Source organism: Myodes glareolus, chromosome 22 (genome assembly GCF_982192425.1).
Source record: "Myodes glareolus chromosome 22, mMyoGla1.1, whole genome shotgun sequence".
In the NCBI taxonomy this organism is placed as follows: domain Eukaryota; kingdom Metazoa; phylum Chordata; class Mammalia; order Rodentia; family Cricetidae; genus Myodes; species Myodes glareolus.
In genome coordinates, this window is record NC_142047.1 from 32967993 (window position 1) to 33040081 (window position 72089).

General features: G+C 47.9%; 1 long non-coding RNA gene across 1 annotated transcript; it reads right to left on the minus strand.

Annotated features, from left to right (window-relative positions):
- Positions 1-10769: 10769 nt before the first annotated feature.
- On the minus strand, positions 10770-41034 carry LOC146890305 (uncharacterized). Its single transcript, XR_014998983.1, has 4 exons — positions 40913-41034; positions 22445-22554; positions 11521-11597; positions 10770-11276 (listed from the first exon to the last, which is right to left on the minus strand). It is a non-coding gene; the product is annotated as an uncharacterized LOC146890305 (long non-coding RNA).
- Positions 41035-72089: the final 31055 nt, after the last annotated feature.

A 72089-nucleotide genomic window follows, 5' to 3' on the forward strand; every position in this document is an offset into this window, starting at 1 on the left:
TGCCACTATCACTAGCATGGCCTCCCACCCTCATTTTTACCTCAGTTTCCCCATCTTTCACACTGCTTACCACAGAGGCTAGGGGCCTGTTCCAAGGTACTGCGTGCTGACCCTAAACCTCAGGCCTGTCTGGTTCCTCTCTTCACTCCCTTGGACTCACGCTAGCAGGACCCTGTTCTCCAGACCTCTATGCTGACCAGAGCTTCCTCCCAGGGAACAGATTCCCTGACACAGCCCAATACAATGCACTGCCTGACCCAACACTGACACCGACCCTTTCCTCGATAGCCATGACCCTGGCCTGCATTCTACTCCAAAGAGAACTAACTCTCCCTAACTAATCCCTTTACTGGGATACAATTGTGCATTGCTCTGTTTTCTGTTGCTTTACCACAAAACAGAACACTGAGTTTAAAGAAATAAAGTTTAGGGCTAGAGGGATGGCTCAGTGGTTATGAGCATTGGCTTTTATTCCAGAGGTCCCGGCTTCAATTCTCAGTACCCACATGGCAGCTCACAACTGTCTGTAGCTCTAATACAACCTCACACAAATATACATGCAGACAAAACACCAATGTACAAAAATAAAAAAAAATTTAAAAACATCTTAAAAAGAAGAAAAAAGAAATAAAATTTATTTTCACTCATAGCTGCAGTTCAAAAGTCTAGAGGCCGTATCTGGTAATGACTATTTTGCTGGAAAAGTTCTGAAGCAAGGAAGGACATCATGTAACAAGAGGGGAAACAGGCGTGTCACCTCTGATCTCTCTCTCTCTCTCTCTCTCTCTCTCTCTCTCTCTCTCTCCACTCATAAGGAAACACTATTCCACCATTCAGTCTCTACGTTAATGGCTTTAGCTAACCCTACTCACATCAGCTGCCTCTCGTAACCAGAGATGAACTCCCAGCCCTTGCTATCGAGGATCACCGGGAGCCTTTAAATGTTGGCCTATGCAGTTATCCAGAAGGCGTGGGTCAGCAGCGGGACACGGGCACAGGCGCAGGATTATAACGTACCCAGCAGATGCCCACATATAACCACAGTCAAGTGATGCAGAGTCTAACCTTCTGGCCCCTTCACTAGACCTACTTAACCCTACCGAGCAGCCAGGCCCCATCTGTCTTGGATCAGAGGTCAAGCACAACCAAAGTCAGCAGCCAGCGTTCTGGATGTTCTCTGGCCAGCCCCTCTGCTGCAAGTGGCTAATTACGTGGGGATTTTGTCCCATCCCCACATCTGCTCACTGGATCCCTTTCCTATCTATGTAATGGAAAGGTAAGGGTAAAGCAGAAACTCTGGATTCAAGCCCCGACTCTGCTACTTCATGGCCATGTGCGTCAATTCTCAATGATGAGGAAGAGGCTGCTGTTTAATGAATGGATTGTATTCCCCTGTCTTCTACATGTGGTCAGGCAGGAGGTGGATGTCCATGGCTCCCATAGGCCAACCAGACCCACCCAGGATGTCCTCAACTACGAGGTACAATAACCTCAGCAAAACTATTCTGTCCTTTCTCCCAGCAGAGATAGCCTAAATCCCACTGCCCAAGTCCCCAGGTTGTTACTCCTAGCCATCTAGAGAGGTTTCTTCAGCTTTTCTAATGTTTTGTGATTTCTTCTATCTGCCTCTTTCCAACAAATCCCTCAGAGGTTTTTAATTAGGTGAGGTCAGAGTCTATTGCTTACAGCCTACATCAGACCAAACACCTTAAAAAGGGGGTTTATTTTAGCTTACAGGTTTATATGGTCACGAAGTGGCAGAGTCGGGACTTGAACCCAGAGCTTCTGCTTTATCCTTACCTCTCCATTAAATAGACAGGAAAGGGATCCAGTGAGCAGAACCTGGGAACTCGAGCCAAGCACCGTATCAGTGGCACCGTGTGGTAGTGGAGGATTGTTCACTTTGTGGCAAGCCAGGGAGCGGAAAGAGGATGCCAACACTTGGCTAGCACTTTCCTATCCTCACATGGATTCCATCCATCCTACCAGCCCATAGGATAGCACCACCCACACTCAAGAATTCTCCAACCTCTGTTAATCCTCTCTGGAATCCCTAGACAGATGCGCATCTGGAGGTGTGCCTCACAAGTCTCATATGTGATTCCAAATCTGACCAACCTGACAAGGAAGATGGACTGCCACCCAACCCGAGAGTTTTACCTAGTTTGCCACGACTGGCAGTGCCCACTTCACAAAGAACCAAGGCCCAGGAGAGGTGAGGTTCCATATCCGCTTAGTGATAGAATCGGAACTGCCCTGGGCTGTCCTGCCCCTATCTGTACCTCATGAAAGTCTCAGTCATAGACAACCAGGAAGCAAGTGTTGGAGAAATCGCTGCTCTGCGGGAAAATGAGTGCAGACGAGATCCAGACTAAAGGCACTAATCCTGTTTGTATGGGTCCAGGGCAGAGCTGTAAGCAGCGAGGGACGCAAATACCAATAGTAGTTAAAATGTGAAAGCTCTGTCCTCAAACTGAACCCTCAGACATGGTCCATGACCCATAAAGAAGAAATCACAAAACGAGAGGAAATGGTCCCTCTTATATTTTAAGGAATATTTGTGGCAATTGTATATAATTTTCAAGGTTAACGGCATCTTAATGAAAGTCTCGTTTATCTACATATTAGTGTCCTGAAGCTAGCTTCATTTACATAATCATAAATTGCATTTCAACTGTCCTCAGCAGCCTGCTCCCCGCTTGATGAAAACGTAAACGGTAATTTTATTTGGACTCAATTGCATACATACTGCATTTATGCAGCATCAGAAAATAACATTTTAATCTAGCCAGCAAGTTGGGAACTCATTACCACAAACTAAGAACGTTGGTGAAAGCCCTGCACCTCGCCTGGGCAACACAGTAGAGCTGAGCCTCTTGGCAGAGGTGTGTGGGGGCCAGCCCCAATGTGAGCATGGGAGAACTGTCCCGTTAATTTTCTGTCTTGTGGAGGCATAGGCAAGGGAGAGAGCCCCTCATCGACACCTGAGACAGGTGGGAGAGCTGGCCCTGAGGTCATAAGAGCACAAGAGTTGTTCCTGCCCTTCATACGCTCATCACTGCAGGGGATGAACCAGCCAGGGCAATGCTGGAGAGCCCACCCTGGAGGCAAAGCCAGGGGAGAACTGGCCGGCTCACCAATTCTGCAGCTATCCAGAACCAGAACCGGGGTTATGTGTTGGCCCACCCCAAAATCCACCCCATCTGTGATCTGCTAGAGTATGGGGTAGGGGCGAGTAAATCCTGTGGACCCAGAGATGTAGGATCTCCATGACACAGGCCAGCAACAGGATGTGCAGGAAGACTACCAGTGAGGGCCCAGCTTCAGTGGCACAGCAGAGACCAAGGCCTTGAACTAGACCAATAATGCTTTTGATAAATGCCTGCATGTAAAAATATATGGAATAATCTATGGATAAACTGCGTGACTCACTGTGCCACACTGCACCTTCAGTGATGAAATTTTCCCCTTCTTCATTTTTCCTCTCTCTTTTTTCTCTTAAATTTTATTTTGTTTTATTTTGGAGTGAGGAGGGAGATGGGTGGATCAGCAGGCGTGATGTGAAAGACATAGAGAATAATTTAAAAGAAAGAATGTTGGTGAAAACACCAAGTCTGCTTACCAAATGTCTTTGAAGACCCCATCATTGTCATATTATTGCTCAGTTAGTTTAATTGAATTTCCTCAAAGCTGGAAAAGTCAAGGCACTGGGATGGAAATACCATTTAATCTCCGAGGTGCCAGTAGTTCGTGAGCACGGGATTCCATGGTGGACGAGGGGGCTGGGAAGAGGCAACAAGCAGACCTAAAGCTGGGGAGGAAGCTTCACTGCTTTGACACAGGCAGACTGACTGGGTATATGTTAACTTAGGCAGGTGTGAACTCAGCTCAACTCAGGTGAAACTTATCCCGACCCTTATCCCAATTCCTAACCTGGAAATGAATCCTGGGTCACACAGTGTTGGAGATCTCATTTTGATTGCTTGCTTCATCCACCATGCCCAGCTCTGAGCAAGGTGCAATAAAGAGGCCCGAGTAGGCACAGAACCTTGCCCTGTCCTCATAGGTAGGAGAGGAGATGCTCACAAGTTTCCAATAAGAGAGAGACCGCATAAAATAAGAGAGAGACCTTCACTGATGCCCCTGGAAGCCAGCCACCCTCACGTGACTAACGTAGACTCTTGACACTCAGAGAGTTGTAAAGGTTCCCCGCCACTGCCAGAGTCAAGACGTAAGTTGTTAGAGGCAGACAGAAGGTCATGAGTGTCCACTAGGAATATTGCAGGTTCCTAGGAGCCAAAGACGACAAGCTGTAAGTGTGATAGGGTGCAAAACCTCCACGGGATTCCTGTGACATCACCTTTCGGCTACTGTCCCAGCAGTGAGCATTGTCACACACCTTGGTACCCGCAGCTCCCACCGCAGTGACACTTTCTGAAAGACGTGTGGAAAGCCGAAGTGAGAAAGCAGGTCTCACCACAGCATCTTCCCTGCCAGCCTGGCTCGCACCTCCCTGGATTCCGGGGGCGTACGACATCTGAAGGCTGCGTCCTGAACAGTGGGATCACAGCTACCTACCCATCTCTGCGCAGGCCCACAAGAGAGAAAACGACTGGGATGGGCTAGGTGCGAGAAATGAATAGCCAGCTGTTCCCAGGGGCCGAAGTGGTGGACAGGACAAGCAGTTTCTCCAGGTGTAGAGTAGGGTGAGACATGAGAAGTGATGTATCTGTCTCAGTAGCTGTTGGCATGCTGGCCAGCCTTCAAAAAAGGACTCTCAGGTATTACAGTTCTCTGCAGATCAGCAGGGCAATGGTTAGGGATGTCCAACACCTCCCACAATGGCCAACATGGCTCCCAACCCCCATCTACACTCACGTCACCATGAGTATAACATCCTTCACTGTTCACGGTACTTCTGGGACAAGCAACCCAGATGTGGCGATGTGCCTTGTCAAGACAATGCTCCGGAAGGCTCTTTCTCAAGCATGGGGCTCCTGAGGAGCTTGTTAGGACTGGAGTGCCGAGACCCTCCCCAGATCCCATGAATCTCCATGGTTAACAAACATCCCAGGGGCTCCGAGGAGGGTGGTACAAACTCAGTTGTCAGTTCTTATCTCTTCTGGCCTGCCCAGGATCCAGACCTCCAGAATCTAATCACACTCCCGGTATTTGGTGTAGGAAGGCATCGCCTGTACTGCCTCAGGAGCAGCTCCAATGCTTCCTTTAAGATATAGCTGTGCCCACTTTACAGAGAGAATACCCCGTTGCACCTTGCCCTCTAGAACTCACATGAACATGTGTGTTGTGAGTGATACGTGGCATACAGAGGTTTTTGTAGAGTCAAAGTGACCGTAACCAAGACAGACAAGGATGTTCCCCTTATGCTGGTTGAGTCCCCAAATTTCCACATGTTGTCCTTGCAACAAAGTCTATTCTGGGGTGTCTGTTTCTCCTGGACCCTGGATCCTGAATATTTGTGCATTCATAGCTTCCAGTAGATTCCAGGGACTTCCTACTTATCCTCCAGGGGCTTTGGGGAGGACACATTCCTCTGCATGAGACTCTGTGTCTTCTCTGAGGTATTGTAGGTTGGGACTCTGCTGTCTTAAACTGGGAGTCCAAACTGAAACAGGCAGATACCATGCTCCTTCCTGTATTCTTAGCTCAGTGACATGAGCAGAGCTCCCGTCTGATATGAAGGGAGAGAGTACCAGGGCCCTGGAGAGATCAGAGCAGAAGCCAAGATGCCAGACAGTAGGAATGGTAGCAAGTCTGGCACCAATACCACCAAGAGAGACATGGGACCTCCAGGCCTCTGAAGTCCTCCAACCTCCAGATGTGTTTTATTCTATACATTTCAAATCCAGTTTCTCCAATTACATCATCAAAGATACCCATGTTCTGTCTGTATAGAGTAGTTTTACACAAAGTGGCAAAAGACAATTTAAATCTCTCCTAAGTGGCAGCATCATAAGAAAGAAAAACAAATTAATCAACAAAGAATCCCTTTTCAATGGTTTTTGAGCCAGCTTGTGTGTGTCACCAAACCACAGGTGAAATGCTAATAAGACACAGAGAGCCACCGCAGCATGCTTTAAATGTGTCCTATTGTTACAAAGAAACAGATGCAGAATCCATTTCCAAGCCTGGTCTTTTGAATGAGCGGGAACTTTAGACACGTGCGGAACCTATTAGACAGCAGCAATGGCCTCCTGAAGAATGGAGCTCACTGGAGTCACTGTTGCATGGCAGATGGAATGATCCAGAAGGCCCATCAGCAGTGGATGTGAACATCATCTTCTCTGGGTAACCTGAGACAGATGCAGCCGGACGGGTCCTGGGAGAAGAAGCAACTGGAAAACAACCACGATGAAGTCGTTTTCCCTTTTTAGCCTAATTTGAAAAGACACGTCCGGGGAGCAGGCTAGCTTCGCCTGCTGAGTGTGAATTGCGGGAAGAGAAGCAGTGTGCCGGCAGAATCCATCACAGCAGAGCAGACGGACCCCTAGAAGCCTAGGGGCTGCCTCCCGTCCCACCCCCATTCCCCCCCAGTGTCCGTCCTACCATGCATAGCCCAACTGGTCCTGTCTTCCGGGCACAAAGTGTCTTTTTCTCCCTGCATGCTTTCACATGTGTGCTTCTGTCTACACCGTCTCCCCTCCTCAACCTCAATTTGGTTCCAAGCCCAGATTCAAAGCTCCCCTCATCCGTGCTGGATTCCCTGTCTGGTAGCCATGTTTAGGATCCCCTGCTGCAGGCTGATAAGCCGGCACACCCTCTCCCTGCCTATCGTACTGGGCAGACCCCACACTCTGCCATAGGTTTTGCCTCTTTCTGAAAGGCCTCCCTTGATAATTGGAAGCCCTCTAAGGGTGGGAACCAGGTCGCAGACATTATTGAGTGGGACACAGAATTCAACAGGTTTGGAGGCCAATGAATGCCTAGAGAAAGGGCAAGGCTAAGATGGAAGGCATCACCTCATAAAGCTGTGACCCCAAGTGTCACGGCCCCAGTATCTCTTTCAAGATCATCACTGGAGTTGAAGTATGAAGGGATGTAATTAAACTAGGGATTTTTTTGACAATCCCAGATTTGGATCTAAGAAGCATGGTCACACCTGATGGAACCTGGACTTGAGTTCTGGAGTCAAGCTGAATCCAACCCAGAGCCTACTTGACCATGATGCTGCATGGTCTCTGTAAGTCTCTTCCCCCGACCCAGATGTAGGGGTGAGAGCAGCAGCTCTGCAGGACAGCTGAAGTGACCCGGTCAAGTAAAGTGAGGCAAAAATAACAAATCAAGATCCTCACTGAACGGCAGACTCTTTCCCATTCTACAGTTTGGATGGATGTGTTTGCTCTCCCATGTCCAGACTCATAGGCTGAAATCTCACCCTTGTGACAGTAAGGAGTGGGAGGTGATTAGGTTGTGGAAGAACTCACGAGTGGGATTGTGGTCACCAGAGAAGAGACCCCAGAGACCTTCTTGCCTCTTGTACTGTGTGAGAAATCTCAAACAAGGTTTCTGTGGAACGATCCTTTTCTACACTATGAACATGTATTACTCTCATTGGTTAGGAGGTCTAGGGTCTCTCCTGATGGCTATTGGTGCCAGGCTTGCTACCATTCCTGCTGTTTGGCATTTTGGCTTCTGCTCTGGTCTCTTCAGGGCCCTGGTGCTCTCTCCCTTCATATGACTTTAAAATCGGACTCACAGCACACTCACGTAACTGTATGCAATGTGTAAACATGCCAAGGTCATCATCCACATGGATGAAAACAGCTATGATCATACACTCTTAGTGGGTGACTGTCAGGGTCTGTCGAGGTTAAAGCTGGGGATCACGTCTATCTCAGAAAAACTAGTCTAGTTTATATAGAGTGCCCCCAAATAAAGGTTGATCCTACCTCCACTCACTGCTAAGAGCATCCCAGTGAGTATGGCCCTCCTAAGCCAGAGGAAGACTTCAAAGAAGAGATACCAGGGAGGTCCATCTACCTCTTAATTCAATCACAGCCCATGTTGATAAGGTCTAGCCCCTTTGGAATTTCTTTAGATGTCCCCCAGGGATTCTAACGGACACTAACACTCAAGGCTATCAGCCCAAATGAAAGGCAGCTCCCTGGTAGGTAAAGGACAGTTAGCAGTGGTTGGCAGGTAGGCCCAACTCCCTATGGAGGAGTCATGGGGAGGAGGAGGCATAGATGAGCTGGTCCACGGAGCCCAGGAGACTGTGGACTCCCACCTTCTCCAGAAGCAGTCGGAAGCCTCTAGGCAGTTCACATGGTGGGGTGGGGGGGAGAGCCACACAGCTCCGCAGCGAGCAGGTAATTAGTACTCTTCTCCTTCCCAGAGGAGCCCCTGTTTCACCTTGAAGCAAAGGGGAAGAAACAGGAGACAGATTTGTCCACACATTTGGAGACATTCTGCCAGAGAATTCCATCGAGGCACATGGAGTCAGGTCCCTGGCAGTGATCAACAACAGAGCCCAGGGTGGAAACAGGTCTTGGGCAGGATTTGTGAACAGATTGTCTCCGAACGCTGCGCCTCTCCTAATTAATGCTGTAAAGTGAAGTCTCTGGCCTCTAGCCGCACATCAGGGAGGCTCTTGGAAGAGCGGGGTCTGCCATCTCCGTGTCCCTGTCACAGAGAGCACAGCCTGTCCCCAGGCCACTCCCCTGAGTATTGAATCTGTTTGAAGGGCTGGCTCTGGTCTCCTAGTTGGAGAGCATTTCAAGAGCAGAGGGAGGGATGGGGGTGGAGAGTGGGTCTTTCCGAAGAGGGGCAGTGGGCATCACCACAGCTGGTCATGGAGGGGCCAACAGCTCCCAAATACAGTCCAGACACTTCCCTTGTTACACCTGCCACTGTCTAGGCTCCTGGGAACATCTTCAGTGCTATACTAGGAAAAGCTGTTTCACAGAGAGAGTATGCAAGAAACTTTAGCCTGTGTGGGCAAACCTATCATGTGTGGTTTACAATCAAATTTTGACTCATAAGTAAATAAGATATTGCCAACCATCCTACTTAAATTATACCCATGTTCACACACACACACACACACACACACACACACACACACCTGGTGTTTTCAAACTTTCTGATCTTTACTAACCTAGAAATGAAAAGTATTATCTCCACATAGTGGTGTTTCTCTCTTTGTGTGTGTGTGTGTCTGTGTGTGTGTATGCATGTACCTGAATATGCTCTCATACATGTGGATGGATGGTAGATGGGTGTTTGCATGTCTGTAGGTCTGTACGTGCAGGTACACTTACTAGCATGTATGACTGCATACAGGTAGAGATCAGGGGTCACCCTCAAGTGTTATTCCTCAGAAGCCGTCTACTTTTTTAAACGTGTGTGTGTGTGTGTGTGTGTGTGTGTGTGTGTGTGTGTAAACATACTCACACATGAGCATGCCATAACATGACCAAGAACGACTTAAGGGAGTATTTTCCCTCCTTCTACCATGTATGTTCTGAAGCTCAAATGGAGGCTGTCAGGCTTGGTAACAAGGGCCTTTACCAACTATCTCTTTTGAGACAAAATCTTTCACAGAATCTGGAGTTCACAAATTTGGGGAAGCTTGGTGGCCATCAAGCTGCAGAGTGCCTCCAGAGTCTGCCTCCCTGGCTTTGAGAGGGCACGCACACACCATCACCCCTGGCCTTTTACAGGATTCTGAGAACTGGGCACAGGTCATGCTTGCTTGCTTTTCCATATGCTTAAAACACAGCTTTGTTTCCTATTTGTAGGCTCTGCTGGTCGTCCTTGCCTGTTTTTCTTATTGGTTTGTAAATGCTGTTACTGTAGTAGAGGAAGCAGCTCCACCTCTGAGATACACACATGCGTGTTTCCAGTTTGATGTGCATCTTTTTGTTTTGTTCATGGCCTTTCTGCTGTGACTGTATGTTGTGTATATTTTTTTAATTTTTTAATTTTTAAGGTTATAATATAATTACATCGTTTCCCCCTCCCCTTTCCTTCCTACCATCTATGCCACCCCCCCATCGCTTCCAAACTGATGGTGTCTTTAATTGTTGTTACCTCCATACGTGTATGGATGTGTGTATATTCACAAATACATGAATGCAACCTCCTCAGTCTGCACAATGTTGTTTTTATGTATATGTTTTCATGACTGACTATTTGACATTGGATATCAATTGGTGTGCTTATCTCTCGGGAAGACTATGACTCCCACTCTCAGAATTCCTTAGCTGCCTACAGTTCTTTGTGTAGGGTTGAGACCCTGTGAGTTTTTCCCAACCCATGTTAGCATGAACTATGACTATTTCTAATGTATTGGGATATACTGGGTTATTTTAAGTTTCTGGGGTTTGTCTCATACCTTAGAAAGTATATAAGAAGAAAACATCTCCCATCATTTCTTTTTACTTGAGGTCTTAGAGAGGCAAAGCTAAGCCCGAAACAGAAAAGCATGACCTGCCATGTCCTACAGTCTCACTGAAGACCATGGTCCCCAACAGGAAGTTGAAAGGCAGATCACTCATTTCCAAGGAGGGGACACAGTGGAGCTCCCAGGAATCCCAGCTGTAGAGGAGTTTGTTTCCTTGGTTTGTAGAGTGGGTGCATGTTTTGGCGGCATTGTAGAAGTCCTCCTGATAAACTCCGCATCCTCTGGTCAGATAGGGTCTCCCGTAAAACTCCAGTCTGGTTCCCGTTGCATGAAACACATGCAACTCTCTGAGTCAGTAAAACATGTGGCCTTCCTTGAAGTACTAAATAAGATTCAGAGAAGCTGGGTAACAAGGAGGAGAATGTATTTATTTTTATGAGTGTTTTCCTGAATGCTGCACACCAAGTGTCTGCAGTACCCACGGAGGACAGAAGAGGGCATGGGATTCTCCTTGAGACTAGAGTTACAGACCGCTGTAAGCTGCCATGTGGATGTTAGGAATTGACCCTGGAGAGACATTGTCTTACTGTGCACCACTGCGTGGGGACACATTCAGATGCTGGGGAGACAGGGGAACGGAACAGTGTGAACATTGTATGACAATGGAACCCAGAGCCTCTCTTAAACATAAAGGCATAGACAAGGAAAGTAAAGACCTGCTTTGTTCACAGAATTCCTCCATTTCTCCTGTAGATCCCCGGAGCCTCTGAACTGCAGCCTGGAACTGTGTCCCAGGCACAGTGACAGGCCATCTTGATCCTTCTGTAGTTCCTTCAAGCAGAGCTGTTCCCTGTTCCAATCTTCTTCATCGGCTCTCCAGTGTGCCATCCTTACTTTTCCGACTCTGCCGCTAAAATGAAATAAAATTAAAACCATTGGCCATTCCTAAAGTTTGTACCTGGTATAGAGAGACTGTTCCAAATCAACCTGTGTTAAAGAGGTATAGTTTCAGACCAAAGTACACAGAGTCAATTATTGTGGAGGAAGAAGTTAATACATAGAGGGGACCAGTGAGATTCACCCAAGGTCAACAGTCTGGCCAGCAGCACCAGCGTCTGAGCTTGCTGTCTCTCTGCCCCATGTTCATCACCAACCTGCTGCGGCTCCCAGACCAACTGTCTCCTGCTTCCTCGGGGAACGTCCTGGTAAGAACTCTGCTTTTGCATTTTGTCTGGGATGAAAAGAGAACAGGTTGACTTTGTAATGTCATCAAATATTAAGCTTGATTTTTCCCAGCTACTGACATCCAAATTGCGAGTGAGCTCAAGAGTCCCGGTGGAGCCTGTTGGCTGTGCTAATAGAATAGAGCTTGCAGCGAGGCAGGCGGGGAGGGCAGCCCCTCTCTCCGTGTAGGGGGAGATGAACAAAAGGGACCGTAGGGCTCTGTTGCTCCCTGGGAGCCAGGGACAGGACACCAGCTAATCAAGGCACATTCAGGTAAGGGCCTTCAATTAAAATTTTAAACCAGAACATTCCATAACCAGGGGTGCTTGAAATGCCAAGGGTCTGCTGAGACCATTCTGTGAAGCTGTCAAACACTGAAGAAATAGTGCATCGCTTGTCCTCTGGACAGTTGTTGAAAGAGAATCCTCCGTGACACAGGACCTACTGTGCAAACAGAGGCAGGGAAGGAAGTCACCTCTTCTCACCTCATTGCTTGAGAGAACACCGTGAGAATTATCTTTGCAGGTAGAAAAAGTAATTGGCTTAGGGAGAGAGAGTTACTCCGCCGTAACGTGTGTACTTAGCATGTGCAAGGCCCTGGGTTCAATCCCTGCCAGTTAAAAAATAAATGGCTCTCAAGTTCGGCTTCATATATTGTTTTCCTTGGGCAGCTACATCACCCTCGCCAAACTGTGGTCGTTGGTCTCTAAATACTTGGCTAATAACAACTTCCTCGAAGGGCTGTGTGGAAAGGGAAACAGAGTGTGTAAGAAAGCGCCTAGGACCTGCCTGATACCAACTAGACCTACTGAGCTACTCTCTAGTTTAAAATGAATGCGATGAGTTGCTGATGTCATTGCCTTAACTTTTCAGATGGTGAAACTGAGTCCCTGATGGTGAATCAATAGAATCACCACGACCCTCAGCAGAATAACAATCAAGTCAGGAATTCTCCGGAAATAATCATTCCCCCTTGTCGACACTTTGGTTCAGTTCCCCCTCCCTTCTCATCCAGAGTTCTGCACCTCATAACCATGTAGTGTCAGGAGTGCGAGGAACAGACAAGGGTCCGCTTTCACAGGACTCAGCCCTGTTTTCTAGGGCAAGGCTGGAATCTATTCCCAAGCGTCATTGTGTGACTTCCTTCAAAGAATGATATCTATTGAGGACCACAGAAAGTAGAAGGGAAAGGAGAGCAGAGATAGTGAGACTAAGGGGGCAAGGGAGAGAAAGGGAAAGGAGGGGAAAGGGAGGAAAAGAGGGGCCAAGGAAAGAGAGGATAGGAGAAAGAGAAGGGAGAGAAGGAAAGGGGAATGGAAGGAAAGGGAAGGATAAAATGAGAGAGAAGAAGGGAGAAGAGGGGAGAGGAAGGGAAGGGAAGAGAGGAAAGGAGAGGAGAGGGAAAAGGAAGGGAGGGGAAAAGAGGAAATGAGAGGAGAGGGGAAGAGAGGGGAGGGGAAAGGAAGAGAGGGGAGAAGAGGAGATGAGAGAAGAAAAAAGGAATCTTAGAACCAGGACCCTCTGCCAGGCAATCACAGCACAATCTCAAACAGAAGAGAAAGCACACTCAGTTATGTCTCACGTGTGAACTAGTGAGGGAGAGCAGAGCACAGTAAGTCGAGAGTTCAAAGTCAGAAGAGTCCATGTGAGTGACAGATGTCCGAGTCCCAGCCACTCAGCCACTGTGGGATGACAGAGGTGTCATCCTGAGTGGACCTACAGCTAAGAGCCCACGCTTTGTTTTCTTCAGCCTCTGTCTTTGATGGAAAGCTTTTGCCCTTTAGGCAGCCCGATGTGAATGGGACTTTAACAGCTATTTTCATGGGCTGCTGGGTAAATCTGCAATGTTTCCAGCAATTACAATATTGTTGACTCTAAGAAACTGGGGAATGGAGGCAACCCATGTGTCCCCCATATTGCCTTCCTGTAGGTGGCTGATCTTACTGCTATGTAAGCCCAGACTCTGATTCTATTTTTCTAGACTTCTCCAGGGAGGTTGTGTTGGCCCAAAGGAATGTGCATTCTAGATGTGACTGGAGAGAGACTATGATAAGAAACAAAGAAATGGTACCAAGAAAACTGCATATGGGAAACAGACAGACCCCAGCGATAAATTAATCTAATTCTTCAGCGTGTTCCAATGAGACATTGGATGAACCAATGAAACGAAACGACCTGCCCAAGGACACACATCTCTTTGTTCTGCAATGAGGATTAGGATGAACCTGCCTGTCCTCCTAGCCAGTTTTCTGGATACCTCGTGAATATTTCATGCTAAGCTCAACTACCCATCTTTCAGGTAGGCAAGAGCCTCCTCTCAGGCCCAGACTAACCCTCCAATCAGAAAGCACAAGAGCCTGGGTCTGGAATTGGCCTCGACTTCACTGTGCATGAAGCCCTGGGTCAGTTGTCCCTACTACCATTGGGCTCTGGCCCTGCAAGTCAATGACTAGGAGGAGAGGAGCGCTGCTGCCCCTGGGCTGGGCTGGCGGTACAATAATAGCTTTGGTCTGTGAAGTATAGACCACCACACTGCCCAGCCCAAAGCACACAGTATTCACAGTGGATTCTGGTATGCGCTCAGTATTGCACCTACTTATACCTTTATGTCCTTCCTTATCACAACGCCCTCAAGTCAGGGCTACTTTTGTCCCCATCAACAGCTAAAGACGCTAAATCACCTCCTCCAGACCACCAAGGGCCAAAGGGCATACCAGTACTTAGTACGATCTTGCTACAACCCATATCTACTTGCTGTTAGCAAATCCACCCTTCCTTGTTCCATCCCATTCGCCACCACTGTGGCCCCCATGTAAAGCCAATCTCCCCGCGAAGGAAAGCATCTCCAGAAAGAACAAGAGCCTCACTAGGAAGCAACATCAGCCACAGTGGGGTTCACGAATCTACAGTGTGACTCAGACCTTGTTTAAAAGAAACTTGTCAGCTGTAGTGTCTTCTGTAGTTTGGGTTTATGTCTCCTTGAGGTGATGGGGGGCACAGTAAAGGTTGGGGTCTAGAGAAGAGTGTGGAGTCTAAGGAGCAAGAAATGGCATGAGAAAATTGGGGAACTGTGGTTCTCAGTTTCCTGGAATTTGGGGCCACTGTAGAACTGGATGACAAATGTTTCATCTGCACAAAAGGACAAAAGTGACAGACCCCAAAGTATACTCAGTAATTATTCCACCGTGTCTCAGGCATTGTGTGTCCAAGTCTCACCGTGACGGCTGCATGGCTACGTTAAAGACACTGCACCCCTGCTGTATCCTTTAGCCCTAAAAATATTTAGGAGGAAGGCTACCATTGCCCACATCACCTTATACATTCACACGTCAAGACTCTGACATCCACAGAGACAGATGTTCTCACAACTGAGCTTCACGGCCCGAGCTTTGACCTTAGACTGAATGTATGACCTCAGACCTAATGTATGACCTCAGACCTAATATATGACCTCAGACCTAATGTATGACCTCAGACCTAATGTATGACCTCAGACCTAATGTATGACCTTAGACTGAATGTATGACCTCAGATCCATATCAAGTCTGACACATCAGACAGACCATGGTGGTATATATTGGCAGTTGTAACGAAAGAAAAAATAAAACAAAATAATTCTTATATGTGTAGGACATATACATATCTTTCGTAACCCAGGCTGGCTTCAGACTCGCCACATAGTCAAAGCTGACCTTGAACTCCCGACCCTTCAGTCTCTACCTCCTCAATGCTGGGATTACAGGAATGTACCATCACGGGAACTTCAAAAACAATTCTTACATGTGAACTTCAGATTCCTCGATGAAACTGCATGAATTACTGGATCCCTGAATTAAGGGGAGGCAGCTACAAAGAACCATTACCCATAAAAGCACAAGGGAGGGTATGTCTACCTGGCATTAATGCCTAGGCTGCCTAAATGCTGGGAGCCATTCTCTGGCAGAAGACTTCGGAAGGCCCCCACTGGGCTCCCCTGAAATGCAGAAATCATGCAGGTAGGGCTGCAGCAGGCTGAAGCCCTCCAGAAAAGGCTGTCTGCTGGGAAATGGTGATGATTTGTAATCAAATTGTGTTTCATTAAAGAGAAAGTGTCCAGAGGTTTCTCGCTGGCTGCTTCCTAGCAAATTAAAGATAATGGAGTTAACAGAGAACAACTGTAAGTCAGATACCAACAAGTGACATGAGCCAGAAGAAAACTTTACCTCATCGGATGCTTATATATGGCTTGTGGGTGGAGCCCTGATTCTGTCCTTGGCCAGAAAGCTGGGTTCATGGACACTACTTCCTGACCCTCTGACTTCAAACCAGAGTCTACTCTATGGTCTTTCCTCCCATCTTGGGGGGTGGGGTGTGTAGGTAAGAGTGGATAGATGTGTGTGCACAAATACATGTACAGATGGGACACTGACCTCAGATGCCCCTCAGGCACCATCTACCCTTGCTTTTTCTCACAGACCTAACTAGGCTGGCTGGGTAGGCACCAACACCCCCCCCCCCAGCTTTGCCTTCTCAGTGCTCAGACTACAAGGGTGGGCCATCGTGCCCGGCTTTTTCACGTGGGTTCTAGGGATTGAGCTCTGGTCCCCATGCTTGCCCAGTAGACATTTTATTGTCTGAGATACCTTCTAGCTCCCCGCCCTCCATTTTTAAGATGGTAAAAGTATCTAAGTAACCTGATGACCTATTTTGTGGGTGTGAGGGGTTTTCCAGAGTCCACGACTTCATTGCTAAAATCGAGAAACCTCTGACCACGTGAGCACAAGCCAGCTCCCTTCTGGTCTCCTGGATCACAGAATGTTCTGACTTGGTGGGACTTTCCCATCTCTAATGTCCATGAGAATGGCCAGATTCCAAAAGCTGCAAGTCCCACGGCAGATGTGTTAGGAGTCTAGCTGTGTTCCTACCACACAGAACAGACACCACACAGGGTAGCCCACGCCCAGGGCTCCTGGCCAAGCACAGAAACTCAGGCTCTCCTGCGACCTTGGAGCCAGCCGTGGCAAAGCCTGCAGGTCACTCCTGCAACGTCACCTGAACCCCAGAGCCGGCAAAGGTCCAGGTAAAGAGATCTGAACCCAGCAAGCAGGTAATGTTATGGCTACCAGGAGATTAAATGATACCTCATGACCATCTGCTCCAAATCTAGTGGCTCCTTGGCTCAGCGTGTCCTCCACAGGTACACAGGCCTAGTCCCTGTAAGCACACTCTTCCAGTGCAAATGCGCACTCCTCACCGCCAGCATTTTGGACAGACCTCCAACCCCTTGCTTGGCCTTCTTATAGCTGGACATACCTCTGCTCAGAAAAGAGAGGAGTGGCCAGCATCCCAAAACCAGAGGCCCAGATGTTGGGCCTACTACACATCACAGTACACACATTCAGGTGGAGGAAAAGATTCTGGAAGGTAAGACAGGAAGAAGGGCGGACTTCCTCACCTTGCCATAGTCAGAGGCTCCCCGGAGCAGAACCTGATGAGGCTGGGGATTCTCGAAGGCCCAAACTGGGCCAGTGAAACCTGGAACCCCATCCAAGAGGGACAGAAACCCAGGAGGAGACGGGGCCTGGGAGGAGGCAGTCTGTGATTTTTAATTTACTTTTTCTTGCCCTGAGACAAAAATTAATTTGACTTGGGAAAAAAAAAAGGAACTTATAACTTGACTTTTGAAAGTAAAATTTCTGCAACTCTTTTTCCACTTAACAGAACATTCCCTTAACTTCTAAGGCATAATGTTAATATGCACCAAGGATGGGGAATTCCCTGGGCTCAGCCCACATATCACTGAACTGATTTTCTCCTCATTTCCTAGTAAGACTGACTGGGATATGCTAACACGAGAGTTAACAGCTAATTTTTGCTACAGGGGAGAGAATAACAGGAAATGATCTTTAATAATGAGTTAAATAGATTCCTTGGATCCTGATGCCTTTTATTAGATAAGGTCAATGGTTATCTTAAGTGAGTAAACTGAGGCCGGCAACAAGATACACAGCAGAACCAGGAACAGACACACTGCAGGACAAGGCATGAGCCGGGCCAACGCTGCAGGTGGTAAGGAACAGTCTGCCATGGAAAAAGTCACAACCTTGAGGCTAAACCCTGGTGCTAGCCCATGTTGGTTGTGCACTCTTGAACACAGCCTGGTCTCTCTGAAATTATCACCTGAGTTCCACTCTTGAGCACAGCCTGGCCTCTCTGAAATTATCTCCTGAGTTCCTCATGGGATGAAGACCTGCTTCTTAAAATTCGGATCCATCAAATCAGCCCCTTGTTTTCTGCAGAAGATGCCATTGCCCACTTTCTTTCATGATTCAGACTTCAGAATCATGGCCCTTCAGAACAGCCCACCAAGGGCCAGAGGATGGCTCAGCAGGCAAAGCGTTTACTGCGAGATCCTGACAACTGAGCTCCATCCCCAGCACCCACGCGAACAGTGAAAGAAGGACAAATGGGGATTCCACAAAAGTTCTTCTCTGTCCTCGATGCTCAGACTGCGTCACATGTACAACACATGCACGCGTGCGCGCGCACGCGCACACACACACACACACACACACACCACACACACACATGAACTCATGCACAGACAATAAATAATAAAAATTTTAAGCCCACAAAAACAGACCAGGCCTCTGTCAGAATAAGAAAGGTTAAACATTGTTCAGGCTATGCACTTAGCAGAAGGAAAGATTAAGACCCCGAAGTTGGTCTTATGACTCCAGATTATTCATCTTAATGGCCCCTGCTTATTGCACTAGCTGTCTCTCTATCTCTTTTATTGAGCAGCTGTTTCTCTATCTCTTTTATTGAGCATCTTTTTGATATTTTTGAATGTCGTGACGCATTCTCTCACAACACATCACCAAGCTATGGGGTGGTGTTTACTAGCTGTCTACACATTCTACTCTCTTCATGGTGCGGCTGTGTGGGGAGGTGCATTTCTCAAAATATAAACTATCACATCCCAAAACGGAAGTAGTGGTTACAAACTAAACTCAAATTGAAGTTGTATTTTTGAAGAACCTAGGAGTTGTGGACAACCAGCAGAGATGGAGCATGAGGTCAGTGGTGGTGGAAATGGATGCTGCCTGCCTTGGGGCCAGGATGGCTAGACCCTCCTCCATCCAGCAGAAGGGAAAGTAGAGGCTGGCGATTTCAGAGCTTTGCTCAAAGTCGTACATAATTCATCTCTCTGGGGTCCATTCCTAATCTGCTGTCATCTGGACAGAGTGGAATCGGTATCCTTACCAGCAAGATCAAGGGAGCCACAGAAGACACTGGGGTAATGGCAGGCATTCCCGTGCACCTTCTGTTGTCATAGAACACTGGCCAAAATCAGTGTGGGAGGGAGAAGTGTGGCTCAACAGTTCAGAGCGCTGACTGCTCCTGCAGAGGATTAGGGTTCAGTTCCCAGCACCCACACAGCGGCTTACAACCATCTGTAACTCCAGCTCCGGGAGATTCCATGGCTCTTCTGACTTCCACAGGCTCCTGCACATACACATGTACACTCGAGCACATACACATAAATAGATACATTAATCAATTCATTGATTAACTAATAAACCAACATTAGAAGAAAAATACAACTTGAAGAAGAAAGGGTTCATCTCATCTTACGACTCCCGGGTTACAACCCATCGCTGAGGGAGGACGAGGCAGGAAACTGGAGCGGAAACCACAGTGAAACACTCCCCAGCTTGTTCAGACACCTTTCTTATACCACCCAGGTCCGTCTACCCAGGGACGACACTACCCAAAGTAGTCTGGGCCTCCTCCATCAAATCAGCAATCAAAAAAAAAAAAAATGCCCCCACAGACATACCCACAGGCCAATCTGATGGAGACACTTCCTCTGTTGAGGGTCCGTCTTCCCCGGGTGACTCTGGTTTGTGTCAAGGTGACAGAAATTAATCAGTTCCTCTCCCATACTCCAGGAACTTACACCAGTGGGCAGGAGGGTGATTCAGCCCAGTTCAAATTGGCCGGCTCGCTTCCTCTTAGCCAAAGCCCATGTGTGGAAGTTTCCGGTTCCCAGAAGCTCCAAAGCTGTGGGTGGGGATGTAATTACAGTGTTCTAAAGCAAACAAACACACACCCGAGTGGGAGGCTTGCATATTTATTTGGCTAATTAGAAAGAAATCACTGAGAGGATCTACGTCAGTCTTTTTCTTTCTTTATCCTGTAATACTAATTGACATATTATTAGTAGCACATCTTTATTTTCACTGTGCTCTCAATGTGGTACCCAGGCACATCATACTCTCTGGCAGTAAGTGAGGGTGGATCCCTCGTCTCATAAATATAGCCATGTCTAGGAAAGCCCAAGGGCAGGGCGCCAGCATCAGCATCCTATGAGCGTGGCACCACAAAGACATTTATCACACTTGCCCTTCCAATTTGCTGCCTAGCTGCCTAGAGAGCTGGTTCCGCTCTACCCAGCTCCCCAAAAGACAATGATCAGCACTCCCACAAGCCCAAGCTGGATCAGAAAGGAAAAAGGAGTTGGGAGGCGGCTCTGTTCTGTGCAGCTTCCATCTGCCTACTGCTCATCCAAAGGAAGAATGAGACGCAGTGGCTCAAAACTTAGGATTAACACAGACCTTCTGAGATTCTACACTGAATGTAAGCCCAGCACGAGGCAGCTGCCCCCAAAACATGGAATCAGCAGATTTAGACTGAGTATTTTGCACCGAACTCCCATTTTCCATTGCTTAAATGCCGCCGCTTTTGTAACTGTGCCAACAATGAAATCAGAGAATCATGTAAAGCCATACACAATGCCTGCGCATCCTTCCATCCCAGGAAGCTGTGGTAGGGCAGCAGAAAATAGAATTAACATAGCTCAAGGAACCCAAGGTCTTCAAATTTGGGCATAATAGGTATGCAATAGTGCCCTACCCATCACTCTTAAAACTTCCTTTATGTTGGAGAGGGAGGCAGGAAGATGCACAAATTGCTGCAACACATGGTTGGTTCCAACAGCCCAACAGCAAGAGTTACTAAAAGCCTTTGAGTGAAGAAAGATGTTGGAAAGTGCTGTGCTACCGAGAGGACCACGTAGAGGTCCATTGTTCCTGTGGCCAACATTCTTCTCTAAACAGCTTGGGGAGGGGTGTAGCTCAGCGTACAATGTGTATATGAAGCCCAGGGTTCCATACCAAGAAGATGTATCTACCTGTTCTTTAAACAACACATAATCTTAACTACTTACATAACATAATACAATTATTAGGTATTACAAAATAATTTTGAGATTATTTGAAGCACGTGATTAGGTTATGTGCGATTTTATACAGTGCTTGAGCAGCATGGGTTTCTGTGCCTGGGGATGCCGTGGAAGAAATCCACCATGAACTCCAAGAGATGACTGTATTCGAGTAGGCAAAATATATTGTTAAGATTAATCCTCCGAAATCCCTTAGCTTTTTCAATCTAGCTGCTAGAGAAGTTTAAAAGGAGGTATGCGGCTCCTGTTATGTTTCTACCAGGCAGCAGCACTCTGGAGTGTTAGCCGGACATTTCAGGGCAGAGAGGAGCTGGAGGCGGCAGCAACATCTGGGCCATTTCATTCCAGGCAAACTATTGATGTCTCCAAGCCTGGCCTGCCTCCCCTGCTGCCACTTCGCTGAGTAATTAAAATGCCTCGAAGCAAAGAGCTAGCTCCTGAGCACGCTTGACAATGGTCGGAGAGTTTTTGCTAAGTTGTTTCCAGGCAGTGGTCTCAAACACCCATGTTACATCCAGAGCAGGGATCAGGCCAAAGTGCCTGGCTCTCGGCCCTGTGATCTCGTGGCCATACATAGCCTGCACATGCCCAGCGGCGGCCATTTCACAAGGTAAATTAAAAAGCAACCAGCATTTGCCTCTCCAACTGGCAACAAACGGACTGTTTTTCAGCGACTTGTGGAGGGCTCCCAAAGCCTACAGCATCTAGCTCCATGGATCCCAAGCAGGATGCTGGAGAAGAGACGCAGCAGATATTGTTTTGATATGCCTTGGCTCTATCTACACTGCCTCAGACTTGAAATTAACCTCAGTGATGCTGACCTTCTGGGTGTTGACCTTGAGCCTCTTTCTTTCTTCCTCCCTAGGAAAAGGGAGCTGGGTTTCATGGCCTTGAACATCCTAGGCCTGCTGCCAGAGTGGGGAGGGGCGCGTGTGCACTGCAGTCAGCAGGACCACAGTTTAAGACCAAATTCTGCCATTTACCAGCCCTACAAATTGGGGCAAGTGACAAATTACTTGGGTTGGCTGAGCTTTGCTGTCTCGTCTGGAAAATGAGGAAACAGATGCTGATGATCTCATAGGTCGAGGCGATTAGATTAAGGAAGAGGACAGAGATGTGGATTGTAATTGTTGGTACCTCGTCAGTGACAAACAAATTTATTTAACCAATAAAACCTTCACAATTTGTTTGGGGACCGTGGGCTCAAGTCTCAGAAGGCCTCAGCCTACTAGGGTTTGACATCTCTTCTAGCTGCTGCTCTGTGATCCCGACGGAGGGAACTGCTTCTGATGTCGGGGATCTCTGCCTAGCAGGGGCAGGGTGGAATGGTGGAAGCGGTCCTGTTGGAGGGGGGGTGCTTCTAGGCTAAAAGGATACTGCTGTGCCAGGGAGGATAGCTGGGACTAGGGAGGAGGATTCCAGCCAGGAATAATTCTTGCATTTTATTTTGCATATTTGTTATGATTACCTGGGCACAACACTTGAGAAGTGGAAGCCGGTTAGTGGTTCAAGGACATCCTCGGGTACACACATAGTGAGTTCTGGCCTGTCCCGGACTACACAAGATCTTGTCTCAAGAAATCAAACAAAATAAAAACACATTAATTGCTATTATTATTTAAACCTACCTTTTGGGTCTCTGCTGTTACTTCTGGAGGAGGCGTTGTCTTGAGGCAGGAACAAGAATCCCTCAGGGCTGTCAGCAGTGAGGGTGGTCCTAGCACCTCTCAGCTCAAATCTGTAAAGAAACAGCTATCTGGGTCACCTCCTCTTTCTCTGATTCTTTATGCTTTGTACCCTTATTGCATCTGGAGCAGAGTCACTGTGAATATGACACACAAGCTGGGAGATTTTTCCTCTTGTTTTGAAGCAGCAAAGGCAATAATATTTCACTTCCAATTCATTCTCTCAGGATATCAAAAAATTCAAATATTTTTTCTTGGAATTCTCACGACCTAGATAGAATTCCTAGATAAGATTAAATGGCTAAAAATTAAATGCAGTTATTAAAGCTTGTTTTGTTTAATGTTATGAATGCAGGTTCCACAAATATTGTAATCATGATACAATCTAATTCCTTTTATTCTGTTCTGTATTATTGTTTAAAATTATAAATATTGCTTGTCTCAGAAAGGAAATAATATTCTTCCTAAAGCTATCTAGTTTATTCTCTCAATATTTGAATGTTAACTGTTATCTATCTCTCCATTTATTTGTTGACTGAAAATATTTGAAGATGACTGAATAAGTAAAATTAACTTTCATCAACAAAATTAATTATTGCAATAGTTTATTCTTGCAATAGTTCATAATTCTAGCAATTAATGAAATTTTAATATTAACAGCTCATTTTATAATACTTCCAGAATTTATACTTGTATTTGGAGACCTTAATTTAGATATGAACAGTAAGTCCATAAGATACACATTGACATTGCAAATGGGAACATAATAGCTTACATCATCACCCAATCACTGATGACTCATGATTTGAGAAATATCATTGAATTTGGCATTTGTCTATTTAGCCATCCATTCACAGACATCTCTCATCCCTGAATCAGACAGAGTCCAACCAGGGAAGCAGACATCAATGGAATGGACCAAACTTAAAGAATAAGTCTTAAGTTTAATTTCACGTATCTAATGGACTGGATGAATGGGGTGCTCACATATGTGGTTAGATGCTGTTTCGATGTGTCTATGAGATTGTTTTTCCTGAATGAAATCGGCATTTGATTCAGTACACCAAGTAAAACACGTTCCCCTCCACAATATGGCCCTCAGGGAACAAAAGGATGGTTGGTTGCTAAGGTTTCAGTCTGGAATGGTACCTACATGCTCTTGTTTTAAGCGCTCCATCCTCAACATGTGGCATGGTTTTAAAGGCTATGGAGCCTTTAGATGTGGGTTCTGGCTACCAGATGCAGATCACTAGAGACAGGCTTTAGAGGTCAGATCTGCCCCTGGTTCTGGCCATGAACTCGGCTTCCTAGTCCACAGTCTCTGCCACCACAGGCAGATGGACCCACAGTGCCTTCCATGCCAAGATGGATTAGCCCCACACATACACCCACCTGAAACCATCAGTTAAACATGCCCTCCCTCCCTCAAGTTATTTTGGTCAGAGTGACAAGAAACAGAAAATTTAATTTGTCAGGGAAAGGGAGATACACTCTCTGCGTGTGAAAGCCTGCAGGTCTGCAGGCTGGAAGTTGACCTTCAGCCTTTGGACTTAAACCAAGATCCATTTACACCATTGGGGCTCCTGGTTCTAGGACTCCAAGACTCAGAAGGCAGCTGTCTCTCTGGGTAGTTAGTCTTCAGCCTATTGCAGAACTGGGGTCTCCAGCACCTGCAATTGTATGGACCAACTCTCTCTCTCTCTCTCTCTCTCTCTCTCTCTCTCTCTCTCTCTCTCTCTGTGTGTGTGTGTGTGTTTCCCTCTCTCTCTCTCTCTCTGTGTGTGTGTGTGTGTGTGTGTGTGTGTGTGTGTGTGCATGCGCGTGTGTGTGTGTGTTTCCTAGCAGTCTGAAATACTCAGACTAATTTCAAAGCTGATAAGACAGCTGTTCAACCAACTGACCTGGAGACTTCGACATAACATAGTCAGGAACAGCAGGAAGCGACCATCTCAGGGCTGCAGGGCCAAGAGAAAGAGGTGATGTTGCTGGAGGCTGTGCCTGTGGTCACTCATTGGAAGGTAGATCTCTATACTACAAGGAGACACAAAAACTGCCTGAGCCAGCCACCAGGTCACACACCTTTAGTTCCAGCACTCCGAAGGCAAAGGCAGGCAGATCTCTGTAAGTTCGAGGCCAGCCTGGTCTACACAGTGAGTTCTAGGCAAGACAAGGCTACATAGTGACAGCCTATCTCAAAGAAAAAAAGAACTGCCAAAAAATGTGCCCTGAAACTCTACCAGGCAAAATTGAGAGGGGCTGTTCTTGTTTCTGCCTTCTAACCCTTCCAGTCTCCTGAGAACGCTTCTCACAGGCTAAGCCCATCCACCTGCCATGAAGATCAGGGGCCAGGAACGGGAAAGAACAGGCCTATCTGCAAAGGAGCCCAGGACCACCACCATCCCTTCCTGGTGGCTTCTGACTGCCAGTCAACTGTAGTTCTAAAGAGATGGGTGACTCTTATAAGAGGACATGGCAGTGTGATGCTGATGCTGGACATCCCAGCAACACAAAGACCTTGAAACGGAACACTGGATAGCTCCTCAAAACAGTTTTTCTAGCTGCCTTGGTACCCAAGGCCTGACTCCTGCCCCTGCCCAGTCTCCATCCCAAAAGTTGCTAGCTCTGAGCAAAAGTAATCCTTGTCTCTGCTTTCTTGCAGAACACAATCCATGGGATCATGTCTTCCCTGCAAGGGACCCATCAAGAAACTTCCCTACGCAAAGCAAGACCCTACCTATAAAAAGCTCAAGCTACCGCAGTCAGCATCACTGTTTTGCTCCTGCTTCAAGAGTAAGATTTGCTTGAAGCAGTCTGTCACTAAGAAAACGGAAGGGAAGACCAGCCAATTCCCCACACAACCTTCAGGCCTCTTTGTAACCCCAGTGGCACATTTCTATGAGATCCTAGAGGAAAGAAGACCCCAAACCAGCCTCTCAAGAGAATTCACACCTCAGACCTGATAACCCCTGCACTGCAGCAGGGACCGGGCATTCGGCTCTTTGATTCTTCACTTCAGAGAAAATGAACGGCCAGGAGCAAGGCAACCGGCTCTCTTGCCACCTGGACAGATACTCCTGGGCCTTTCCTTCCTGTTTGTACTACAAAGAGGATGATGCTACCAAATCCAGCCCATTTGCTCACCACTGAAAAGGAGCCCAATGGATGGAGGGCAAAGAAAAGATGCATTTGGTAAAACAGTGGGAACGAAGGCATGGCAGACCATCTGAGGTTCTGCAAGGCTGTCCTCAGCCAGGTTTCCTGCAGCTTTTTGACAACATTCTTGTGCATGTGGTGTACACATGTGTGCATTGCGTAAGTATACTCAGGTGCCCATGCACACCACTTCAACTAGGCTGTGCTTTAGCTGAACTGATTAGTCAGTAAGCCCCTGTAACTACCCTTCTCTCACCCCAGCACTGACTCAACATCTTAGCTCTTACATTGGTGCTGGGGATTCGAATACAAGTTCTTGGGCTAACAGCACAAGCATTTTACCGGATGGGCCACCATCCCAGATTTCTGAAGTAGCTTTTATCTTTAGGAGGAAATGGTTAAGGAAACCTGGTAGTTGGCAGTCTTCATATATGTCAGTCTTAAATGAGGAAGAGAAAAATTAGGAAGGCTCTCAGTGGATCTGCCCCATGCTACTAGTTTAAATGTTAACGAGGGCTGGGTGCTCAGGGAGGAAAGGTTTTTTTTGTTTAGTTTTTCGCTTTTGGTTTTTGGTTTTTATGACAAAAGATGACCATGAGAATAGCTACAGCAGCCACTGTAAGATGGCCAAAATTAGAAGACAATGTCCCCTAACCTGAGCTACTCAGGGCCCACCATTACAGACAGTAGCAATGAGAAAAATGAGGATTTTCTTGTCTTTGTTTTTCCTTTGTATGTGTGACTGTATGTGTGACTGTTTGTGTGTGGTTGTGCTTGTAGCTCTGTGTGTATGTGTAACAGTGTTTATATGTCTGATTATGTATGTATATGTAGCTGTGTATGTATGTTGTGTTTAGCTGTGTGTATATGAATGGACGCATATGTATATATGTGTGCCTATGTGTGTATATGTGTGTGTATATGGCTATGCATGTGGCTGTGTGTATGTGGTTGTGCATGCAGCTCTGTATGTGTATGTGTGTGTGTGTGTGTGTGTGTGTGTGTAGGTATAGGGGGCTGTGTCTGTAGCTGTGTATACGTGTATATATGTGTGTGTGCATAGCTGTGTGTGCAAGTGTATGTGTGTGTGGCTGTGTGTGCGTGTGGCTCTGTATGCAATTGTATGTGTGTGTGTTTGTGTGTGGCTTGGGAAGTTGTATATGTATGTGTAGCTGTGTGGATAGCTTTGTGTATGTCTATGTGCAACTCTGTGAGTGTGCATGTGAGTGTGTATGTACAATACACATTCAAGTGAGTGTGAATGCATGTAAAGGCCAGAGGTCAACATCAGGTAACATTCTCTACTACACCCCACCTTAGTTTTCGACACTAAGTCTCTGAACCTGAAGCCCCAGACTTTGGCAGTACTAACTGACCAAAACCAGCAAACTCCAGGAATCTACCTGTCACAGCTTCGCCAGCACTCGGGTTTCAAATTCATGTCACCATGCCTGGTGCTTTATGAGGGTACTGGAAACGGAATGAGGTCCGTGTGCCTGCAATTGTGTAGCAAACAGTATCAATGGCATCGTCTCCTCAGCCCTTTCCTGCTCTTTCTCAGTAGGTAACAGACTTCTTTCCCTGAGAAACTGAAACTGACCGGACAGAGTTTTGTGTTTTCCTCCTTCTGTAGTCACAGTAAGACACAGTGGTAAATGATCAAGAAATAGTTGGGGTTCAAGATCCACAATGCTACAGAGGCAAGTAAGTTCTGAATTGTTGCCTTAGTAGGTGGCCATTTCCCTGTCTGTGACATCAGTGTGACATTGTGCCTGTATGGAAAGGTTGCTAGGATTAACTGAGTCATTTCTTGGGAACCCTCAGAACAGTGCCTGGCACATAACAAAAGCAAGTATCATGATCGTTATGTTTCCCCAGCAACAAGAATGAATACAAGCATCATTTTAAATGGATGCACACCATTCTATCGAATGGATGATTGGCGGACGTTATTTAACCACTTGCCCAATTGTTGGACACTTAGTCTTTCCAAAGCTCTGCTACTATAGTGACTGGTAAGCAACATTACATCTAAAGCTCTTTGCGTCTGTGATTTAACCAACTTCCATCCTGGAGAAGCAATTGCTAGATAAAAGGCCACGAGCTTGTTCAAGGTTCAGCGCACGATGCTCAGCTGCTCTTTGGAGGAGTTGCACCATTTATAATTCACAGTTCTGGGGAGAGACCATGTAGAGAGCATTGTCACGCAGCTCTTTCACTGCTGCAGAGGGGCAAGAAACAAAAGCTCATCCTCTGAGTTGGTTTTTCTTTGGTAACCTCAAGGAAGCTCTCACGCCCCATTCCTCAGCACTCATCACCACCAAACATGTATGTTCTGCCCACACATCCTAACTCAGACACAGGCTAGCTTTTCTAGTCATTAACCAAGATGCTTAGATCAATTGATCTGGGGTTCTAAGGCCACTGAAGACACCCAGAATATGGCCAACCTGATGGCTCTTGCAATCTGCTATCAACAGTGGCAGCAGCAGTAGAAAGAGTATATATTTAAAAGAAAGACTTTTCAACCAAACCTTATGATCAGATGGTACAGGTGACATCTTAATGGCCAGGAAGGCACCCTGTTCACCTAGGAGGAAGAACTGATAGCCACCAGGGGAGTCTAGTTCATCCAAAGCCATGTAAATGTCCCAAAGTCACAAGTGGGAGGAGCCAAAACATGTCCCTGTGGCTTCCAGCTCTCTATTTTTGGTCACCATGAGGCCTAAAATATAGGAGGACACTTTAGGTGTTTTACTCTAAGACCAGTGAAAACATCGCCTTATTCAAACTGCAGATATAGTGAGTCTGTTCAGGATGGAACAGAAAGAAAGAAAGAAAGAAAGAAAGAAAGAAAGAAAGAAAGAAAGAAAGAAAGAAAGAAAGAAAGAAAGAAAGAGGGAAGAAGGGAGGGAGAAAGAAAGGAAGGAATGAAGAAAAGAAAAGAAAAGAGAAGAAAAGAAAAGAAAGAATCACCACAACCTATTACAGGCACACAGGGACTCTGCACAAATGTTTACAGAATAAATAAATCAACAGAGTAGGGAAAATTGGTCTGGGATTTGTCAAAAGTTCTGATTGAACTAAACTCTCTTGTCAAGACTTAAGAGCTCATTAGCGAATGCAAAGATCAATATGTTTTAACTGAATGTTAGGTGAGAGACTGGACACCTAGAAACATTCGAGGGGGCGGGAGGGGGGGGAAGAGTCCCTCCTTCAAGCTGCTCCAGGGTGGAAAAGGGATGTGTTGAGATTAATAGCATAATCCTGGATGCAAAAATGATGTGGGCTCAAGCCTCAGAAATCCAGTTGAGTAGCTGAGTGGAGACAATCATCACTTTGAGTCATTAAGTCTTAGTTTTTTTTGCCTGTGAAGTGGACAATAAGAAAAAGCACTTCACGGAGCTGGAAGAGAAGGAATGAGGTGTTTACGGTCTGCCTGACAGTGAGCGACCAAGACTGGCTGTTGTAACTGTTTGTTTGTTTACGGTGACAGAGAAAAGCTCTTTTCATCTTTTCTATAGAAAAACTAGCTCAAGGCTTCGATCCTGATTGGGTTTGGATGCCCTCCGTCTGCTGCGGGAGTGCCTTCCGCTCTGTCAGCCAATAGCCATTGAAATACCAGTCCACTGGGGCGTGGTATATTTCTCTTTAAAAGAAGAGCAGCTTCTGCTCCAGCGACTAGGCTCCTTTCCTGACGGTTTATGTGTATGTAAGTTTACCCCCCAAAATAAATACCCCTTTAAAACATAACGGGTGTGGGATTGATTCGCCATTATTATCTTATCTGACCTCTTAATTACATCTGCAGAGATGCCATTTTCCGACAGCTGACATTCCTGGGCCAGCATCAGGGCAGAAGGTCACTTCTGGGGCGTCAATTCAACCCATACAACAGCAACACCTGCTGCCCCCCAGAGTCCACATGGCTGTCTTGCCCCTTTCCTTCATTCTAGGCTCTGCCCCGGAACGCTCACTTTTTCACCCAACACTGCTTCCCCCCAGCACCCCCCCCATCCAGCTTGACTGTCCTCCTAACTTTGTCACATCTGCTATATTAATATATTTACTATCCAAGTCCCTCATTCGCACATTAATTCTCTGGGAACAGAGACTTAACAGGCACACAGTGGGCACTCAGTCAAAGTCTGTGCAATGATTGGAAAGATGCGGGGCTAGCGTGTTGCTGTCGCCTGTGCTCCATTTCCTTTCCTAGCGGTAGCAGCCTCTTCTCATCTGGGGAATGGCAGGGTAGTATTTCCCATAACTACTCCCCTAGAGACAGATATGTTCTAACTTTTAGGGAACATGGTACCTTAAGTGATAAAGGGAACTTTGCAGATGGGATCAAGTTAGTGATCTAGAGACAGGAGAGCATCCAAGACTGTGGGATCCCAGGGAGCCGACAGATGCTCCTATGAGGGATGGGAGGTGTGGAGTCTCAGGAGGGGACATAAGGAAAGAAGTGAGGCTGAGAGTGGTGCTCTCCGTTTGCAAGGAGGAGACGGGCGCACAAGCAAGCAGACTCTGGGGGAGCATCTTGGTCCTACAGATGTGATCCTCAGCTCAATAGGCTCAACAGATCTCTGACCTCCTGAACTTCAGGATAGCATGTGTGGGCTACACTAAGGTTGCTCTAGCAGCCAGATATATAGACATCTGGTTAAAACTCTTCAAAGCAGTGTCCGCTAAGCCAGGCAGGTAAAATAGGCAGAGCATGTTTACAGGCAAAGAACCAAGACCCAGAAGGTCAAGGAAGTTGCCTCAAGTCACACAGGCGTAGAACGGGAGCCTGAGTTCAGTTCGTCTGCCTCTGGGGTCCTTGTTTTTGCCCTAACACCAGGAGTAACCTTGTATTTATGCAGATGGTGATTAGGGGACAGCCGCAGACTGCTTCAGCCCCGACAGACATGTTGTTTCCGCTTGAGGAGGCTGTGAGTTTTAATGGCTTGTCCTGCTTTAAAAAAAAAATTAAAAACATGCATTTTCAATAATATTCATGAAGACATGAACACATCCAAGTCCCGAGTTCAGGTCACAAAGTCTGTCTGATTGTTCAGGAAGCAAAGGTGAACCATGGGTGTGATAGCCCACATGTCATTCCAGGTGGTGGTCCATGAGACTCCGCTTCAGGGAGGTGGCCCCTCTGCACAGAGCAGAGAAGGAAGCACAGAAAGGCCTTGATGCTCCAAAACCACAGAGTATCTTTCTGCAAGGTCTCCTCTAGCTTGCAGAACAATCCATGGGATTCTTAGCACCCTATCTTAAAGGCAGGAAGCAGACACTTATGAAGATGTTAAGTTACACCAGACCCACAAGGGGGGGTGGGGCAGAACCAGGATCTGCAGGGTAGGAAGAATCTGAAGATGTCGTTTAACACTGACTCCAAGAGCTTCATAGGGAAAGGGCAGAGGGTGGAGTGATTGCAAGCTAAGCTACATAGGCCCTCACATATGGCCGAGATGATAGGTTGGGAGCCAGGCTGTCACTGTTCTTCTGACCCATCTCTAAAGGGCCCTGGATGACTTTCTAAAAGTCTTGACAAACAACTGAATTCAGGCTCTCCACCTTTACATAATATCCATTACATTATCTATCTATCTATCTATCTATCTATCTATCTATCTATCTATCTAGCCATCCATTCACCCACCCCTCATTCCCTTCTTCTTCCCTCTCTCTTCTCTCTCATTATATACATATATGTATGTATATAAATATGTGTATAAATATACATATATATATATTCTTAATAGGATTACTAGTAACATGCACTGGGTTTTTGCACGTTCTTGGCCTCTTGTTTGCAGAATTAAAATAAAAGTGCTTATAGATTTGCAAAAGTGTCAAGTAAGCTTTACTTAAACAAAACTACAGAACAAGTCAGAAAGCACAAGAGGGCCTGGCCCAAGTGTGAAGATACTTAAGAGCTGGGATTGTTGTTTGGGAGCTTAAGAGAAGGAGGGGTTTGGCGAGGGAAGTTCTCCATTTTATTTCGATAGGTTAGATCAAATGGTCACTGACTGCTCTTGTCCCCTCTCATGAAACATCTGATTTTAATCACATATATGTCCAATTATGCATAGGTATAAGGTGTCAAACACTTATGTGAACTGCTTTGCCCTCACAAAGGCACCCCAAACCAGTTTAGACCAGCCAGATGAGCTTTCCTACCAAACCAGGATGTGCTGAAAGCATATTTAAAGAGAAGTTTGGTGGTTATTAAGGGGAAGAGACGTGTGTGCCATTTTTCAGGGTTGGGGATGTATGCACAGTACAGGCAGGTAAGGTTTCTCAGGCTGCTAAGTGCATTATTAGAAAAGGGGGATGTGCATAGCCCAAACCAAATAAATAGGCACGTGGTCATCTCCACCTACTTGTGAATACACACATTGCTGCCCCCACCCACACAAACATACACACACACACACCCCCATGATGGAATCCCAGCTGCTGTTTGTAGGGCTTGCCTTATTCAGGAAGAGGAAAGAAGCAAACCCACTGCTGGCTCCTCTGGAAGAGAGACACTATAAAACCCAAGGCTTAAGAGCAGTTAATCCTGGTGTCTGCCCATCAACTCCCCTTTGAGAGACTTCGCACTTGCCTTTTTCTACAGAACAGGCTTGTTTCTGGTCCTGGGGAAGTTGCAGGATTAGTCACCTGGCCTTGGATATGTTCTGCTCCTGCACATGGGGCCCCAGACTCTCCCGTTCCTTCTGACAGTACCTTGCTGACCATGGCACATTTCTGCCTCAAGCAGCAGGAGGGAGTCTAGGAGCACTGAGCAATGAGGGCTAGAACCCCCACCCCCACCCCAGGTCTGTCCTCAAATCAAGGAAGATGGATGGCCTAGCTAACAGGATCTGAAGAACAGGAGAGAAAATGCCAAACAAAAGCAAAGGAAGCCTGGAGAGAAAGTGTGGGTACGGAAGAAGGTGAGAAAGGAAAATATGTGTATCAGGACCCAAGGATGTGGATCCGGTCTTGACCAAAGGTCAGAGCATTCAGGCCTACCCTTGTTCCTTCAAGGTTATGATAGGAGATTTTGTAACATGTGGGCCTGCTTGTTGGGGTTTCTGTCCTGCCCAGTTCCCACAGCTAGTAAGCCCCAAAGAAAATTACACAGAGGTCTCCATAAGAGATAAACCCATTGGCCCATTAGCTCAGGCTCTGTATTAGCTCTTATAACTTGTATTAACCCATTGTTCTTATCTATGTTAGCCACATGGCTCAGTACCTTTTTTAGCAGGACAGGTCACATCTTGCTTCTTCTGTGCTCTGGGCAGGACTGGGGAGGAATGGGCTTCCTCCTTCCCAGCATTCTCCTGTTCTCATTGCCCCACCTTTACTTCCTGTCTTGTTGTCCCACTGATACTTCCTGCCTGGCCAATCAGCGCTTATTTAAGACATGATTGACAGAATACAGACAATTCTCCTGCACCAAGGTTTGACCCAGGATGTGGCTACATAAGGTATGGTCATGGCATGTCCAGCCTAAAACAACAGAATTCTTAATTCAGGATATAGTTACGTGATGTTTTGGGTATTGCAAAGGTAATTACTTTGTTTGCTCCTTGTTTGTATCATGGTAAAGAAGTCTTGCCTTTTTCCTGACTTTTAGATTGGGGTATATAAAGCTTGTGGAAAATAAGTGTGTCTCTGTCCTTTTGTGTCTCTGTTTCTTCTGCCTAACATTACCACTCCACAGCCCCCTACCCTGGAACGTGGTATGAACCCAGCAAGGTTGCCCCTCAACAGATGTTGCCCCAATGCGGGCTCACGATACACAGAGATTTGATTTAGCTCTGCACCTGGTCAGCTTTGCGCACGCAAAGTGTGTGCCCCGGAGTTCTGGAGAGCTGTCTCTGCCCTGTCAGTCACCAGAGCACTCCCTTCTGAGGTTCATGAATGTGGATTCTGCTAGACACCAGGGTCCACCGACAGATGGAGGGACTCCTTAACAACCCATCCTCATGAGATGACGCAGTGCTAAGTTTTCTTAGCTTCCTGAGCTTTAAGAGCACGCTTCCTTCCTCGCTGCTTCAGTTAGGAGAGCATCTTTTCAGAGCTATGCAGACCTTCCTTGAAGCTGCCGCTAAAGACAAGTCAGAGCTTGGAGTTTGCTGGGGAAAAAGAATCCTTCATCGGCCAACTCGCTAGACTCTACCCCAATGTCATCCGTCCAGGAGAACTTGGTAAAGAAAGCTCAGAAGCTACAGTCACCCTGCAGAGAGGGTGGAGTACACAAAGGCTCCAACAGCCGAGAACGATTGATCCCTAGGCCTCTGGGCCAGGGGTAAAGAGGGAAATGAAGCCTTGGGGTGGTGAAGGCTACAGATGCTCTGCCTGCTGCCCTGAAAGGTAACCTGCAATTCTCTTCCAATATTGTTTCAGCTGGTGCCTCGGAACACAACGTACTGCAGAACTCACGCAGCTGCTCCAAGAGGAGGCTGAGCTGCCCTCCAATTACCAGCTGCAAACCTCCTGCCACCCCATCTTCCTTATCTCATCTGCGATAGATAAATGCCCAGTGCCGAGGAAGGAGAATTTTTTTTTTTTAACCTGGTAAAATAGTATGTGCAGGCAGCAGCAGGCAACAGTGTGCTCCAAGCCAGCCTCATAGATTCCACCTGGTACTCAAGCTAAGGAAGATTGTTTGGGAAGCCCCTAGCTCATTTGCTTGGTCAGTATCACCTAGGAAGAGCCTGCCCAAGCCGGGTGGCAATCAGGAGCTCTGCCCTCTGCAATTCTAGTCTAGAGCAGCCCAGAGTGATTTTCTTGCTGCCCAGAATGTCGTGGGCACTGGCCCCAGCCTGTCATCCCTGACCTCCTGACAGTTACTTGGAAGGAACTAGGCAGGCCAGCCACCAGGAAGGGAGCGGAGTGCTTGGTCAAGTGCCCTCTCTCTGCGGGAGCTGTACAAGCTGATTTTGCATTGGCAGAAGCATTAGCAGTCAGCAGGCTAAGTTATCCCCAGGGTGAAGTACTGGAGCCAGAAGTCAAGGGCGGATTTCAGGGCGGGGCTGCCCATGAGCCTCGCTGGCTCAGTTGAGCACTAAGGTGCCCACCCCACAAGTTCATCCTCAGAGTTATCCCTGATGTAGTCTGGGAGTCAGGAGGCCTGGGAGGAGCTAGGAATGAGCTGCAGAGGCTGCGGGATCCCAGGAGGAAGGGGAGAGCAGCTGAAAGAGGCCCAGCAAGAGAGGATTTCTGCCCTGGCTCCTCTACCTCCATTCCTTGCAGGGTTCTGCTGTTGTAACGGTGAGCACAGCCTTTCTACCCTGCCCCACCCAAGATCCCTGTGAACCTTCCCCTCAAATCTATGAGCAAAGAAACGGCAGGCAGTGAGAAGGTTAGTGGCACCGAGGCCTGAGTGTGAGTCTGACTCTACGTCCTAGAGAAGCCAATTCACTTGCCTGAGCCTCGGTTTCCTTCTCTTCAGTCTAGAACTGCCAGGACTTGTCTGAAATTGGAAGATCAGCTGGAAAGAGCCGTGGGGGTGCGTATGCTCATTGCTCAGTAAGCCACAAGTGTTAGCATCATTCCGATTACACCACTATCTCCCATAAAAGACCTAAGGGTCCATTACAGCCAAGCAAACAAATTAGGAAGCTGAATCCAGGCAATCAGGCCAGGCTTCCTCTCTTCCAGCCATACCTGGTGCCTCCCGTCATAAAGACTCCCTTCTCTCTCTTGTGGCTCCAACGACTTAAGACACAGGCCCAGTTTTGCCAGCAAGGGTATAAATGGCTCGTGGGGCCGTGCTTCCAGCTCCAAGCCTCCTGCAATAGATCATTTTAGCGTGAATCTTGACTGCGTGACTTGAGACCAGTCACTGCTCCTCTCTGGGCTGGGTTTTTCCCTAGTGTTAACCCCCTCTGTGCCAAAGAACAACTCACTTCTCAGTGTCACCCCAGCCGGGTCCCACTGAACCTCAGTAAATTTATTTGTTGTAGACTTTTGAATGAGGCCCTACGGCCTCTTGAGGCCAGAGAAAGGGAGCAAGTTGCTGATAATGTTGAAGTCGCGATGGAGAAAAGGAAATCAGAGGGGAGGGTGGAGCATGCAGCGTTCGGGTGTATTTTTAGGGCTCTGAGCAGGCCTGAGTGCCTTTGATGGCTTTAGAAGTAGAAACATGTGTGCGGCGGGTCTGCTTGATTTAGGCGCGGTGTGGCTACTGCACTGCCGGCTTCCTCCTTCGGCTTTGCTGTCGAGCTGGGGAAAGCCAAGAAGTCAGAAGAGAGAGACATGCCTGGCACATCCCACATCCTCCCACCCCCAGGCCTTTCATTCCTTCTCCTCTGCCTTCCTGACCCATGCTGAGTATCCGAGAAAGCAAGGACCCTGTGTGGTCTGCACAACACAAGGCCCCAGCCACAGCCTGCGCCCCACCCTAGCCGCTTCGGACAATTGTATCCAGATGTGTGCACACTGGGCTGGTCAGGAAGGATGCCGGCAGCCAGGGCTTGAAAACCTAGCAACCGGTGCCACCAGGCTTCCAGGCCACACCCACAGATCTCTGTAGACATGACTTCATATCCTCACCAGTTAAGGTCCCAGACAGATTACAATGTTGGGTTCAGGCTCTTTTGCACAGGTTGTGTATGCTCACCCGCCTCACTGCTGCTATAGTCTCAGGGATTCAGTTAGGCTCCTTCACTCAGATGGGGATCCCAGCTTTTCTGGACTGTAGGGGGAGTATAAGTACACACGCCCATAACCCTTGCAGGAGTGAACTGTGGGTTTGAACAGTCAGATGGGCCGAGGCACTCTGTGGCAATCTGTTCCTTGCAAACTGCTTTCTAGATGTGGTCTTCTCAATTGGATTAGTCTGTCTTCTGCTGCTATGAAGAAGAATCCTTAGGCAAGCTAATTTTGGGAAAGAAGAGAGGTCTACTCAGTTCAAAGTTCTGAATGGTCCAGAGCATGGCTCAGCTCAGATGAGGACCTCAGAGCAGATGGTGCTACAATACAATGGCAGGGGGGTGGGACAGGATCAGGACAACATCTTAGAGGTCCCATTACTTCTCATACCACCACTCCGCAGGCCAAGCTACCACGAGCCTTTGGGGGACAAACTCTATGCAAACACAACCGGATCTATTCCACAGTTGTTACCAGCCCACTTCCACCCAGGCCGCATAGTTAAAAATTATTAAATATCTCCAGTGGTTTGGGTTGGGGGTCAAGGGGTTCCAGGTTCTTGTCTTAATATTATTCAAAGATTTGAAATAAAAGCCGTCACGGATTTGCAGATGAAGCAAGGGAAGTTCATTTCAAACAAACCAATAGAAGAGATAAGAAAACACTGGAAGGGGGCATTGGGTCACAAGAGAGAGGGTGCTCAAGGGCCCCAGGTTTCAACCTGGGGTCTCTTTTCGTGGGGTCTAAAGAAAGGAGAGACTGTCTCCAAAGGGGTGCAGGTTAGGTGATTCTCTACTTTGATCGAGAGACTAGATCAAATCGTCATTTCCTACTGCGCATGCCCCTTCCCATGATGCATCTAATTTTAATCACATGCGTGACCAATCATGCATAGGCATAAGGTGGTAACTTAGGGGCTCTCCCTAGAAGTTAACTGTGAGGACACAGTTTGCCTTTACAGCACATATACCAAAATCCAGTTCAGGTCTGATCCGGGTCTTCTTACCTGGATTCACCGGGAATATATTCGAATGAAAACTATCTAAATTTGGTTGTTTGAGGCACAGAGGAACTTACACTGATGTTCAGAGAGGGATGTATGTAAGTCCACTGTAGGTGGGATGAGGGGGGTCCTCAGGTTTCTAGAGGCATTGCTCACAGAGGGGTGTGAGTATAAAGTACATGCAGGTAAAGGAATCAGGCTGCCAAGTGGATTATTAGAAAAGGGGTGTGCACGCCCCAAACCAGATACAGTTCCTGACTGCTGAGCTCTCCCCCTGTGCTTGCCTGACTCATATGGAGGCAACAGAAGAGAAAGGTACACCAGGCTGAATGAAATCAAAGCCTGGTCACCTTCCTCTGGCCCTAATGAGAGATGGTTGGGTGGTCAGGGCCTACTGATCAACCAATCTGAAATAACAGAGGGAAGCTTTGGGCACTGTAGGCCATTTGCACTACACATAGATGGGGCACGTTTCAGAGCCTGCTACCCACAGGCAGCCACCACCACACACAGCATGCCCAGGCATGCCTGCCCAGAAGCTGTGAAGGGGCACAGGCTAGCTGTGTCTGCAGGATCGATCTGCTCATGGATTTCTGCTCCTAAACCTAGGGGCCATGCACACATCAGCCGGACATGTCCAGAGTCTAACAAGCCAGGGGGTCAGAACATAGGGGAAGGGAATTAGGATGGAGAGAGAAGAAAAGAGAAGAGAGGAGAGTGAATGAAAGGGAAAGAGGGACAATAGAGATGGGAAGGCCTTGGGGCAGGTCTCCATGAACCTCAGCAGATGCCCAGGCACACCCTCAATGCTATCAATGCTAGAATCATTCACGCCCTAATCTCTCTCTCTCTCTCTCTCTCTCTCTCTCTCTCTCTCTCTCTCCTCTCCTCTCCTCTCCTCTCCTCTCCTCTCCCTCTCCTCCTCCCTCTCCCTCTCTCTCTACCTATCATTCATACTCTAATCTCTCTCTCTTCCTGTCCTCCTCCCTCTCTGTCTCCCTCCCTCCCTGTCTGTCTGTCTGTCTGTCTCTGTCTCTCTGTGTGTGTTGCACGAATGTGAGTGTGCACTTAGGTGTGTATGTGGAGACCGAAGGAGGACGTCCAGTCTCTTCCTCTACTGCTCTCTTTATTTATTGCCCTGAGAAAGGATCTCTCACCAAACACTTGCCATGTATGCAAAGCTGGCTGAGCAGGGAGCCCTGGGAACCAATCCGCCTGTCTCTGCCTTCCCATGCTGAGGTTACAGGCATGCACAGCCATGGTCGCCCTTTTTGATTATATGTGGATACCAGGGATCCAAACTCGGGTTCTTGTGTATGTACAACACACACTCTTGCTGAGCCACCTTCCCAGCTCCTACACTAAATTCTTCATGGCTATTGACCCTTTGGCTGTAAAATAGGGATAATACAGTGGCTACCCCACAGAGAAGCACAAACATGTCAGACACACAGGAGGGCTGGAGAAAGCGGGGAGACAGATGGCACAGGGTTACCAGGGGCTCACAAGAGGCCACTTATGTCCCACGCTGGGCCACAGTAAGGGCTTAAAATACAGTTACTACTGCTGTTTCTTATATTACTGACATCACCATCACAGGCTAGGTCCTGCTCCAGGGCCTTTTTTCTCCATTAACTCACCCACCCCCTCCCCCCAACCACCTTGCCCGTGGCTAAAATCAGATTTTATCGATGGGTCGGGAAGGACCAGAGAGGCTGGAAAATCATTTTTTTCAAAGGCGCACAGCTGATGAGAGGCACGGCCAGTATATAAGGAAGACCTCCAAAGTCCACCCACCACAACAGGTCAGGACGTCCACATTTAAAGAGGGATGACCTGAACAACCGACCGACACTCAGTGAGCACTCACTGCCTGACAGGCTCGGTATCAACTGTTTGCGTTCATGGTCTTGAATTCTCACGAAGTCCTGAATCACGCATTATCGCTGCTGTCGCCGTCTGTTTGTTAAGTGAGCAACTGGTGCACAGAACAGGACGATGGAGCAGCTTGCCTGTGGTCAGTCGGGAACTGAAGGAGCCCCGGTCCCCAGGGACGCAGCTGCAACCACTCCCGGGAGACACAGAGCCGCCTCAGAGGGCGATACTGAACTGTCTGGAAGTTATATTTTTAAAATGTATTTTTAGGCCGAAGCAAGGTGTAGAAGAGCCTGTATAATGCGCTGTATTTTTAAAACGGAGACATATGGCCCTATGTGTTTGTAACGGCACGGTATGTGGAAAGCTGTGTGCGCAGGAAGCCGGTACTAATTGTTGCCTGCGGGGAAGACACTGGGGGTGGGGGGTAGGGTCGGGGGAGGGGTGAGGGAGAGTCACGCTTTAACACCCCTTACATTTTTATATCTGCCTTTAAATGTATGAACTAGAGGCCCCCGGTTCAGGGTTTCTAAATTATCGGCATTACTTTGTCATCTTCCTGGTAACACTGTCATAGCTGGCTCCTCAGGAAAGCCCCCGAGGAGGCAGATGGCAAAGGAAGGCCTGCATCCCAAAGATGGGCAGCAAGGAGCACAGTGTGTGCTCTGGTGTCAATGTCCCCTTTCACTCAGCCTCGGCTTCCAGATCTGCTCTGTTACTCTGCCCTCAGGTAGGAGACTCCCTGGGAGGCCCAACGGCCTGGAGCCCATTGCTACCTCTCCTGGGGAAGAGATGGACAAGGGCCCTTGTCCAAGCTACCCATCACCACTTTTTCGTGACCATGCCACTTCAGGTTTTTCTCTGGACCTTTCCCCTATGCTCTTTAAAAATATGAAGAAGGTTGGGGGAAAAAAGTGAAGGAGGGGCTCCCATGGCCGGCCCTGCTGACTCTCCTTTTTAGTTAGCAGTGGCTCCTCCCTCTCCCCTTTATCTCAGGTTCCCAACCTTCTTCCCTAGGATCCAGGCCGCTGTGCCTGCTGGGATTGCCAGGGCGACACTTCCTCATCTACTTTAGAGGTTTCCCTTGGAGTAGCAGGTCTCTCGAGTCAACATCGTTGGGGAGCAAAACATTAAAACGTAAGCTCAGGACCCATTTCTCAGAGGCAGCTTGCAACAGTGGTCCAGAGCCACCCCCTAAGGACCCCCATTCCGGTACAGATGCCAGGTGGTTCTCAGAAGAACCCTGTCTGGTTGGAACTCGGAAGTCCCAAGATCCTGTTCCCTCCTGGGGAAGGGCTGGAGGGGAAACAGGAAGCAAGGATGCTGTAAGAGGCGTCTAAGTTTTCACCCTGCAGACAGTAGCAACTGTGGAATGGGTCTGGGGCTGAGACATCCATGCTCTAGAGCACGGGTTTCCTCTGGAGAGAAGACACCAGACTTGAACTAAGTCCCCAGTTTACCAGAAGGAAAGGAAAGAAGAAATGGTGGGCAGGGGTTACAGGAGAGAGAAAAAGGTGGGAGGAAGGAGGAAGAAGAGAAGAAGTAGCCTTCTCTGGCAGAACAACTGAAAGGACCCGAGTTAGGGTCCGAGTTCCACAGCCCAGTGAACCTGAGAAGACAAATCAGCCTGCATGGAGCTTAGGAGTGGCCACGGAGCAGCAGGCAGCGGCGCGGAGCCACTTTCCAGACTCACAAACAGAGACCAGAAGGGTAACGAATCTCATCAGAGTTCCCACCTGTGTTGGCGCGCATTGGCGGACAGAGCTGCAAAGTGCGTGGCCGCAAAGAGCCCAGTCTGCGCTGCGGAGTCAGAGCTCCACGGGGTGCAGCAGGGAGGCTAGGCTCAGCAGGCGGGGGACGCCAGCGGACGGCCGCGTGGCCACAGCGCCCCCTGGCGGCGTCTGAAATCCTCGTGGGAGGACACCTGTGTAGGCAACAACACGTGGACAGAAATAGCTGCAGCCTCCGACATTTCACTCCACCCGGAGAGTGAGTGGGAAAAGGGCCAGACAGGAGGCATCAGGCCTCTTACTGTCGCTGGGGTCAGGCGCAGTGCCATCTCTACGTGGGTGAGATAACTAAAGGAACTACCCAGTCCTACCAAGGCCGTCAAGATTTAAACACCACAGTACTGATCCAAAAGATTCAGAATTAAAGAGATACCAGGGGAAACAAAACCCACTTCTAAGACAAGGCAGTACCGGCACCACAGGACCTTAGACCTCAGCTTGCGCGAGGTCAGAACACTGTTGAGTCTCTGGCTCTTCAGAGCCTGGCATCCCGGATCTGAACATGAAGTCAGAGCTTCAGGTGGGCTTACCATACTAAACTGACCAGCATCCAGGATGCCCTTCTGCAGCCGGTGGTCTGAGAAGCCAGGCACAGCCCCCTCTGTAACAGTCCAAAGACATTGAAAGGTTTGAACTTCTGGGGACTCTTCAAAGGAAGGAGGGCAAAGGAGACCTGCTACCCTGTGGAACAAGGCCAAGGGTTTGCTTCTTAAATCTAATTGCTTATGCTTTTCTGTCCTTGACTATATGGGAGTCCACCTACCTCCACATACCTTAGAATTGAATAGGCATGTGTCTACACTCAGACGTGCTCTGCCCTTTGTGATAAGTGGCTAGATCTTGGTACAAGGCATGCTGGGAATCTCGTTTCTGTGAAGCAGTGAGAACAGAAGGAAACGGGTAGGCACCGGGTCCAGGGTTCCTCTGAAAGGCTTCATGGACTAGGCTGTTTCTCCTTCCAGCCCCAGGGGGTCTGCAGCTCTCCCTTCTTGAGCTGCCCTGCATCCAGCGCTTCCACACAATACTGAACATTCTTCGGCTTTCTCAAGGGCGCTTTCCTGAGGCCTGTACGAAGTTCCCAGGCGGCGACTGGAGAGATGGTTCAGTGGTTAAGAGCACTTGTTCTTGCAGAGGACCCATGTTCAGGTCCCAGCGCCCACGCAGTGGCTCTTAACCTCCTGTAACTCCAGTACCAGGGGACCGGATTGAGGCGCGCATCCTGACCAGCAGGAATGAACGCCACCAAAAACGAGAATTCCTTCCCTGGTCACGTCTTTATTTGGAGCCCTTTGATTGAGGAAAATTGGGGGAAGGGAAGATAGAGCAGGGATAAGAGAAAGCTTAGAGAGAGAAAGTAGAGTCCAGAGGCAACTGCTTTTAAACGGTGGAGAGGCTTGAGCGCTGTCCTGATTGGTTAATGCCATTCTGCTGGTCTGAGCATGTGCAAGCAAGGGTGCAGGCAAGGGTGCTCAGCCCCACATGGCTGAGCCAGGTATACCTCCAAACTGCAGGACCACCTGTGCCTCCAGGTGGCTCCCAACACCGGATAAGGACACCAGACACGCGTGTGGCACACATGTATGTTTGAAGGCGAAACATTTACGCATTAAAAAAAGAGAAAGGAATGATGAAAAGATAGAAGGAAGGAAGGGAGGAAAGAAAGAAAGATGTATGTGGGCCACAATGAAGAAGAAGAGGAGGAGGAGGAAGAGGAGGAAGAAGATGATGACGACATCTCCAAGGCTGTAGGGAGAAGCCAGGTAGTTTATGTGGGTTCCCCAGAAGGTACAGCAAAACTCTAAGATGGGGGTAATAGCTAAAATCTCAGGAAATAGGAGTGAAGGCCCAAGAAGCAGCTATAGAAGGAAGACAAAACCTTCAAAGTGTTTGGGGTAGCTGCTGTAGGCCACAGGAAGGAAGGCCCAGGAATGGGCCCCCTGAAGGACAGGCAAGTGGGGCACTTCCCCACCAGCTCCAGGCCCCACTGGCTGCCAGTAGCTCTGGAGGAGGAGGCGGTGGCTTACGTGAACTCTTTTTCTACTTTCCGTGTTCTGTACTCTCTACCATTTGAGGCCTTGACTCGGGAGAAAGTGCCTGGTTCCTGGGGAGAGTGAAGCCGTGGAACCTTTGACATACAAACCAACCAACCCACACCCCACACTCCTTTCTCACACCAAGCATTCTCCCCATCATCCAGTGCCAGACACTTCAATTTTTTTTTCAAACTATTCAATCTTTAGCTGACAGCGTGTCCACCTGCCCTTCTCGCCCCTTCCCTGAACTCCCCGTGCTCTGTTCTCTTCTTCCTCGCCTCTTTGGCTCCCAAACCAAACCTGACATTTCCAGAGTCCCTTCTGTTCTGTACCTGGGGATCTGTGAATGTGAATGCCTTCCCGTGTAACAATCACTTCCATTTTTAGATGTCTCTCACCATATCTTGTTAAAAACAAATCCTGGGTGCATTTTAACAATTGACTCATGTGGCCAAGCTTATGTGGACTAAGAAGGACCCACAATGCAGATAGGCCTAGGATAGAGGAACAGCAGGTTCCTTGCATAGATGCTGTGTGGGCCAGGTGAGTCTTAGCTGACAGAAACTGGTCAGGGGGTATGGTGAGCTGACATCAGAGCTGGTGAAGGCTTGGCGTGAGAAGGGCCAGAGGTCCCTGCTGCAGCCCAGACACTTGCCCAGCTTCTGTTTCCGCTGATTCTTCAGAGCCCACAGGAAGGATGGTTTGGGGGAGAGACAGCATTTATCTGGTTAGTTTGTGAGTCAGTCAGTAGCTGGATGAATGAAGGAATATTGTAAGGTGGACCCCTTGTTGGGCGCCAGAAGAGGGGGGCCCTACAGGTGGCCACAACTGTCAGGGAAGTGAACAATAAAGAGGTAAAAATGAAAGCTCGGTTCAGATTGATTTTGTCAACCTGGATCAAGACTTTGGGGAGTCTGATCCCAGGTGGTTTATTACAAATAAGTTTTAACGCAGTATAATCTGGGGAAAATCTTCCTGGAGTAATCCCCTGTGTACAAGGAAACATAATTACATCCAAACTCAACTCAAGGTGCATGTCATTTCTTCTAAGAAGATTCTAGAGATAGGCTTCCTGTACTAGGTTAAGGGCCTAAGGAAGGGTCTGGCCTGGTCCCTATCATACAGATAGTATAGGGATCATTTGGGCCATTAGCCACCTCTGGTCTTGCTTGTGGGAGCTTGAGGGAACCCCTCCTATATGGATAATGTAAGGGTCATTCAGAATATTGGTCACCTCCAGTCCTGGCTGGAGGAGCTTTATATATTCTGCTCCAATAGCTAACACAGATCACCAGGCTATTACTCGCTTCCAGTTTCTAGCTTCCGGGATGCAAGAACAGGGTTTTTCATCTTTCCCATTGGAAAGGCAATCCTGCATGCTAAACATTCCTGGTTTCTCTGGAGATCTGTGGCACAAGAACCTTCGTGTTATGTTCCCGACACCCTCCATTTTATCAAGGCTCCATTCAAAGTGCTAGGGCATGAAGAAGTCTGGCCCAGCGTGATGAGTTCAAAGATTGGATGGGTAGCCACCTCCAGTTCTGGTTGTTGGAGCTGTACGGAACCAGATAGCCTAAACCCAAACAGCAAAGAAGGTTCATAAACTTCTCCTACACTTCTAAATGTCCCAGATTTGTCTTTTAGGAATTGGTCACCCAGCCAATAGGCCTAAGAGTCTGCCCTGCCTATGGGAGTACCTTTAGAAGACACTATATGTTGCCACTCACTCCCAGCAGATGGCAGTAAAGAGACTTAGAGTAACAAAGCCAATATATGGTGACAATTTTCACAAAGGTAGAAGCAACTATCGGGAGGAAGGGAGGATTCCTGCCTCGTGTGTTTAAATTGCTCTCTAGCCCGGTATCCAGTTGTATCCTTCTTCGTTTATCTTTCCCAGGTTGAAAATCATATCCTACCCCAGTCTTCCAGAGCATAAGCCAGGCAAAAGAAGTTAGACACACAAGCGAAGGAGCTGGGCAGGTCAGAGGGCAGAGACGAACAAGGCAAGATCTTGCAACTCCCTAGTTACATTTGGAGCCTATTTACATTTGGTAAACACTTCCTGGACTCTGCCAAGCATGGTGAAAGTGATTAAAGGACACATATGATTATGTGTGACACACAGAGAAACAACCCTGCAGTAAAATAGACCTGCGTTCACACGCCTCTCCAACTGTTTATAACATAGGACGTGATAGGCTCTCTGGGCCTCACTTTCTATGTCTGTGTAATTAGAATAACAAGACCTATCTAAAATGTCTAGAAAGGCCAGAAGGCTGGTGAAAGAAAAGCAATGGGCATCAAAACTGCAACCGAGCAGAAGCTGGACTCCTTCCTAGGAGTTCTTCCTGTGTTCTCTTCCTTGGACTTGTGAAGCTCAGAGTCCAGTTGCCTACAACTGTACATATTTTCTATATACTTAGTCACTCTTGACTACGTAAAGAAAGATATTACAATTATTTCACAGTGCTGCCCACTGACATACTATTTATTTACTAAGAGATTCCTGGACCTAGCGCAGCATGACATAACCAAGAGAAAATGCCCCATACCAGGACTGCTGTCTCAAGCTGAAACCAAAGAATGAGCCATGCACTCAATATTTTGGACTCTCTGGGACATGCCTAGGGTTTCTCTCCAGACCTAAGCACAGATACGAATGGAAGCACGGGAGGCCCCTGAATCAATGCAACCCAAGGCAAAGATTATGCAGTTCCACAAAGGAACACTAGTGGGCAGTAGTAGAAAGGGTCCGCCCAGTTATTAAAAGTCCCTCCACACCCCAGAGCAGGCATAGTCCCAGGAAAGGTTTGAAAGGTACCCTAGCAGAAGCCTTCATCAGTCCCTATGCGTTAGGACAGGTGGTTGTTCTTTTTGGATGCTCAAATCGCAGCAAAGGCCCCCAAGACACTTAAACAAAGACATAAGCATGACAAATAGTGAGTAAATACAACTGCAGAAAACAGCCCTAAAGCAATACAGATGGCTGAACTCATGACAAAGAAGTCAAAATAACCACGCTAAATTCTCAAAATGCTGGAAAGGAACATAAATAGACAGGAAAAGAAAATCAGGATGACACATGAACAAAATTAGAATAGCCACCAAAATGATCTCAAAAGCATTCTGGAGTTGAAAAGTACCGTAACTGAAATGGGGTGGGGGGAAGAAACCACTAAAATCATTTATAGTTAAATAGTTCAGCAGCAGGTTAGAACAGGTGGAGAAGCAACTCTCTTGAAGATTGTGCATTTGGAATTGGAAGAGGGGTAAAAAGAAAGTGAATGAAGGAAGTTGAGAATAGTTATGGGACTTGGGAGACTTCACCAAACTCAACAATAGCAATACATATATTATATAAATCTGAAAGTTTCAAAGGGGGGCTAGGACACATGGCCCAAACTCCCCAAATCTGAGGACAGAGCTAAACATACAAATTCAAATTCAGTGAACTACATAGAGACCTATATCTAGACACACTATAATCAAACTATAAGAGTTAAAGATAAAGAAAAGAACTTCAAAACATCAAAAGAAAAGAGTAACTCACGACATACAAGGAAGCTTCTCTAGCTACCTGCAGAGTTTTCAGCAGTGACCTTGTAGGGTGTAAGGCACTGGGGAGACACATCTGAACCACCAGATCATTCAAAACTAAGGAGAAAATTTAAATGTTCTTCAGTGTTTCTCGGTGTAGCTTTGGAGACTGTTCTGGAACTCACTCTGTAGACCACACTGGCCTCAAACTCACAGAGATCCGCCAGCCTCTGCCTCCCAAGTGCTGGGATTAAAGGCATTCACCACCACTACCCAGCTAAAATGTTCTTATATAAATAAAAACTGAAAGCATTAATTCCATTAAGGATGATCAGGGGATGCAGGGAAAACTCTACATGAAATCACTCAAGTTGAAGCAAAGACCACAACATGAAGCCGTTTGAAAATGTAAGCATCTCACGTTCGTGTATTTGAAAGTTTTATATTGCTGAGATGACAGTATAACAAACAACTTGTTAAAGAAAGTGTGGTGTATATACACAATGAAGTTTTATCCAGTTTTAAGGAAGAATGGAATTACATCATAACAGAAAAAAAATTGATGAAACTGGGAATTATCCTGACAACACAAGGGATACTGTTTGAGAAAGGGAAGGGACCAGAAAGAGAAAGGATGGCCGGAAAACAGTGGGTGGCAAAGATGTGCGAAGTGCAATGATTTATACATGTGGAAAATATCATAATTAGAGCCACTGCTGTGTATACTAACAAACCTTAGCAGAAGACAATTAAAAATAACGATAATACAAATCAATGGAATCCTCATCAAAATCCCAGTACCAACAAAAAATTTCATCTTAAAACATATATGAAATCTAGAAGAACTCTCCAATAGTCAAAATCTGAAAGAAAATATCAGAAAATTCAGACTCCATAGTGTGAAAACATACTACAAAGCTCCAGTGGCCTGAAGAGAACATAGACCTGTAGAATAAAACAGAGAGCCTGGAACTGTGTCCTCCCAAAACTCGTCTATTGAAATCTAAATCTGAATATTGAAGCCCTAAGTTCCAATCTCCCTATCTCCCAACTGGTCATATGTATAAGACAAGGCCCTGGAGTAACAGGACTACTGTCCATAATAGAGCAAGAAGAAATATCAGAATGCATTCTCTTCTTCTCTCTCTCTCTCTCTCTCTCTCTCTCTCTCTCTCTCTCTGTTTTTTCTCTCTCTTGCTCTCTTTCTCTTTCTCTCTGCACATATACAAAGAAAAGGCAGGTGAAGATACAGTAAGAATAGTCAGTCTCCGAGCCAAGAAGAGGGTCCTAACCAGAAACAAGCCCTGGTTGTACTTTGATCTTTAACTCCTGCCTTCAGAACTCCCAGACTATGGCACTCTGCGATAAGCTAAATGACCGATAGGTTTATCATACATCATACTCTATATGCACACCAGAACTAACAGGCCAGGGCACATTGTTCAGTGGGTAGACCTGCACTTGAATCACTGTAACATGAGGGGCTGCTTGTTGGGGTTTCTGTCCCACCTGGTACCCCACAGCTGGAAAGCCCCAAAGAAAATCACACAGAGGACTCTATAAGATTATAAACTGATTGACCCATTAGGTCAGGCTTCTTATTAGCTCTTGTAGCTCATATTAACCCATTATTCTCATCTATGTTAGCCATATGGCTTGGTACCTTTCTCAGCCAGGCAGATAACATCCTGTTTCTTCTGTGCTCTGGGCAGGACTGCCGAGGGAGCTTCCTGCTTCCCAGAATACTCCTGTTCTCATCGCCCCGCCTCTACTTCCTGTCTGGTTGACCCCCCACCTATACTTCCTGCCTGGCCAATCTGCGTTTATTTAAAACATTGACAGAATACAGATAATTCTCCCACACCAAATCACTAGTACCCATGTGAAAGCCCGGTGGGTGATACATGTTTACAACCCCAACACTGAGGGGTGGGACTGTTACAGAGACAAGTAGACCCTGTGGTACACTGGCTGAAATGGCCAGTTCCGGGTACAGTGAGAGACCTTGTCTCAAAAAAACTCAGGTAGAGAGTAGTCAAGAAAAATACCTGACATTAAATACACGCGAGTGTACATACACCACATCGCACACGCACAGATCAAACCCCTCCGTGCTTGCATTGTTCCTTACTGGGTGTTTGCTCACAACAACAAGAAGAGTAAGTGACAGACTTGCAAGTAGCATCACCATAGACCAGAGATGAACAGAAAAGATTCGAGGAACCAGGCACTAGAGAGAAGGAACTGGGGGGCACAAGGAGACAATGCTAAGCAAAGCCGCTGCATTTCTCAGTGAACTCCATCCCCAACCAGGGCCTTACAATCTGAGGACAGCAACAAGCAGACCTGGAGCAGAACGAAGACGGAAGGGAGAACGAAAGGGGGAAATCCAGGTGGGTTTATTCGCAGCTTTAAGGGTCCTATAGCAGGTGAGACCAGAGAACCAAAGAAACATCCACGGGCACACAGATGCGCCTGGGAGGCCAGGGGGCAGGACAAAGCTGGAATCTTATAAACGAAGACGGTGGGGGAGGGGCATTTTAATACCTACCAGAGAAGGCTAACAGGAGATTGGATAAGATCGTCCCTTCGTAGTCGCAGAACAGACACTGAGCATGCGCAGTTTCAGGAGCCAAGGTGTTCAGCGAGTCTATGCTTCAGCCCACTCCCCACCTCTTCCACCTTAGATGATGCCCCCATGCCCTGGGACTCCGACTTCAGAGCGTCTGCTTCCCCAGGCAGGCAGCAAGGGCAAATCGTGTTGCCTTTAATGAAAAAAGATCCTATCTCCTTGCCTCACCCTGGCCTCCAGCTGACTCTGGCAACAGGAACTCCTAGGCGGTTTTGTTGTGTCGGTGCGTTTCGATAAACGAGAACCTTTCCCCAGACTCCTATTAAACAGACAGAGCTTCTTCAGCAGGGCTCGCAGCATGTTTGAAAAACAAAACTGCGGATTAACATGACCTCTGACATCGTGAGGGGGCGGGACCAGTTTCACCCAGCCTTGCAGAACAGGTGGGGAGGGGGTATGTTCTACTACCACCATCCCCGGAAGCTACTACGTTAGTTGGGTGACCCCAGACTCACTTCCAATGGCTCATGAGCCATCATGAGCAATAATGGGTGCTGCGGCAGGTTCCCACTCAAGACTGACTACCCACGGTCATACTCTCACCAGCATCCAGGGTGTCCTGGGGCCTCCAAGCTGTTCCTTCTAAGGCATGTAACTGACTGATGGAGCCGGGGCTAGAGCCAGCATGTGCTGTGATTGTTTGTTAACTAGGCAAATAATATCACAGAAGCAGACAGACATCTATAAAACGAACTATTCTGCCTCAGAGAGGCATGTTGCCAAGGGTCTGGGGGGGTGGGGGAGGATTTGTTCTTCTCAAAACATGCTCTTCCTAAGGTCCTGGGCCCAGCTCCATTCCTCTGAATGAAAGTTTTCACCCAAGCTCCCACTCACCCAAGACCCAGAAAAGCTACCCCAAAAGAATCCTTTGGGATGGGACAGTGTCCATGGCTTCACGGCCTTAGACAGCGAGACAAGTTGCAGACAGAGAACTGGGTGGTTTTATTTCTCGGTACAGCATGAAACCCTTTCAGACTGGCTGGTCGGCACACACACTAGGCAGGACAAGGGGCATCTCCTGTGTCAGAGAAAGGGATCCTCCCTGGTGGGAATGAGCAACGAGGAGGCTCGTACCTAGGGAATGCCCATTAGCAGGCACGGTGGACCTCGATCTATCATCAGCACAAGAGCCAAGAAGAATCCACAAGGCAGATCCTCAGTCCCACCCCAGAGCAAAACCTAGCCTGGGTCATCGCATGCTGGCTATGATCCCTGGAACAAACTGTTCCCCTACCCTCCTCTATAAAATGGAGACAACAGTAAGTCCCTTTGTGAGGAGCGAATGCTGGCCCCAGCTGCAAATAAGCCTTTTCCATAATTTCTGTGGCCTCACAGTGGAATGATGTGACTTCCTTCGGGGACAGTAGCGGACTTGAACATAAATACCAGAGACTTGGACTACGTTTCACTGGGCTGTACTTACTTTCCTGGGCTGCTGTGACCAACCCAAGAAATATATCTGTGAGAAGACACTGTCCCTCCAGTAGAGGACCCAGATTAAGACAGGTAGAAGAGACTTCAGTTGATCTATGCCTGGAAGCGAGATGCCCCAGACAGACTGCAGCAGTGTGAACTCGATGGCCACCGCGGTCAGACACACCTTTCTCTTAGGAAAAATTGTACAATTACAGTAATATATGTGAATCCTCCGAGCAAAACCAAGCGCCAAGTTGTCAGCATCAGCACAAAATTCTCTCATTGCCAGTCTCCGGGATAAGGTATCGAGACTGGTAATCTAATAATGCATTCCCTACTTAATGACTTAGGTTTTCTATTGCTTTCGAAATCAAGACTAAATTTGGTTTGGCAAATAAACCATGCTTCAGTTTTCCTTTAGTGAGGGTCACTTCTCTGAATCTCCACCTCTTTGCCACCAATGCATGTTTCAGGTCAGAATTGTTCTAAAGCTCCCTGGGCTCCCTGAGCTCCCTGGCACCTATACCCTCTCTCTAAGTGCCCACCCCAGCTCTCGAGCTAGGGAAGCATCCACCCTCACCCACACAGGCAGCTTCCTCTCCACACTCTCGCCTGCCCAGGCAAACCAGAGCAAGGAGGAAGAAGACGAGGACGTAGATGAAGCTGGAGACATCCCTTGACCCATTATACAGGCTTCTCCTGCCCAGTGTTGCCTCTGATTCACTGCAAAGGGGACAGGCCAACAGGAAAGACACCAAGACTCGCCTCTCTCAAGTAAGAAACTTCTGAGTCTCCCCATGAAATGGTCACCAGAGCCACCATGACTCTTCTTTGGGAAGGTCTAGAATTCTGATTGGTGCTATGGCCCCTTTGTGACTCTGCCCAGAGGTCCCTGATGGGGATGAAATGGGGTCTGTGCCAAGCCCACAGACATAGTACTCAGTGTTGATTTACTATGCCCCTATGTCATCTGCTCACCGCATTTGTGCAAACCATCCTTTGGACTCTGTTCCAGCCACAGTCAGCAGAGGATACCCAGGGTCTAGCCTTCACTTCATTCTCTGTATTCATATATATCCTGCTTCTGGACCCCAGAGCCATGTCCACTCAAGCACCTCTCTTCCCAGGAGAGCCAGCTTCCAACACCAGTGCACCTGTCAAAGCCCTCCTGTTTGACTCCGAGCTGCATTTCAGTCCTGCATTCCCAGCTCTGAATTCCTGTACTGTAGGCTCGATGCAAGCCCAGCCCTCTCTTTTACCCCTTCTTCCTGGCCACCCTCATCAGTATTCTCTATCCTGAACCTACCGTGTAACCCTGTACCCCAACCCACCCCACACCTTTCACTGATATGCCTCCCTAACCAACTGTTCCCTCCCATAAGCAGCTGAGGGGAAGTGGGGATAATAAACAGGGAGCCTTCCAGAAAGACTAACCTGGTTTCCAAGTAGATATGGAAAACAGTGTCTTCTCAGGCTGACAAATCAGACACTACTAAGGGCAGATGGGGCCGTAGGGAAAGAGGAAATAACACTGGCTGCAGGTGGGGTACAATTGTCACAGTCTCTCTGAACAGTGGCTTTGTTTTTGACTGTGAATCTCATCCCATGGTAATGTTGCATGGTTTCTCCACCTGGGACCTCTGTAGATCCCTTCACATATGTGCACAAAGATGTATACAGAAGGATGCTCCCTACAGCCTTGATTCGTGGAGCGAAGAGAATTGGGAACTAACCTGCATATCCATGAACAGGATGAATTTTTTTTAAAAAAAAATATATAGAACACAGTAAGTTTTTTTTTTCTAAATCAACTAGAATTTCCAGTTTGGACACAGAACCAGAAATCACATTGTGGAACAGAATAAGGCAAGTTGCAGAGTGAGGTGAATAGCATAAGGCCATTTATGAACCGGAAAACACATGCGGGGATGTCATTGTTGCCTATGGATATGTGAGCGCCTGTGAACGACTTTTCTTTTTTTCAGAGCTGAATACATCAAACTCATTATAGAGAATACCGCTGGGAAGAAGAGAGGGGATCAGAATTTAGAGAGAGGGAGACCTAAGATTTACCTGCCGTATTCTGAATTTTTTCACGGGCAATGGAGCCTTTTAGACATTTAATACCAGTGCAATTCGGGGCAACTATGCTAAATGTTAACGGGGGAAATAGGGGAATTGTTATTTTTGATCTGATGCTCTTCTGAGTTTCATTCTTAAATGGCCAAAAGAGTTGCTCCACCAGCTACTAGGTGTCCACTGGTTGCCTGACTGTAGCAAAGAAGGGCTGTGACCATGAAACACTTCTTTAAAAGAGAAAGGGGTTGGGAGCGTGCAGAATGGACTCAGTACCCAATGGTGACTAAACTATGGAGGAAAATCACCAGCTAATGAAAAACGTTTCAGTTTTAATAGTGATGGGGACTAATCAAAACCAACTTCCACTCTGAAGTATATTGAGGACCCAATTAATAACTTTGACTCAAGCAATTACTTCTCATTGGAATTTGCTAACTGAGGAGAATGAGAGGCATTTATTAGCACAGTCATGTGTGCTACCTGGCAGGATCTGGGAGGCCTGCAGGTGGGGACAGATGTGCAGGGGGGAGGTAACCATTGCCTCCTTTGGGCTTCCTTCTGCTGGGTGGGAAGGCTGCTTCTTGCCCATCCAACAGCCGCAGGGTCGTGTCCAATGGAAACACACAGCGCTCTAAATCGTCTTGTCACCCAGGATTACTAATTTGGACAGTGTCATTCACACACGTCTGCTGAGCATGTGCTTTGGCTCCATCTCCCTAGTGTGTGTTCCAGAGCATGACCCCGAGACAAGAGATCACCAGGAGAAAACTTCGCCCAAGAGATCACCAGGAGGACACTGGGCAAAGTGACTCAGGGGAAGCATCCAGAAAAAGTGGGTTCCGAGAGCAGCCACTGTTATTCCTTTGGGTCTGGTCACTTTAAGAGCTAACCACGCCCACTCCCAGCCACTTCTGACCTCCCTCGCCACCATCTTAACTCACTCTCTCTCTCTGTCCTCCATCTCTTGGTGTGTACACACGTGTCTCTGTCTCTCCCTATGTTTTTCTCCATGTCTCTCTGTCTCCCTCTTCTCTAAGTAATAAATGTTTAGCTTTATGTATAGCCTTATGTCCATTTACTCTGCCGTCCACCGCATCCAGCCGCCTGCACTGCTCTGGCGACAGCCTCTGCCTGGCTCACAGGCCGCTCGGGGCATCCCAATCTATTATCTTTTTAAAGAATAATAGCCACCACAGAGGGAATGAGGCAGAAGAGTGTCCCTATGGCCACCTCCTAATCCCTAGAACCTATCTCTAGGTGTTATTACAGGGCAAAGGGAAATCAAAATTGCAGATGGGATCAAGACTGGCAACGAACTAGCCCTGAGGATCCTGGAATACCCTAAGTAGGGCGAGAGAAAGGATGAGGAAGACACATCAGTGTTACTGGGTTTGGAGATAGAGAGAAGTCCCAAGCTGAGAAAGGCAGACCGCCAGTGAGGAGCAAGGAAAGGGGCTCCTGCAACACCCTGACATTGGCTTCTATCTGCAGGAACTGCAGGTGGTCCTTTCTGTTTTCAGCCACTGTATCCTCAGAAGGCAGTGACAGAATCAGGTCCTAAAGGCTACAGGAGACTTTGGGATATGGTGCGAAGCGCTAGAATCAGCATTGCTTGAGGGGGTGCACACGGACTCACTCCCCAAGGGTCGCTCAGCCTGCTTTCCTATAGAACCCAGGACCACCTGCCCAGGGATGGCCCCACCTACAATGGGCTGAGTCCTCCCACATTAACTATTCACTAAGAAAATGTCGTACAGCTTCATTTTTCCCAGTTGAGTCTTCCTCCTCTCCGATGACCCTAGCTTGTGTCAAGTCGATGTAAAACCAGCCAGGAGACGTCTGTGATCCCCACATCTGAATCCTGTCTGAAGAGGAAGAGGCTGCACAGTCATCTTGTTTTGCAGATGTGGTGACCTCCAATGCAGCACTGGGAGTCAGGGGCTTCCTTTAGACCCGACAGCCACGCTGCAGTCCACTGCGGCTTTTGTTGGACGCCTGTCACATGTGGGTCCCACGTCTAACAAGCCTGTGTCTCGCTCTGTCATGCCTGCTGCTCCTGCAAAATCCAGAACAGCTAACAGAGGGGATTCTTCAGAGAAGAAGCCACTTGAAAGAGTTCAGGCTGCAGCGATGCCTCAGCTCGGGCCCTACAGGAAGCCAGAAGGGAGCAAGAAATGGGCTGAGACCAGAAGCAGAGGAGGACTTCCTGGGCTGTCAGGCCCTCTCAAGAGTTCTTCCCTATGGGAGGACCCCAGGCTTTGATATCTCTGGGACAAAAGAGTGTTTCAGGAAGTGGACCGTGGGCTAAAGAAGATCATAGAGATCCCAGGAGAGACCCCTGAGAAAGTGTGAGTATGGTGGGCGGGTCAAAGTGGACCACAGTGGGTGGTGATAGCAGTTACAGCTGAGTCCGGGGAATGGCTCAGGGGTTTGGTCCCTCTGAAGTTAGCCTAAGTTGAGGCCAGGGAGCCAGGCCTTCATAACCACTCCCCACAGAGTTCTGCCAGTCATTAGTTATGACAACAGATTCAACCTTGAGGGACCTGGGACAAAAGGTTCCCGTTGGCCAAGGACAATTTCGAGTAGGGAAGATAGCTGGGAGACTATTCAAGCACTAGACACTGGGGGCAAGGTCCTAAGATGGGCTTTGTGCAGAAGCCGGGACCCAGAACCAACTCTCTGAGGATGTCTAGAACGGAGCTTAGTAAAGGCAGGGAAGAGTTTCCTTGCCACATTCAGTCCCAGCTGGTTGGCCCTGGGCCGCCCATACCTCCCCAGGATCCCAGGATCCTGGCTGCCTCCCTAGCCCCAGGCCCCAGGGGACCTGAGTAAGCTGGCCTGTCCCCTGCAGTGAAGCTAACACAGACATCAAAGCCGCACCTTCCGGGCTTTCAAGCAGCTTTGAAAGGCATTTCTAAGAAGGCTGTGCCCGAGAAGATGAAAAGTCCTCCTATTGAAGAATCCGAGGGTCTCCCGCATCAGAAACAGACTGGGTGGGCTTGGGGCTGTGGGGAAGTGGAGTGCTTTTGTTCACTGGGCAGTGAAAACGAAAAGCCAGAAATAGGGACGCACAGAATAAACCCCGTGCTGAATCGCAGCAGAAAACCTTAGTTCTGGGCTCTCTAAAGCATCAGAGGGAGTGTGCAGGGTCCCAGCTGGGATCCGGGAGGGAGCAGAGATCCCGCGGGAGATAGACAGTCTGCCCTGATCCACTGTTATTCCTACAGAAAGATTTATGGGCACCTACTAAGTGCCAGGCACTGCCAGATACCAAAGTAAAGTGGGAAAGGACAAGCCCATCCCTGCCAAGGGTGCTGCTGCCAGTTTGCTGGGGGGAGACAGACAAGGTGGAGAGGGAAATGTGCTAAGATGGGGAATTATGGGAGACCCTGGGACTCAGAAGTCAGGGAGGGCTTCTGGAGGAGGCAGCGCCTGAGCTGAGCTCCAAAGGATATTCATGGAGGAATCAGGAAAGGGGAGTGGGAAGGGTGTGTCAGGGAAGCAGATGGGAGGAGTGATGGGGAAGTGGAGGTTAGACCAGCTATGAAGTGTCTCAATCACAATACAGTGACGAGCCATTAAAAGCTCTTAAGGCGAGCATGACAAAGTCCCATGTGTGGGTCGAGACAGTAAGCGCCACACCAGCCACTGAAGACTGACTTCAACTGTCTCTGGGATCAGAACCCAGATGGCTGACTAGGGTACCCCAGTCAAGAGAGGCTGAAAGAGGGCCAGGCCCACGGCCCCTGCTTTGGTAATCCGCACCTGGCCTGAGCTCACTGTTTGGTACACTTCCAGCCTCCTCTGTCGCTGCCTGCTCTCTAGCATCCCCTTTTCATGCCCAGCTGTCTCACTGGCTCTGGCCTTCTTTCATGCCATTTCAGAGGTCTAAGAGGCCCTTCCCTTGACCATGCACTCGAACTACTTACCTGCCTTAAACCCCACCACTACTGCCTACTCTGCATGGGCCAAGTGTCACCTCTCAGATTCCAGGAATGATTTGGAACCTGTCTGCCAAGAGTGTAGATTGTACCAGGTGTCAACAAACATGCAAGCAAGAGCATCCTACAATGGAAGAACTTGACCCAAGAATTGTTTGTTTCTGTTCTGCTGTAGTCTAAATGTCTCCTGGGAGCTGAAACTTAACTGTTGATGTCACAGTCGTAAGGAGCTATGGTGTAGGAGGGTCTTCTTTCTATGTGTTGCTTTCATTGGTTGAATAAAGAAAACTGCCTTGGCCTTTTGATAGGGCAACCCTTAGGTGGGCGTGGTAGACAGTACAGAATTCTGGGAGGAAGAAGGCAATGTGGCAGATGCTATGACTCTCCTCTCCAAGATGGACACTGGTTAGACTCATACTGGTAAGCCACAGTCAAGTGGTGATACACATTAATGGAGATGGGTTAAACGAATATGTAAGAATTAGCCAAGAAGAGGTTAGAGATAATGGACCAGGCAGTGTTTAAATGAATACAGTTTCCATGTAATCATTTCGGGTGTAAGCTAGCCGGGTGGCCGGGCACTGAGAACACAGCCCACTGCCCTCTTTACTACAGGGCTGGGTCTCGAGAATGAGATTAGTAGCTTGTTAGTAGGCTTAGGAGAGCTGATTCCTGCCTACCTCTTCCACTCTCCCACCTTGTGATGTCATAGTACCTGGCCCCTGAAAAAGACACAGCCCAAAGCTGAGCTGGAGCCAGGATCCTCATTGGATCAAATTGTTGGTGCCCTGATCTTGGACTGACCAGCTTCCAGAACTATGGAAAAACTTTCTGCTGCTTATAAGTTACCCACCTAAGTTAAGAAATAGAGGAGCTGGACAGTGGTGGCATATGCCTTTAATCCCAGGACTCAGGAGGCAGAGGCAGCCAGATCTCTGTGGGTTCGAGGACAGCCTGGTCTACAAAAGCTAGTTCCAAGACAAGCTCTAAAACTACATAAAAACCCTTTCTCAAAAAACAAAACAACAACAACAAAAAATAAGAGAGCAAAGGTTCCTATTGTGGCTGGATCTTGTGCAAATGCCATGTGTGTCAAGCTCAAATATCTCAGTCCCATTCCAAATGTCTGAAGGTTGACTATGTCAAAGGCTACAGAGCAATCAAGAACAAAGGTGAGGCTGAACTTGGTCCTTTGCAAGATCCCTCCCTTGGGATTTTCCAATCCACACCTCCAAAGAATAACAGATAGGATGTCCGTCAAAATGCCTTTTTCATGTCTAGTGGCCAAGTCCACTGATGTGCAGTCCCCTGCTTCATCACATATATGCTAGCAAATCACCTCTGCTTCTGGAGCTGCATGTCATTTACTTAATAGAAGAGAGAGATGTCTCTATGTGTAACATGAGGGCTGGCTTGTTGGGGTTTATGTCCTGCCCAGTTCCCCACAGCCAGCAAGCCCCAAAGAAAATCACACAGAGGACTCTGTAAGATTTTAAACTGATTGGCCCATTAGCTCAGGCTACTTATTAGCTCTTGTAGCTTATATTAATCCATTATTCTTATCTATGTTAGCCACATGGCTCAGTACCTTTCTCAGTGGGACAGCTCACATCTTGCTTCTTCGGTGATCTGGGCAGGACTGCAGAGGGAGCTTCCTGCTTCCCAGAATACTCCTGTTCTCATCACCCTGCCTCTACTTCCTGTCTGATTGACTCACCTATACTTCCTGCCTGGCCAGTCAATGTCTATTTAAAACATGATTGACAGAGTACAGACAATTCTCCCACACCATCTATGGGCATCACCATGATGATCTCTGAGCTCAGCCAAGCCTGCTCCAGGCTCCCACACCTCACTGAGCGAGTATAAGTTGGCATCTCCACAGCTCAGCATCCTCATCCTTCTGCAGGGTTCCAAAAGGAGAAGTGGCTTCCAGATATTGTTCATCTGTGAGGATAGGGTGGACCAGTGCTCTGGTGACTCTACAGCCCAGACTCTGGGCCCTAAGAAGAACCCTTTCTGGTGCCTGGCATGGAACTCCTGGTACATGCCTTTGCTCTGTCCCCAGTGTTTTTGACACTGTCCCTTTGTAGAACATTCTCATCGTGCCTACAAAGCCACCAGATTAAAGGGAGCGGGCAGAGCCATCTCTTCAGGAAGAGGCTGATCAAAACAAGGAGACGAGAGTGTTAGAAAAAGGTGATAGTGGCTCGCCTTCCAAATTAGTGACTTTGACTGGGAAGGGACCTACTGATCACACATGCCCAAGGGAACACAGAGAAGCCTTGCGTCTTTTCATTGAAGTCATAAAGTGCACATAGTGCTATGTGTTATAGTTAGGACACGAAACTGTGAGACCTCTTTATACCCAAGAGTTGAGAAATGGAGGGAAACACAGTTCAGAAGGGTCAGAGGATACAGGAAATACACCCGCCTGATGTGATCAATGTCTTCCCTTGTTGCTCTTATTCATATGTTATTATGACTTTATTGAATGTTTTCTGTTAAGTCATCTCAGAGACTTCAGGGAATACAGCAAAGTAAAATAAATGCTTTGAATTAAAGTCTGGGAGGGACAGCACTGAATGGCAAAAGCAAATATAGTGGAGTCATCAGAGAGGGGCTTTGTACAAAGATACACACATACACACACACACACACACACACACACACACACAGATACACAAAAGACAGCTAGCACCAGCAGCTTCATTTAGATGAGCTGTCGTTTATTGCTGTGAAGAGACACCATGACCATGGCAACTCTTATAAAGAAAACATTTAATTGGGGAGACTCACTCACAGTTTCAGAGGTTCAGTCCATTATCGTCATGGCAGGGAACATGGCGGTGTGCCGGCAGATGGGATGCTGGAGCTGAAAGTCCTACATCTTGACTCAGAGGCAACAGGAAGTCAACTGACTGTCACACTGAGTGAAGGTTGAGAAAAAGACCTTCAAAGCCCACCCCACAGTGACACACTTCCTCCAACTAGACCACACCTCCTCATAGTGTCGCTCCTTTTGGGGGCCATTTTCATTCAAACCGCCACACATGCCTACGCTCTCTTAAAGTTCATGAGACAGGTTTCCATGTTCAGTTCGTCTCCAGGGCAGCCTGTGCTCAGGGGACCATCTCCTTCCTCAGCTCTCCCTGAGCCTAACACTGGACAAGGGGACTAGAGAGTAATTAGGGAACCAGGCCATAATATTCAAATCTTTGTCCTATTTATTTCTTTTTACTGTGTAATCCTGGGGATGCCTCTTAAATTTATTTTTAACTAGTGTATATGAATTATGACATTCCCATACAAGAATGCCATATACATTCTCTCCCCTCCATTACCGCCTCTTGCCCCCACCCCTCCCTCCTTTCCTCCTCTGGTTCTTTTCCTCTTCCAAAATGGTCTCCCTTCTGCTTTCATGATTTACTACTTTTTCCAAATCTGTCTTTCATTTGTGAGAGCCATTGTACCATACTGGTCTTTATGTGTTGCCTGTTTCACATAACATTAGAATTTCCAGTTCTACCCTCTTTTCCTAAAAATTACACAGTTTCATTCTCCATTATAGATGAATAAAGCTGCATGTGTATTAATGCCAGCTTCTCTTTACCCATTCATCTGTTGCTGGGCACCTAGGCCGGTTCCGTGACCTGGCCATAATAAAAACGAATATGTGGGCATTTCTCTTGCATGTGGTCTTATATACCCAGGAGTAGTATATGGAACTATCTGTGGTCTTGTTTTGAAGAGCCTCCACACTGATTTCCATAGTGACTACACTAGTTTACATTCTCGCCCACAGTGTGTAAGTCCCCCCCACCCCCACCACCACACATCCTCACCAGAATCCTTTGTTGTTTGATTTATTTTTGTGATAACCGTTCTGAATGGACTGAGAAGGACTCTCTCTGTTGTTTTAATTTGCATTTCCCGGATGGCTAGTGATGTTAAACACTTTCTCATACATTTAGCGCATGCCTCCTAAATTCTCGCAGCCAGAATGAGATCATAGAGCACTCATCTGCTCTGGTGGGACTTGACCTTCATGCATAAAAACGTTTCTGCAGACATGGGTCCTAAAACCAGAACTGCTGCCAGGCCTTACCTCCCATATAGGTCAGGACTAAAAGCGGGTAGCGGATTCATGGAACAGACCTCCAATCCCAGGCTGTGATCTGGACCGTGGGTCCTGGGAGTCCCAGAGCAGCAAAGGCTTGGACGACTGGGGACGGCTCCATGGGGGAGGAAATGTGTCTCAAATGCTGAGGCAGACAGAAGTCCCTGGGCAGCATCATGCATGGAAGCTTGGAAGTGAGCATCGCAGGCATGGGGAAGACTGCAGGGAGGCTAAGCTAGCCTCATGTGGAAAGCGGGGAAAGTCTGTCTCTGGAAGGCAGCCTGCTCTTGTCGGAATCAGAGCACCAAGCAATTGTGCCTAAGCCTGAGTTTCAGGTCTTTGGTCTCTCCTGCTTATGGGTGGCAAACTGAGAAAACAGGGCAAGACTGGAAATACAGCTCAGTGGCTTATTGCTTTCTTGCATGTGTGAGGCTGTAAATGGTAGACTAGCAAGGCTACTAACCCAATAATCTGTGTAGATAGAAGGATGATACAAAACTCTCTCTCTCTCTCTCTCTCTCTCTCTCTCTCTCTCTCTCTCTCCCCCGTGTGTGTGTGTGTGTGTGTGTGTGTGTGTGTGTGTGTGTGTGTGTATGAGAGAGAGAGAGAGAGAGAGAGAGAGAGAGAGAGAGAGAGAGAGAGGAAAGGGAGAGGAAGACCTGGGGGTGTCATGTAAATACTTAAAGCAAAGAACTACAGACTTATTGGATACGTCCAAATGACAAGGCTCCTGGAATTTCTGCCTTTTGCTGAGTTTAAAGTTTAAAGCCATGATTAGGCTTGTTCCAGAGAGGGAAGACCTGGTTTCAGTGAAGGCTGTGACATTAACACCCGCTGCTCAATAAATACGTGGTGACTGAATGAACAAATTAGAGGACCACTCCTGTTATTCAAGGGCTGCCGCTCTGGCCTGTGAGTTGGGTGATGGCCGTGACTCTCACCAGCTAGAAGCCTTCTTGCTGGTGTGTTATTATTGAACATCCAGCAGAGAATACAGACTTCAAAACTAGGAGCCTCCAAGGTTAACACAAGGATCTTATTACGAGCAGTCTTAATTCCAAACTAAATCTAAGAAGGAGAACCAGGTTGGCAGAGGAGAGGTAAAGGTGAGAAGGGCAATTCTGCCTCATTCCTCAGGCCTTGCCGTCTATTCCCTGACCTCTTCCTGAATACTCCACAAGGGACCCGCCTTCTATCCTCCATTCCCTAGAGCCGTACACCCTTCCTCGACAAGGGGAAGAGTCAAAACTGCTTCTTTCCCCTCCTGCCTGCACCCACTCTTCTGCAAGCTAACCCTTTGAACAGAGTGCAATTGTCAAGAATCTACTGCACACCCGGCCTGTATTGCTGATTTGGCGTGCAACCATCTCCTTGGTTCCCCCTACCTGCCTTCCTAAGGAGGTCTTTGTGGCCCAATTTATAGACGTGGAAGCTGAACTTCAGAGAGATCCGAGGTCCCATGAAAGAGAGGGTCCGAGCTGGGAAGCCTGTGCTCGCGACAGCCCTCTCGCCCTCCTTCAGCATCATTGGGATTTTTTGGCACATTCACATACCACCTGTGTTGTTGCTTGCGTACTGTTTTTCTTTAAAACGTGACTCGATTTGTGCTTAATGCTTAAAATGTATTTAAAGCAAACCATATATCTGTGTGAGGTGTAAGAAAACATTCTCAGTAGCAACCAGGAGAGAAAACAATGAGCTCAACCTCATGGAAGACAGTTGTCTGCTGAAGGGCCAGGACCAAATCCAAATCCCACTTGTTCTCCACCCAGTGGGGGGTAGGACGTGGCAACGAAGCTGAGGAGTTCGTGGACACCAACCATTACATCACCGAGACAGGATGGCCGAGCTCTCAAAGGCTCCCTGTGACCCACGATTGCAAACACTGAACCCGGACCCTGGCAATATTCCCTTAGCAGCATTTGGACCACCTGAAGAAAATGGTACCTCAGTCTGTCCTGAAACTTGGTCATCCCCAGGGCCGTGTTGGAAATCTACATCCCAGAACCTTGTGGCCACCTGCTCGGTGCACAAATTCTTCCTCAGAGGGACCCCCGAGTCCCCATCCATAGCCAGGAATGATCCATACACTTGAAAAAGCCTACACGAGTCCTTATCCACACGAATAGCCCCACCATCAATGAAGAAGCCCAAACGACTCCCTGAGGCACACCAAGCTGTGGCCTGGTTAGACATTCCTCCATCCTCACTCTGACAGATTAAGAGGGGCAGTGCCCCCCTGGCAGCCTAAGGGGGCTTGTGCATGGGGGAGAGGCGGAAGACAGACCAGGATGTGTTGTTTCACCAGGGACAAAGAGTTTGTGGGCTGGGGTGATGCGGTCTAAAAAGCCTCTCTCTCTCTCTCTCCCATGACTCTGTGTGCTTCTCCACGCGGGACTGTGGGTAACATGGGTTACTGGCTCCATCTCACACTTGGGGAGCTAGAACCTTAGCATGCTTCATTAACAGGGCATCGCATTGACCGTTCCATGTGGGGCTGCAGTTGAGACACACTCCCCAAATGGGGGTTCTTTTTCAATATTCCATGTTCCCTCAAACGGTCCAGGATTTAATCAAATCCCTGTGTCTCCAAGCTGAGCCCAGGGACCGTTTCTTTTTCTCCTCTGTGGCCCATGCCCGCCAGCCTCTGGCACCCACAACCCCTGCACACGGGAAAAGTATAATCAAAAGGAAGGGGATGCTAAAAGCAAGATGAAGAAGACAAAGAACAGGCGAGCCAAATCATTGACTTCCCTTTTCCTAGGGAGGCCATGCTAGGGCCCAGGGAAGTCACAGGAGTCCAGGAAAGCCTGTGGTGTCATACATGGGAGATGACAACCCTCTAGAAGTTTTCCTGATAGAGAAGGAGACTCCGTGAACATGCACATTCTTCCAGTTCAGTCTGTCCCTCTGCCAACTGAGCTTTTAGGATCCTGGATAAAAGCCAGGAGTGGTGATGCCATCTCTAACACTGCACTCAAGTGCCTGAGGAAGGGGAAGCGCAAGCCTGTGCCATACAGAGACCTGTCTCAAAAGGAGAGAGAGAGAGAGAGAGAGAGAGAGAGAGAGAGAGAGAGAGAGAGAGAGAGAGAGAGAGAGAGAGAGAGAGAGAGACTCCTGAATCCTGGATGCTAAACAATCTCCTTGGGATAAATTCAAGCTGCTGAAATTTTTGCCGAGAGCCCTGGCTCCCCCTAGTGACCATCTAAAGAATCGACATTCAGCACAGCTGTGATTCCGAAGGGGACGTTTCTCGCCAGAAAAACAAGGTCAAGCAACAGTACCCAGCACACCTCAGCACTCTGCTAGCCTGGCTTCTGGGTCAGTCCCCAGCCTGAAAAGGCCGCAGCTGTGCTGGGTGCAGAGTCTTCGCGGTGCCTCAGAGGCCCGTGCAAATTTCATCAGCTCGAAGCCAAACGCTTGTGGAGGATTTTTAACTCCCCGAAGTCCTTGGTAACCAATGTTTAAGTACAATCCAAGGGCTAGAAATTGACTCTGCTATTGACACAATGGAGACTTGAAAAGTGCACCTAAAAGCCGCCCCAACTCCGGTTCCCATATCTAAATAATTGATAGGTTTTTAATAGCTATTGTTGAGCCTCTGACAGCCTCTTATTAAGGCACTTATCGGAGTTTTCTGCCTGTTTTCGCCTTGGAGAGGAGAGGGAAAGTGTGCCCGGTTGCAATAACAGAGATGATTTTCCAGGCAATCTCAGCACTATTCACCATCCTGGGCCTCCCACAGCCCACGAACAGGGAGGGAAATAGGGTCACAGCCCAGCCCTGATCAACCTTGTCCTCAGAGCCAGTCTGCACACTTCTCCCTGGTCCAGGCCACCAAGCAGAAGGCTCAGGAAGGCTGGATCCTGTGCAGGAATGACCCCTAAAACAGCTCCTTGGGAAGAAATCACCCGTGGAGTCTGAGTGCCTTAACTGCCTTGGGTGGTGCAGCCAGGAAACCTGCTAGAGGGTGGTGGTCACTTAACTGGGGTGGCAACAGGAAAGTCTTTCTGAATGCACATCGAACTCTCTCCAAGGCCCTGCAGGGGCCCCCTGAGGCTGGTGGCCTTTGCAGGAGCAGCTGAGACTAGAAAAGATGTCCCCCAAAAGCATTCTCCTCTCTGTACCACGCCTTGCAAACCGCTTCTAAGGCAGAGACAGTAAAATCAGCAGCTGGCCCCGGCTGGACATTCTAGAATCTCACACTCGTGGAGCAGAGCTGTGGGCCAGGGGCTTTCTTCACATGCAGCTTGACAGATACAGGAAGGGTGCCTGGCCAGAGACTGCCAGTCTAGTTTGAGAGACGAGGACACACACCCATAGCGACACAACTGAAGGAAAGTTTCTGAGATGGAGCCAGACCTATGTCTGTCCACCCACACAAAACACCCGGATGCCAACTGAGCCCCGTCCTTCCGCCGCAAACACCGCCAAGTGCCGGACCTCCCTGTGGCAGGATTTGGTACCCAGCCTCCCCACTGGCTCATCTCAAAGTCATCCTGTGGGGCCAATACAAGACACAAGCACATGGGCCCCCTGTCAGACACCGTGGTCCTACTTGTCACCATCTAAAAGATGTGGCATTTCTTTCCCTTAAACTCACAGATTTCCCCTTTTCCCATGGTGGTAGTTACTGAGCTACGGTGGCAAAGAATGTGTTCTTACTCATTTTTAGAATCATCTCTCAGCAGCTCTCAGGGTGAGGGATGAGATGCCACTCTCCCCAGGCTGTACCCTCAGCCGTGGAGACAGCCCTTGTTATATCTCCCCTGGACAAGCTGCTGAGACATCCCTTGCAGAGCTGGTCCTAAAGCACCCATGCCCTCTCCACCACCGTCTTCACAGCTGGGCTCCCACACCAAATGCCACCCACCCCCACCGTCCAGGTTCCCAGAGCTCTTCTTCCTTCACTTCCAGGCTAAAACCCTCCTCTCGGACTTGACGTCCCAGGCTCTGTTTCTGTTGAGTTGGGTTTAACTTTTGAGACAGGGTCTTGCCTTGTAGCCCAGGCTGGCCTCAAACTCAAGACCCTGCCGCCCCAATGCCGCATGTTAAGATTACAGACATGCACCCCTACAATCAGCTCTACCTACATTATCTTAGGGTTTCAGTTCATCAGCACCTCCCAACCCCCCCCCAGTACCCATCTTCCATTGGTCAGGCCATCTGGATTTCTTCCAAGGAAACAGACCTTGTGCCTGGTCATGCGCCTGTCATGTCTTTAAACATCTCATATGCTCTATCCTCTGTCCCCACTAGCCTTCCTTTTCACGAAGCAATTTCAGGTGCCTAATGGCACCCTGAAGAAAATACATAAGCCACCAGGCCTGGCGGCTCACACCTTCAATCCCAAACTCCAAAGGCTCTGGCAAGAGAATCAGAAGTCCAAAGCCATCTTTGGCTACATAGGGAGTTTGAGAACATTCTGGTCTACATTGGACAATGTCTCAAAAAGAGAGGGAGGAACATAAAGAAAATTAAGTGCATGTACAAGCTACGGTGGTGTGGGGGGAGCTTAGCTACAGGGTGAGGGGCATTTATACCAATCCAAAATCAGAACTCTTAACTTAGCCAAAGGACAACTAACCCATTTTTTTTTCAATTGTGTGCAAGACTAGAGCAGACAAAAAAAATATATAAATGGTTGCTACCATGGGGGAAAATGAGCTTAAATTTATTAGTCATCATGGAAATTCAAAATGAAAGAAAAATGAGATCTACCCACAGCCCTTTCTCTACGATGGCTCAAAGAAAAACATTTTGTATTGGTGAGGCTGTAGGGCAACTAGACTTCACTCACACTGACAGTAAAAGTGCTAACCATTTCCAGTAGTGAGCAATGAGGAAGAAGACAGAGGTTTCTATAAGATTTGGGCAGGGATGACCCCTAGGAGCTAGGTTCTTATCATAACTCTGTGGGCCCCTTAGACACCCATCAGCAAATGAGGAGGTGAATGAAACTTTAGTGGGTGGGGATAGAACAGAAGAGTAAGAACAGTGAACTGTTGATATATGCAACCCCAAAACTTTCTGAATGAGTATATGTATATGTCTGTATGTACGCATATATGTGTATGTGTATAACATTTCTACAAAACCGAGAAACAATTCACTTATGCTGATTAGCAGCCAGAACAGTGGGCACCTCCAGAGCAGGTAGAAATTGGTTAGGAAAGGTATATAATGGGAGTGTTTGTTATCTTGCTTGGAGGTCTGGCTCAGAGCAAATGCACTTGTGATTAGTCACTGAACTGATTTCAAATGGGTTATGCATTGCTTTTTTGATATGACTCCATTGAAAGAAAGAAGATTGTACAATCAGACAATCTGATTCAAATCCTACTTCCAGTTTAATTTGTTAGGTTAATCCCTGAGACTCCATTTTCTTGTCAATACAAGGGGAGCAACTATGGCTGGAGAGTTGGCTCAGTTGAAAAGTAACTTGTTGCAGAAAACCTGGATCCAGCTCCCAGCCCTCATGTGGTGGCTCATAGCCAACTGTAACTCCAGTTTGAGGGGATTCCATGCCCTCTTCTGGCCTCTTCAAGTACTAGGCACATATGCAGTGCACATACATGCATGCAAGTTATGCACTCATGCACATAAAATAAAATAAAAATTAATTAATTAAAAAGCATTAAGTAGGAGCAACAATGTCTCTTACCTGAGTACTTTGAAGCTATTAAGTGAGATAATTAATGTTTGTCAAGAGTCTCTCAGGACCAGAAACTTGGGGAATCATACTGTAAATGTTGACGATTCAAAACCACTACTTATTCAAGATCTTGCAGTGAGACAGAAGGATAACCCTGGCATCCTGGCATGGAGGAGGATTGGGATAAGCCAGACACATTGTGCCTGCTGCTTGCTGCCCCACAGGGATGACATAAGGCCAGAATACTTGGGGAAGATGCAGGATTCCCCTAAGACATACACAGAGGCAGGTATTGTCATTTGTGCCCAAGTTATAATTCCTGGGCTCCTGGGGGCTTCAAGAGGGTGATAGAGGGTATTGCCCAGTGATTTGTTAGGGAGTTCTTGAGATGTGGAGCAAGCAGCAAGCAACAGGCAAACTTGGAAAGGAGTGGATCACAGGCCATACATCGGAGTAGATGAGAAATCTATCTCTGCATGGCATCTCTGCCATTCTGGGTAACCGAGCTCCACCCTACCTTCCAAAACACCTGGTTCCCTTATGTACACTAGGAGCATGGCCTCCCGCTGGTGCTGGTGGGGCTCATCCCCCTGCTGAGTCACAAGAACTGAGATTAGACACCCAGACCTGACTTGCCACCATCAAACATGTTGGAGAGGCCTCCTCCTCTATGAACTAATTAATTTGTGATCCCCGACAGGGGGTCCGCTGCATCCTGCATCTGCCAACCTAATTATGAAATAGCCCTTGCAGGCTGGCTCGCAGCCTTAGGTGATCCCAGCACAGGCGCCAACAGCTGGAGGGGACAACAGCGACCACCCGTAAACAGATAAGATGAAGTCATCAGAGCTGCTAAAGACAATAATGATAACCACACCAGTCAGCATTTATTGAGCTCATAGGAGGTGGCATGTACTTAGAGATCTGCCCCCAGCAGGGTTCAGGAGGTATCAACAGAAAGCTAGGGTTCAGAGAGGGTGACAAACTTACCCAGGGTTACAGCCTGTGACACAGCGGTTCTCGACCTTTAATGCTACGACCCTTATTTCGGTTCCTCATGCTGTGGTGACCCCCAGCCGTAAAATTACTTTCATTGCTACTTCGTAACTGTAATTTTTCTACTGTTATGAATCGTAATGTAGATATCTGACATGCAGGGTATCTGGTATGCGACCCCTGTAAAAGGGTCAAGAGACTCCCATGGGTTGAGAACCAGTGCCATAACAGTTTTGAGGTGCAAATGCAAGGATGCCTTACTCTCAAGGCCCTGTTCTTACCCTTCACCTCATGGCATGGAGGGGGCTTGTACCACCGTGTGTGTGTGTGTGTGTGTGTGTGTGTGTGTGTGTGTGTGTATTCGTACGTGCGTGCATGTGTGTCCGTGAGTGCGTGCGTGTTCGTGTATGCATGTGTGCGTTTGTGCATGTGTGCATGTGTGTACGTGCGTGTGTGTGTTCGTGCATGCATGTGTGTGTGTGTGGTCGTGCATGTCTGTGTGTGTTCATGTGTGCGTGTGTGTTCGTGCATGTGTGTGTGTTCGTGCATGCGCGCGCATGTGTGTGTGTGTGTGTGTGTGTGTGTGTTCGTGCGTGCGTGCGTGCATGTGTGAATATGTGTGTATGTGTTCTATGGTTTGAATGGTCCCTAATGGGATCCCTTGTTTGAACACTTGGCACTCAGATAGTGGCACTGTTTGGAGAGTTCATGAAACTTTTAAGAAATGGGACTTAGCTGGAGATTGCTTACAGGTTGGCCTTATGGGGTATAGCCAGCCCTGGTTCCAACTGGAGCTCTCTGCTTCCAGATTAGCCACCAATATGTGGAGTCCTCGCCACAGGCTCCCGCTGCCATGACCTCAACCATGCCCTTCTCCTCCACAATAGGCTTTCACACCACGAACCAAAATGTTTTGCTTTGTTTTTCTCCTTTTCTTAAATGGTTTCTGTCACGTCCTGCTGTAGCCAGAAGAAAAATAGGCAGGGGAACTTCAAACCCCCTGCAGCTACGTGATGCTAAACAAGGCTCCTTAGCCCACTTCCCAGTAAAACAGACCAATTAATAATCCAAGGTGATGACCAGTTTGGCCCACTCGTTAAAGCCTAAGACAGCGTCCTAAGTGAGCATCACTGAGAAGGGTTCCATCTTGGCTTTATTGGTTGCTGCTGTTACTGTTGTTGTTATTGTTGTTTTACACAGGGTTTCACTGTGTAGCCCTGGCTGGCCTCCAATTCAGAGATCCTCCTGCCTCTACCTTCCAAGTACTGGGATTAAAGAAACATTACATCTTTTATCACGAAGGCCATGAGACATCTCTCCTGCAGGCAAAGGCTGATTCTCCCCCAAACTCTCCAAAGCTAGGTGCTCTCCCTATCACAGTCTCTGCTGGGAGATGAAATCCTGCTGTGTTGACGTCACCTACTGCAGGACAGTACAGATTTGGGAATGGGCAAAGATGGCAGCCTGTGACCATCTGCAGTGGGAATATGGAAAACAAAACAAAAAAACAGGTAGCATGCAGCCTGGAGTCCAGAGGGGACTTGGAAGAGAGGGGAGAAGTCAACTGTACCTAGTAAAGCAGGAGCACTGAGCACCGACCTGATGGGATGGGGGCGGGGGCGCTCAGCTCAGAGCCAAGAGAACAGTAGGAAGAAGGTGAGGAGAAGATGGGTCTATCGAGGGTAAGTCTGGGTTTGGATAAACAGGCTCAATAAACAATACGCGGAAGATCTAGAGTAGCCTATGGGGAATGGCTGAAGAGTTCTCCAAGGCCTTGCAACACACAGGGCAGGGTACCGGGGAGGTGTGGAAAGGTGCCAGTCAGGTGACAGGAGTATGCAGATGTGACTGAGGAGTGGATGAAGGGCAAACAGGGCTCATCTGGGGAAACGAGGTTGAGTATCTGCTAAACTCTGCAGCCAATGAGCCCCCATGCCGCTGTGAATTAATTAGACTAGGGAAGGTGGGACTCGCCTTCTCTCTCTCTCTCCCCCCGGGGCATTATTCTGAAATTCCTGCACTGGAATTCTCCATTTAAAGTCAACCTATATCCTCTGACAGGAGCCCTGGGGCCTCCCTGCAGTGTAGCTGGTGCTGCAAAGGTTTAGATGTTCAGTGTTTTCTATGGTAAAGACTTGGTCCCCAGGGTAGTGCTAACAACGGTGGTGATGCACCACTGGGGGTGGAGCTACGTAGAAGGCTTTTAGGTCATTGGTGGGATTATAGGCACCCGAGTCCCTTCCTTTTTCTCTTTGGCTCCCTGACTTGTGACAGAAGTAGCTTTGCTCAGCCGCAGGCACACTCTCCTGCCTTAATGTCCCTGAGTTCCTACCTCAACACAGGCCCAGAGCAATGTGGCCGACTGATCCTTCAAACTAGAACCCCGAAACCATGAGCCAAAGGAAAGCTTTCCTCCTCTGAGCCCACCTCTGAGGTATTTCTTCCAGACACAGAAAGCAGCCCAAATCAGACAGGCCTCCAGAGCACCACCCAAGCCTGGCTCCATTTGAAAGCTTCCTTTCCTTATCACTATTAATGCCTCCGTTCATTTACTTTACATCTTAGTCAACTGTCTCCTCCTGAGAGAAGCAGCCTGTAAACAGAGCAGCCACACGACCCGTGTGAGCACTGGAGGAAGGAAATGGACTTAGAAAGTCTAGCCTGCTTCCAGTAAACCTGACAATGTGAGACCGGCACACACATTTTTGGTGTTTTTTGTTTGCTTGTTCGTTTGTTTGTTTGTTTGTTTGTTTTTTGAGACATGGGGGGTGTGGTCTGGGGAAGAAACCCACCATAGGCATAGACAACAAGAGGAAGAACTTATAATGTGCTCCCAAGGGAACAAGGCTAGTCTATAGTCCTATGATACGGGATTCTGTATGCTGTGATTAGAGTTGATTAATAAAGAAATTGCTTTGGACCTATAGCAAGGCAGAACAGAGGTAGGCCGGGAAAACTAAACTGAATGCTGGGAGGAAGAAGGTGGAGTCAGGAGATGCCATATAGCCGCTGCCTGGAACAGATGAGCTGGAAACGTGCCGGTAAGCCACAGCCATGTGGCGATACACAGATTAATAGAAATGGGTTAAATTAAGATGTAAGAACTAGTCAATAAAAAGTCAGAGCTAATAGGCCAAGCAGTGATATAACTAATACAGTTTCTGTGTGGTGATTTCGGGGCTGAGCAGGCGGGAACAAACAAGCCTCTTCCTACAACAGCCCTAGGACAGGAGGAAATCTGATCCTGCCCATGTTTACCCAGAATACCTCTGGTTTCCCTCTCTAGCTGACACTGTCCACATTTATTCAGGGCAGCCCTGGTTTCTGCCTCTCCCTACCTCTTACACTGAACGTCAGTTCCTAGGGACTGCTTGCCGACCACACAGGCTGACCTACTCCAAACTGGGACACGGCCTGGGGAATTTGTATTAAACCCTGCTCCCCACCTCCCATTCTCCTTCTCCTGATCAGAGAGAATTGCCTTCTCTCTCCTCCAGGGCCCTATTCTGAAGCTCCTCTGCCGGGAAAGTGGCCTTGATCACAATCCTCCTTCTCAAGCCAATGTATTCCTCAGACCTCCTGCCGGCCTCCTCTGTGGCCCACTGACACTATTCCGTGGTTAACTGTGTTAGCTGTGCCTTGGGAGAACAGTAAGTATGAATTTTACACCACCTTATCACAGAACCAGTCACACCTTTTGATCCCTTTTAAAAT